The sequence below is a fragment of the Falco rusticolus genome, chromosome 13 (genome assembly GCF_015220075.1).
Source record: "Falco rusticolus isolate bFalRus1 chromosome 13, bFalRus1.pri, whole genome shotgun sequence".
Classification (NCBI taxonomy): Eukaryota; Metazoa; Chordata; class Aves; order Falconiformes; family Falconidae; genus Falco; species Falco rusticolus.
In genome coordinates this window covers 17,379,639-17,435,104 of record NC_051199.1, presented here as the reverse complement: position 1 = coordinate 17,435,104, position 55,466 = coordinate 17,379,639, and the positions used below count along the sequence as shown (strand labels likewise).

At 48.4% G+C, this 55,466-nt stretch overlaps 1 protein-coding gene and 1 long non-coding RNA gene across 2 annotated transcripts; both read right to left on the bottom strand.

Moving 5' to 3' along the window:
• Window positions 1–26,483: 26,483 nt before the first annotated feature.
• LOC119156772 lies at window positions 26,484–34,175 on the bottom strand. Its single transcript, XR_005107283.1, has 2 exons — window positions 34,036–34,175; window positions 26,484–27,987 (listed from the first exon to the last, which is right to left on the bottom strand). It is a non-coding gene; the product is annotated as an uncharacterized LOC119156772 (long non-coding RNA).
• A 4,909-nt stretch (window positions 34,176–39,084) lies between these two features.
• CLDN1 (claudin 1) lies at window positions 39,085–50,828 on the bottom strand. The gene is made up of 4 exons (XM_037406935.1): window positions 50,484–50,828; window positions 42,172–42,336; window positions 41,592–41,676; window positions 39,085–41,100 (listed from the first exon to the last, which is right to left on the bottom strand). The coding sequence occupies exons 1-4, from the start codon at window positions 50,704–50,706 to the stop codon at window positions 40,938–40,940; spliced, it is 636 nt and encodes a 211-aa protein (XP_037262832.1). The 5' UTR covers window positions 50,707–50,828; the 3' UTR covers window positions 39,085–40,937.
• Window positions 50,829–55,466: the final 4,638 nt, after the last annotated feature.

Below are 55,466 nucleotides of genomic sequence, written 5' to 3'. Positions count from 1 at the left end.
GCCAGATGTCCTCATAGTCATGCTGAGTTTTCTCCTCTGCTGCTCTAGTGGCTTTAATCAAATTGCGCCTTGTTTATACTGCTGTGTCCAGGATCAGAAACAGGGCTCAACACCCTCTCTTTGGGCGAGTGATCAGATTATGGAGTCTGGTTTACAGCAGTTTCACATAAGGGAAGGGTTTTTTCCACATAGCTAGAGATTTACTAGAGTTCTTGGTGAGGAGCTTTCCCATCTGGCAAAGATTTCATAACAATCATCCTTGTTGCTTTCTTGCAAATTGGCACAAAATGCTTTAAAGGCTTGGGTGTCCCTCCATCCTTCTGCCCTGCCAGACTGGCATGCTGGGGAGGGTACTCACAACAGGAGAACCAAACACCCTGAAGGGAGATCCCCAGTGGGAGAGGTACGTGCTGTAACCACTTGCCCATGCAATCGTGAGTTCTCAGGTCCAGATAAAGCCTTTCGCAAGGGAAGGGTTATCAGCACTCCTTGGGAACAGAGGCGACATTACAAGAGGGCTACTTCACCTTCTCGAGGGTCACAGAGGTGCCACTGGTAACTGCACAAGTTTAGAGTGGGAGTCAGCTCTGCCCCAAATCACAGAGATAAAGCACCTGGCTCCTTGGGTGCACTTTCTGAAGGATGCTCCTCAGGTGATCTATTTGCAAAAGTGCTGTGTGTAACTCCATATAGTTTCCAAGTCAGCAACATCTCTGTGCATGCAGTGGTAACACTGAGGCCCTGCACAGGAAGGAATGCAAAAAGTACACGAATGACTGGAGAGAGAATGAAGTCAAACAAAACATTTTATTTCAGACTGCTGCATTTTCTGATCCAGATGTTTCTTGCATTAAAAGTCCTTTTTGAACACTGAAGAAAAGGTTCTTAGTTCTGCCACACTGCAGCCTGGTTCCACTACACTTCCTCCAGGGTTTCCTCTGTAGGCACCCACTCACTCTAAGACCAGGTTGCCACCACCCCGGTTTTGTAGTCCTCCTGCCTAGGGTCATGTTTTCTTTGCTCACAAAAGCTTGTGCTCTCCCTCATCTTGATGCTTCATTGCTACGTAACTGCAGCAAAGAACTCAAAAATAGTTGACATACACAAGGCACACAGATCAAGGTTATCTTTCTTCACTGCAGCCACCTGAGCAACCACCCTTATTTTTATACTCCTGCTCACTGCCTAAATGAAAAGGCAGCGACCAGATAGAAAGAAGTTTGCTGGTCCCCTGATTAGGGGTCTTGTTTTTGCAGATCTGACCCGTAACAATCCAGCAATGCAGCTGCTACAGCCAGCAGCACTGTAGGCAAGGTGGGTTTGCTGCCTTAGAGTTGGCAAGGAGCTGGGTTTAGAAGCCTTGCACATATGAAGGCAGGATTTCACCCAGAAGAGCAATTACTAGCTTCGGATGTTACAACTCCGAATCAGGCCCCAAGATGCCTGAGATATCCCTCATGCCTCTAATGAAAGGAATAATTCTAAAAATGTAACAACTCAGCCCGTGTTCAGATGTTGATCCTGGCCCCTGTGCAGTTGTTTTGAAAGACCTTTTCCTACGTAAATAGATTAATCTAAAGCTTTTTTTTTTCCTCTTCTTGAGGAAAACTTTGATATGTGGGTCAAACCACTGATGATTTGGCAACAAGATAAGAGCAAATTTTAGAATGCCTTTCAAAATTGCTTTTCAACATGCACTTTACAAGCAGACCAAAGTTTCAAGCCCTCTCTGTTTCATTTGTAGACTTGCCTTCGTATTTAACTTATGGGCAAACTTCGTAATTCCCAAATCAAACACAGGTGACCTCTTCAGCCATATACCTTAGCGAGAGAAAAAGATCTGAATCAGATGGAAAAGTACAACACACCCTCACTGAACGGCTTTGGTTCTTGCCTCATGTACAAAAATACAAGTTTATTGAATATATCAAAAACATCACTGAAGTACTTCACAATTAAGACTCGAATCCAGACCTGAATTCTGTAGAGTGCCTCCATCTACCCAACACCTTCTTTACTCAGGAAGGTGTGGGAGTGATTGTGAATGTCAGTAGATGTCAGGAAATTAATACCAAATAAATAGATGTGCTGCAATAATAATCATATGCCAGATTTTGGGACTCTCCTTCTAGGAAAAATCCATCATCCGAGTCACATAAAACTAGTCTAGGTTTGGGAGGGTTGAAAGGATGAGTGACCGAGGAGAAATTTTCTCTGTAAATTATTATTTGTGTTATAGCAAGATGTAGCACATTGCAACAGAGCAGGATATGGATGAAGAGAATACACGGTGCATGCTGGGGATGCCACTGCATCCACTCCAAATTGCACCAGTTGTTTCGTTGCTGCTGGCTTACAAATCTGGTCCCTCACTGCTGTTCCACTGTACATTTGAGCCTGTCTTTGATGCATTGCTCTGAATAGGTCACTGATGACTTGAGGTCAGCACAGATGAACAGGAGGCCTTTAATTTTTCTCCCTAAATCTTTTCACTTTTACTTCCTTCTAGCAATATTTCTGTAGGTTCAGGACCCGGGAGCAGCTGACTATCATTTTTCTCCCAAACAGACATCGACCTGTGGTCAAATGCTGTATGTTCTTCTTCCATAAACTACAACCACAAGAACCTGGGATGTTCTCTGTCCTAGCAGGCCTCTATCCTGACATTTCTCCAAAGCATGTCCGTCTCATATTTTGCTGATGACAGCCTATTTTTTTTATTACTTTCCTTTGACATCGGCAGAGACATTACCTCTGCAGACAGGGAAAATGACTGCCAGCAAAGCTTTGCTTACAGTATTGCTCTAAGTGCATAACCCACTTGTGTATCCTTCCTTACATTCACTGTCAAGGTTACCTCATATCGTCCTTTGCAGTATCCACTAAAGTTGCCTTGGCCCAGGCTTGTCCACATCTCTCTTTGCTACGCTCCGTTATCAGTACCAGCCTCAACAGCTCATTCTTTTCTTTGTCCTGGTCTGGCCTGTCTCTCTGCTTTGTTTCATGGGACTTACTGTATCTCTGCCTGTTTTGGACCAGGCTTTGTGCTCCAGAATTTGCCATTGCTTCTCTACAGCAGCACAAACCAACACTAACTCCCCAAAGCTGTCTCTGCAATGATCCCTCCATTGTGACTCTCAAGGCTTTGGACGTTGCTTTAGTTTGCAAGTGCCTGCTGATACACAGAAACCCCCGTGCTGGATCTGTTATAAAAACCTTAATACAAGAGCACAGACAAGAACAGCACAAGGCTTGCTGTTGGCACTCAGCAGAGAAATACAATCATATAAATCACATAAGCAGAAGATCCTTGTGTCTTCCCATGTGTAGGCAACAGTATAACCTTATTAAATTCCAAGTGCCTGTACACTTTGCTTACTTGGAAACTTGGACTCTACTGCCGTTATAAATTAAAACCCAATAAAAATAAAGTTCAAAAAGTACAGAATACACAACCACAGGCACACTGGTGTCTTGGAGGGGTTGGCCACATGCCTGTATCTTTCAGCTTGGATTTAAAATACCTCCATGGCCTATATTATTTAGGATGACAACAATTAATAACACTAAGGTATTATTGCATTGCGCTCTACATAGCACTTTTTCTACACTGGCAGCACAAAAAAGTTTACATATTTAGAGAGAGTTGCAGTTATGAACAGGAAGGTACCTATAAATGACATAAACTGAGAAAATTTAATCATAGACTCATATGACACAGTTCTTTTCAGTGCATAGCCCAGAGTTAATGAGACGTGTGAATGGTTTCATTGTGAAACAGCCTGAACTTTAGCTGTAAGCTGTGGCAGTTTCAGTTTCAGAGGGTGAACAGGGTCCAATTCATGACTGTTGTAATTGGACTGAAATTGGTGACATTGCCAAAATGATGGGTCAAGTGCAGAGCATGTGCATGCATAGTCAGCGTCTGGCTGTAGCTCTAGGAGGTCCCACACGTGGTGAATGGATGGGGGTGGGACGGGCTAGTTGAAGTAGCCTGTTTGAGTAAGGTTTAAAGGACATGAAATTCATCTAGGAGGGGTAGAGCCACGAGTAACACTTCTCTCCAACATGACCTGTGGTGGTATGTGAAAGGAGAAGAAAGACAGGGGATGGCAGAGACATGCCACACAGAGCAAACCTCCTCTTCTGCCCAGAATGAGGTGGTTGTTGGAGATGAGTGTGTGGGAAGGGGTGGCCCAGGCTCCTGTGCAGCTGGTGTGGATGTTTGTGGACTCACCACCCCTCCAGGGAAGAGCTCCCCATGAAAACCATGACCATGAGAACTTCTGGGGTAAACATCTAGTGCATTTGATTCCCAGGTTTCCTTGTGCTGGCAGCACCTGCCTGCAACGGGGCTGTTTGTGCTGAAAATGTGAGAACTGAGCTGCTGGGAGAATCAGTTTGTGAAAGCAACGTGGGCATCAAAGTGGGACAATAGGGAAAACACTCAAGGGCCCCCAAGGGCTGTCTGAAGCAATTTGTATCTTTTAGTGGAAATGTCAAATGAGTCCCCATCAAAATAAATATAACTACTCCCAAATCCAGTGTGGCCATATTTTCCTCTGCATGACCTTGTGCTTATTTTTCCTACACGTTAACTCATAATCTGGGCACCTTGATGCATTTATTATTTTGGTCATTCCCTTTATCAGTTTTTGTCTGGTCTCAAAAGCTCATTCAGAACTTGGAAAATATTTAAAAGTAAGATTATGTCAAAGCCATGAGGCTGCTGAGCCAGCTGAGGCAGATGCTGCATCCCACCCCAAAACGTAACTCACAAACAGCCAGGTTTTATCCACAGACCTTTCTCCCCACATTGCCTAGCAATGAGAGACTGGATCTCCGAAAGTAAATATTTCCTTTCCCTGCAGAGCTCTCCACATGAGCTAGACCCCGACTTATTGTGGGAAGAAAGAAGGAAATGTTGGGCAGGGGTAAGAGGCCCACTAGGAGGGCAACCCAATGGGAGAGAACGAAGACTTGTCACAGGGGGGAAACCAAACGTCCTGCCCATGACATCAGAGGAAGGCAGAGAGCTGCAGGAGAAGCCCAGGAGGCAGAGAAAGCCCACTGAGGAAATGAAAAGCTAATTTGGCAATGGTAGGACACGCACCGTGGAAAGGACCTCCCTGGAAGAGGCACAGCTGAGCGCCAGCAGTGATGGCTGGGAGCTCTGCCTTCCCCCAGAAGGACCACAGCAAACACCAGCAGCTCTCACCACTGGTGGCACGGCAGAGGAGGGAGGCTTTCATGTTGCCAGTCTTTTCCTATTTTAATGTTTATGATTCAGTGAAAAAGTAGGGAGCTGAGAGATTATAAAAGATGTTTAGCTCCCTTCTTTCACAAGTATTGGGTTCCCTGCAGCCTCCCTTTAACAATCCATCTTTCCTGTACATTAATCCAGTTCTGACTAATCTGCCCAAGAGGTGTAAATCAACATCTACAGCCCAATCAGCTGTAACACAAAGGGAACTGAAAGAAATGGTGTGCCGTTAAGCGTAAGTCAGTATAGCTCCCTGATCTCCTTAAAGACCTGCCCTGGTTAAAAGTCAAAAATCTTCATGAGGGTGAGGTGATGCTGGGGCAGCTCACAGACATGCTGTGCATGCAGAGACAGAGGCCCAGAGGTGGTTAAAACCACACTCCAAAGTGCATTTGGCTGAATCATTTTTACTGCAAGGTGCTAGGTTTATATGGCAGTAGTTTTCATCCTAGAGTATCCTAAAATGTTCTGCTAATGCTATACGCATAAAACTCACTTCACTACAGCTGCTAGGCAGACAGGTTGCTGGCGCAGTTCTTCCCACCCAGATGTGGGAAGGGAATGACCTACCCAGGACATCTCAGCAAAATCTTGTTTTAAGGGAAGTTACCCTGGGGAAAAGAAACAGAACTTGAATTCTTAACATTTCATGTAACACGCAGACCTCTGGGCGCTCTGGTCTCTCCTCACAGATGTAATTCTGGAGGTGGAACACCAAAGCCAACTGCGTGGCCCAGAGGCAAACAAGAAGAAACATCAAGACTTCAGATCTGGGCTATGAGCATGCAACAGACCATGCCTGGATTCAGCCAGGGCTGGGTCCATAGCACCTGCTCCCCATTGCTTGGTACCAGCTTGGTAATACACAGCAGCAGGGGTACCTGCTGGCCCCCAACCCATGAGAAACTTCCTAACACTTGATCGGCCCCAACCAACAAGCCCGACCAAAAAGCATCAGGAGACTGAGGGTCTGTGGCCAGCCAAGGCATGCAGGAGGTTGCATCGTCATTTCTCCTCTCACCCCATCCTTTGTACCTTTACCAATACTTGGGGAAAGCTGGATGCTGCACAGATATTACACAGGACCCTTCCTGCTGGAAGAAGGTCTGGAAGGGGTGAATGGAGGAAGGAGACTGGAATAGGTGGCTGTATAACACCATTATTCGCAGAGCTGCTGCAGGCCAGCAGAAAACATTCAATTTGGGAATAATTCTGCCAATTCAAGCAATGACACATTCCCTTACTCGCTTTTCTCTTTCCTTCTTTTCCCCCATGGCTAATTTTTAGGCTTTGTTAAAGCTGGATGAATTCCCCTGCAGCAGCATATTTACTCTGGTTTCACAGTGGTATGAATTACAGAAAAATTGGGTATGGAAGCCATGGGATATGGTGGAGCAGCAGTGTAAAGATATGGAGTGACTCCAGTTTGCTCAAGATCAACACTGAAACCTGTGAGATCAGTATCTGCCTTGAGCTCCCCTGTGCCACCCTTTCCTTTCCTTCTAAGGGATGCCAAGCACCAGGGATGCCAGCTGCATGCCAGCTGACAGTGGCACTGCAGAGGGTGGCTGTAACATCAGCTGGGGAACATATGGCAAGAGCAGCAAATCCAGATGGTGATAATGGAGAGGAGCAAATACCCTGTCTCATTGAAGCATTCCCTGTAATTAGAGAAATTGCAGAAGAGAAACACTGCTAAAGAAGAAGGGAAATTGCCTCTGCATTTCCTGTGCTGTAGTGCTCTGTGAAAGCTGATGTTGCTCTTCCTCCAAGCAGAGCAGGAGAATGCTTCGGAGGGAGCAGATTCCCAATACACCAGGTGCTGTGCACCCAGGCAGGGAAGCAAGCAGCTTGAATTCACTCAAAACAGAAGAACCAGCTCTCCCGACCCTCCTCCCTGGAACCTTGCATGGGGACACCCTTTGCTAGGTCAGGCACCAAAGGCGAGTGCCCCAGCGGAGAGGGTGTCACTGGCACAGGCTGTTCACTACAGCTTCAGCAGTTTCTGCAGGGCCTTTTTTGGCTGAGGATGGGCTGGGGCAGGGGAAGCAGATCTCAGTCTTACTGTAATCACTAAAAATAGGCCCTAGTGTGCATTCGCTCCCTCTCTCCTCGAGTGCATTACCTTTGGGACTTGTCCAAAAAAAAGATTTAGGAAGGTAGCCAAGAGGAGAAGATCTCTGAATACAGTAGTAAGGACTCCATTTTCCTTAATTTTCTAGTTTCTGTAATATAGCTGCTAGTGAAAAATAAGTAAGTCACAGACAGTGCTGCTTTTGTATCTACTCCTTGCATTGAAGATCTCAGCTGTTAGAAATTAGAGTGTGGTTACTTCTTTGACCCCTGTAATTTCTGCAGAGAACAGTGATCTGGTCTCACAAGCATCCCCCTGGCCAAGCCTTCAGGACTAGGAGTGAAATTTGCTCGGTATGCCAGGCCAAGGGTGCTTTTTGAAGTATATGCCCAGAGAAGGAGAGCTAAAAGCCTCAGCAACCTTTTGCTGCGTTAATCCATCATACCCTGACAAGCGGATGGCTCCAACAGGCTAGATCTTTTATGGAAAGAGGAGGGAGATTTCTCATGAGAAGTGTGATTTTAATGGCAAAAGAGATACAGGAAAGCTTTAACCTCTGTGCCCGGACATGTTCCTGTTTAAGAAGATTCTGACCTTATTTGTTAGGAAAGATCGCTGTGAACCTGGTTTTGCAGCTGGCCAGATTGTATGTTTATTTCTCCAAACAGCCTCCGTCGTTATAAGCCAGAAGAGTTGTTGAGCAGCAGCTGCTGAAGAGGCTGAAAGGCACCCTGAAGGTCAGGAGGGTGGGTGGAGATGCAGTCCTGAAAAGCATCTCAGAAGGTCCTTGGCCACAAATGGATACTAATCTGGGGGGTCCCTCACACCAATAGGGCTAGCACTGTTATGAATGACTTCAAGCTTCTGAAACAGCACATGCTTGGAAATGCTGGGGTTTATGGTTTTTGAAAGGGGCTAAATGAACAGCCCTGCAGAGTGTGTTTCCCTCAGCCAGCTGTGCTGGCTCACAGCTGCCCCCAAGGGCAGTGTTGCTATGAATTTCTGCCATGCTTTTTGCCATTCTGTGCTTCAGGACACCAGTTCAGTTGGCATCAGTTGGCAAAGGCAAAATTGAGCCTTATTTGCTGGTGGTGTCCCTGCTGTATTACCAACAGCAACACTTATGGTGCAAATTGCTGCATATAGGCAGCAAACATATAAATCTCAGGCTTCACTATGGCATTTCCCACTGGAACAGCCAGCAGGAACCCTTCTCTGCCAAGAGTAAGTGGGATGTGAGAACAATAGGGAGTTTGTACCCCATTTTGGGCTCAGACCTCTTCTTGCCACTTTAATCAAGACAGAACTTGAAATCTCTTGTCTGTGGCAGTCCCTGAAGGGACAGGGAAGAGCATCCTTATAGCCAAGAGGTCTTTCAGATAGAAAAGCTTTTGAAGCTCAAGACTCAAATTGAGGTAAGACATACGACAACACACTTCTGAGGGAACAGGGCTACTTACCTGTTATTGTCAGCCTCCATGGAAGACGAATGACGTGGGTAAACTCCAAAATCCTACTTTGCCTCTATGGAAGAAACAGGCAAGGCAACAAGAGGCCACTCTGAGGGCTCAGGGATGCTCTCAGCCCTTGGAAAGAGGTGGCAGAAGAGTCGTTCAGAGGGCAGAAGGGCAGCACAGCCTCCAAAACGTTCTGAATGGCAGTGTAGAAAATGCCATCAAATGCCTGAGCCCTGCAGCAGAGGGGATAAAGAGGCAAATCATTACATCAGATGGGGTCCTTCAGCATTTCAAGCTACCAGGCAAAGCTCTAAAAGTGACAGAGCACAAAAAGAAAAGAAATCAGGGACGATGGAGTATATAATCAAACCTATGCCCCTTTGCAAGCCTCCATAAGCAGTCAGTCTGCCATTCTGCAGACAGCAACATACCTTGGGACAAATTACGCTGATACGTTGCAGGATTTTCAAGTGTATCTTGTGCTAATTTTCCAAACTTCTGGGAAAAGGAAAGTGTATGGGGGATTTTGTACCTAGTTAATTTTATAGAGTGCATTGAGTAAGAGCGGATTTATTTTCTGAGCTAGACATCATTTCAAACACTGCTTTGTGTTTCTTCATTGGGGATGCAGGGTACCGTTTTATTACCCTGTGTAAATTGCTTGTTGTTTTATTGAAGCATAAAAACGCTTGGCAAGACTACAGCGTCCCATTATCTTTCAATTGGGTGGGCAATAAGTCCTTAAACAAACACAAAACCTTATTAAACTCTCAAATACCTAGAAATCAAAACAACTTAAGAACAGGGACGTCCAATATGCTGCGGGTAATGAAGAAATGAATGTGCTTTTTAACTACTGAACACAATTAAATCTGGAAAATCACCTTGAAAGCTAAAATAAAAGCAAGTCTGATGTTAGCACTGCCTGCAGTGTTTCCTTGTTTTTCTTTCTGCTTCTGTCTCTGCCTATAAGCAGGCTACATTGCTGCTTGTTAGCGCTGACCAAACGCCAAGGAACCACTTATATTCTGGTTCCAGACAAGTTTGCAGGTATTAATCCAGTAGGGGAGATGGCAAAGGAGAGGCTGGCAGTTTCTTGTGTTTGCTCAGCCCTTGGAGAGGGATGTGCACTGGTGCCGGACTCTGCACTGGGGCTGTTACTGGTGCCTCTGTGCACACATGGGATGGAGACCAAGTCAACAGCTAACCCCCTTCTACAGCATTCGTGCTTCGTGAAAGCTGACCTCATCTCAGACTAACCTCAGCACATTCATCACCAGGAATTTGTGAGTCATCCTTGGGAAGCTTTTCTCTCTCTCTGCACTAACCATCTGAGCAGCACAGCTCATACTGCATTGGCCAGAGCTGGGCTGCCAGGTAGGGCTTTGGGGGATTTTCTCTCACCATTAAAGCAGTTTGCCGATAAGGATCCTGCGTATCAATGACACATGGAGAAGCTGTGCCCACAGCTTTTCCTTCAGCGTCTCTCTCTCTAAAGAGCAGAATCCTGGTAGGGATTCAAAGGTCAGTCCCTAGGCCAGGTGGGATGGCTCACGGACAGCACAGCAACTAGAGACAGAGCCGGAGGAGAGAAGGCAGCAAAGTTCAGCTGCAATGACAGTGCTGAGGGTTGCCATCGATGTCAGGGTCAGCGCCAGCTAGCAGCAAGCCAGGGCATCTCCCCAGGCCTGTGGTCTCACTAAGCCACTGTCAACCCCCCAGCTGCTTGAGAACTGCCACCACCTTTGGCTCCTGTCCTCAGCACGGCACACATCCAGCCAGAGGTTACATGGGAGTGAAGAAGCCTGTTTTGAGCATCACTCCCCAGAAATGAGAAGTCAGACAGATCTATAACAAGCCCACTGCCCCAGCTGAAATGAGAGGCTGCACTGATTTTTCAACCTCGTGATAGCCAGATTGACAGGATCACCAAAGGTCTGTGATCTTCCTCCCTCATAAGTTGTGGCAGGTCTCTACAGGGCATTAACCATGGTTTTGCAGACACTCCATAGGCCCCCTGCCCTAGGAACAGAAGATGTAGCTGGAGACTGAAGGACCTATGTAAAAGCATACTTCAGCTCTGGGACAAACTGATCACCAGATCACCAGCAAGCAGAGAACCCAAGACAAAAATAACGCTGTCCATGTTACAGTGGGGGAAGATATCAAATCACACAGCTCATCAGCTGGTGCTGGATTTTCCCTAATTGATGCTGTATCCGTTACACACAAACTTTGTGCTTCCACAAGGGGAAATGCTGCCTGCTAAAGCAGCCCAAGGGAGATGCTTGGTTTTCCAGTGGGGCTTGAGTTAGCCTGTTTATTTTAAGAGGAAACCCTTCAATATTTGAACCCCTCCCCATGGGCATCTGCAGAGGGCCTGCTCCATCAGATGTCTTCCCCAGATTCAGCATTTAGGAAAAAGGAGGCTAATTCCTGCTCTCAGATGGGAGGATGGTGTGGAAGGAGTTCGGGCAGCTGGAGGAAATGGCAGTAAAGGCCTTAGGAATTCTCATAAATCATCTGTGAGCGTTTGGATGCTTTGGTTTATGCTTATGCCAACATGCTCCCTTTCTGGGCCAAACATCACTGATTTTGTTGGAGTTTCCCCAGTGAGGCTTGGCCAGAAGAAAATGGGACCTTTTTTCTTTAACCGTGTCTCCACTTTTTCATCACAAAACATTACAGCGACTCATTCTTCCCTACGCTGTACTCCCAGCTTTGCGTGCACACAAATATCTCTGTGTTACTAGAGTGAGCCTCTATGCTCAAGAAAGCTTTATTTGAGGTTTGCATGTGTCCAGCCGAAAAGCTGTCAAGGCTGAGTTCCTTCTGCCTTCAACAGAGAGCAGGGTCAATGCAGAAGCGGGCAGGGTTCACCCCAAATACGAGGGAAATCAGCTACCAGTGCCAGCAGGGCTTTGTCTCTCTGCAGTGGTTTGGCCACGGAGATTTCTGCCCTTAGCACAGCAAAACTAGGGACCGAGACATGTCAGTGACATGTAACGACCTGACACTGAGACAATAAATGCATCAGGAACTAAGATGCTGCCTCTCCTTGTCCCAAAGAGGAAGTGCCTGGGCAGGCACCCATGAATAAGACCACCCTCTTCTACCCCCAGGCCTCCAACCATCTTATATTTCTTATATGTGTCTCAGTGATCTTTTTCTTATCCTTTATTCAAACAGCTAGGAGATAAAAGATCAAGGTGTCCCTCACCTAAACATATATTGAGCCAGATTTTATCATGTATCAGTGCTACATATTTATTTCAAAGAGGTTTCTGCTGATTTCCAGCAGTGTCTGTAAGGTCAGTGAAGCACAGAGCTGAGATGGGGTCCCCGGCACAGCCACTTCTCCCTGAAGAGCTGACACTTGGCGAGAGATAACCAGTGCTGCCCAGCACCAAGCATCTCTCAGTGACAAGTGCATGCGAGAAAACGCAGACAGAAATCTTTAGCCCATGTAGTATTTCAGTGACTATCAGGTTAAACATAGTAATCCTGCTACCACAGGACAAGAGCCAGGCAGTTATGTCGCTTTATACCAGCTATGGAGCTGGTCCAAGCGTTAGATGTATAGGTTAATCATGCACCTCATTATGAGACCAGGAAACAACATAACCTATTACACACAGAGGAATTTTTAGAACAGGTATGTGTTAAGGCAACACTCAGGACTTGTCCAGAGAGCCATACAAATGCAGAATAAAAATTAAAAAAAAAAAACAAAAAAACAAAACCACCAAACCCCTCTCTCAGGATCTCACAATATAAGAACAGAGAGCAGCCAGACGCAGAGATAAGGGGAGAAGAACAAAACTTACAATGCCTAAAATATGCCCCTCCTCCCCAGCATTCATCTCATTTACTCACCACATTGATTGCTACCCGTTTCCTCACGTCTGCAGTCTGCTTTCACAGGACGGTCGCTAGCTGGTATTTTCATTGAGAGCAGTTGTGTAGGGACGGGGGTGTTATTTTAATGCACAGACTAGAGATACTGAAAGGTTGAGAGCAAAATCTTTTTAGGAATACTTTTAGGATGAGACCTAACTTACTAGTACAGCCACCAGATGTCAAATCTTAAACTAGGGATTTTCCATGGTAAACAAAGATCTCCCAGACTTTTTAAGGCCAAATAAAGCTGTTGCAATGCAGCTGACTGTACCAGGGGCTGCTGCTCTCTGTGCCATGTCTGCTGTGATTAGGCAGTCTAGCACAAACTGGGAAGAGGATGATCATGGTTACATGGAAAAGTCTGCTACATGCATCTGAGCCAGCAGATGGAGAGCACAGACTCAGGGCCAGGTCTCTGTATGAGCCTCTTGCCTCTCTGGAACCATATTCCCAGGGTTCTGGTAATATTTGAGCAGCACTTTGAAGGCTACAGGTGCTACATATGTGCTAAATGCTGTTTCTAATTGGAAGCCAATAGGTGTGATATTGCCTGCACTTGTGCCAAAAAGCAGAGGGGTTTGCATGACTGCCACACTAACCTGTAAATCAGCACAGGCTCTTCAGGAACTTTATGTGAACGTAATCAAAAGGTGGGTGAAAGGTTTGCAGTCCAGAGTCATGGTTCATGATGAAAAACAAACCAAGGGAAACCTCCTCCTTGCCATCACCCCACCCAGTCCCAAATTATGGAGAAGGCTCCCAGCCTCTGGCTGCCTTTCCTCCCCTCGGTCCCAACCTGGCATCTTGGAGTTGGGGGAGAGAAATGAGCCCCATGGCGATTAGGCATTTTTGACATTCATCTAGTATACCAGAAAGCTGAAGAGATGTCAAGGCTGAGCCTGGCCAGGTTTCTGAAAGAGCCATAGGACCTCAGAGATCCACAGCATTAATACAAGCCCAAGGCAGGTTGAAGAGCCAGGGATACTGAAGGCAAACCACAAATAAATGTCTCTATCACATCATGTAAGGAAGTTCTTTGTTCCTAAATTGGCTAATGAAGATGAAGGATAATTTTTCTCCACCCCACAGTAATCAAAAAGCCTGGGAGTAATTTATTGTGAAACTAAGCTTAATGTTGTGCAAATGTGGCTTCTTTGTGGGAGAGACCTCTCCTCATGAGGAGAGGAGAAACAGAATGGGGACCCCATTTTGCAGACACACACCTAGAGTGGATTTTTAGGGTGAATAGGGTAATGGAAGAATAATGGGGTTTATACATCTCCAGACATGAAAACAAAAATTTTGGGGAGGCATAAGCAAAAATTTCGAGGTTTTTTTTTATTCACTGAATAAATAAAGGAAAACATTAGGAGAATGTGACAGTTACACTGTCAAACAATCTGAAGTTAGGGGTTATCAGAGCTAAGGTTGCTTTAGTTTGCTTCCTGCTATACCCATGAGATGAATGCACTAGAGGAGGCCTCCAGGGTATGTTGTTCATTATTCATGCTCTCTGCCTCATCATCCCTCAGGATTGTGGATTGCTCAGACCAAAGTAGACGTACATGTATGAAATAATTCCGTTTTGTATTCTCCTCATTCTTCAGCATGCAGTTTCAGGTCTTATTCAGTGCAAGCATATACATTCTTTGAGGACACAACTTCACTTTAAGCTTTTCTCTGATTTTTTTGTGCTGTCTAAATGCTGCCATGCTGTTCATTAATTTCTTTGCACAAGAAAACCTTTTAGCTCCATGTTAGCTGCACAAAGTTAATCCACACAAAACGAAGATGAAATATAGCAACAAATTTTGGTGTGCCTTCTGAGACATCAATATGCTGATTTTTCGGAGTATGGCATATTTCTATATCTAGGACACAATTTTTATTAACATCAGCCACATCAGTCAGCATCCACAAGCACCATCACCCTGAACAAATGCTACAAGAATGTTTTCAGACACCTGTAACTTGGCCAATTTGGCAAAAGCAGATGAAAGACAGAGATTCAGTACAGTTTCCCATACAGTATGTGTCTTCATTACCCATAGTCAATGTTGGGTTGGGTGGACCCATCTCACGATCCACTGAGTCACCGGCCTTACTGCTGGAACTGCCCTCAGGCAGCCAGGATGGTTATTATTCCCTGGGCAAGGGGATATGCTGCGTGGCACAAGATTGAAGCCATCAGGCTCGTTTTGCAGAGCCAGCACTTGACTCTTTCCTGATGGCCTTGCACAATGGTTCCCATAGAGGTCCCCAAGGACATCTCAGGACACCATGAGCACAGAGGACCTGAGATAGCCCTTCCCCTTCTCCTTCCCCTTCCCCATCCTGGATGGGATACAAGTAATCTAACAAATGTCCAGGCATCATGGGGTTCACAGCACCACTTTCTAAAAGAAGCCTATTTGATGCATGGTACATTTGGGGATGTGGAAAAATTTATGAAGTGTGCTGTGCTTGACAGCTTTTTCCAGGAGGGCTTTGAGTCGATTTTCTTCCAAGAGTCTGCATCCAGTTATAGTTTGGAATATGTGATCTCATGGTGTTTGTATTTATACCTCTCACAAAACCATTTTTACAGCATCACTATCTATAGGTTACTGTGAGACACCAAGTGAAGTCATTGTGAGGTCACTCCCAGGACACTGCATCCTACATGGAGCGCATCAGTTTGGCTGCAGGATAGCTACAGCTGAAGTTACCTTCTGTAGCTATGAACTGAAGAATTCCAAGCAAGTGATATTAAAGTGATGAAATAACACAATATAAAGGGGAAATATGCTACAAGGAAAACACCCCCCTGGCTGAGATCATTTATAAGGTTTTGATAATGGAAGGGGGATTTTGCATCACCTATTCCCACATTAGGAAAACTTGCAGTTTCTTAGGCAAATAAGCTCAAAGGGCTGTTTTTTCATGACTTCTTTAAAGAGCCTCCACTATCTCATGGATTAACAAAATTTCCATACCAACATGCTTCTGTATCTAGTCCAAGATTCCTAAGCTGTTCTGGGAATATCCCCCCATCACACAGGTGACACCCTTGTTACCTATCAGCGTAACAGGAGGCAGCGAATTGGCCTCATGCCATGCAAGAGGTTTGGCTTTTGCATAGAGTGCTCTTCTTCCCTCTTCTCAACCCATTTTCAGAGGAAAAAAGTAACCTCCTTATTGGAGGAAGGGAAAGCATGGCGTAACAGACCAGAGGAAGAAAAGGGGCCACAAAGGTTGGAATCAGCCTTTGGCTGAGGTAGCAGCCTTCCCTGGGTAGCTGAGGAGGAGACACGGCTTCCACGAGTCCAACAAGTGAGCTGGGGTCATGGAAATATCCATGATGTGGGAAAGCAGCACCCCATGGGCAGTGTTGAACTGCTGGAAATCTGCATCTCAAAGGTCCTCCCAAAATGAGCTCTGCTGCGTACACAGCTGTGTGAGTCTGCAGAGTGGGACTTGGACCTTGTTGTGCCATAGGAGTGGGATAAATACAGGCCTTTTGGGTAGTTTGGCTCATTTGCCAGGTAAGGTCTTTGCTCAGAATGGAAATACCAGCTCGTCTGACCCAGGCTGTATGTTCCCATAACAAACTGGGGTTGAGAAACACCCTGATTTCCAAACCAGTCAGTGCTCTAAGGTGATCTACAGTGCTCTGAATGCCCAGAGCCTTTAAGAACAAAATGTTCCTTTTTTTTCTTTTTCCCGTATTCAAGACACTTTTTTTTTTTTTTGCATGAAAGACATCTATATGATAACACAAGTATTTCCAGAGCTCACCGCTGCCGATTATTTTATCCAGTGGAAAACCTAAGCCGTCCTTTACTCATTAAGACAGTCAAATTCGTTCTGCCAAATAGCTTAGAGGCATTCCAGCACCCAGTGGAAGTGGTGGTAGCTTTTCCACTGACTTCAATGGGCACAAAATAGTTCCAAAGTCTGGAAACCCCAAATTACCTGCATCTGTTCTGCACATTTCTGAAACCTTCTAACAAGACCATCATGTTGCAACAGTGAGTACAGCTATGTGAAACATTAGCGAGATGTGCATCTCTGTGTAAGTCCTGGTCTGCTCCAGCTGGAAAACTGCCATAAATAAATCAGGATTTGGCCTCAAGTGTGCTGAAAACTAAGGCCAGGTTCTTCAGCATGCTGCATGCACAAGGAGCAGCCCTTGGCTTGGGGTGCATAGGAAGATATTATTCAATGTTAAGATTTCTATAGCTGCCTGGGGAGTTTGAATGCTTCCCACCCACCTTGTCCTCAGCCACTTGGCCCCAATGGGTGCAGGGGGCAGAAAGAGGATACAGCACCCTGTAAACTGGAGCAGGAGAGTATAGGAGTGTTATAGAAAGAGTGTAGAAGTATATAGGAAGTATTTGGAGTGTTGCTAGAGGGCATGGAGGGTAGCATGAAATCTGTATTGCAGAAGAAATTTGAGATGCAGTGATTGTGGGGGGCATGGCAGGAGAATGAACCACTGGTGAGAAGTTAGGGTCTCCCTTGTCTTTCTTTTCCCTAGCACCTGCCCCAGCTCCTTGTCTCCCCACCCTGTTGCCCGCCCCCGCAGCTCTTCCTCTGGGGCTGGAGTGCAAAGGAGGATTTCTGAGAACTGATGCCAAAGCAGAGGAGGGACAAGGATGGCCAAGAGGAAGGTGTGAGGGTTGTACTGGGTGCAGGCAAACCCAAGGGGACGCAGAAAACCTTGGGTGTCATAGGCAGGAGATGGCCATGAGGGAGACCTCCCCATTCCTAAGTGTGGGGGTGCTTGCCCAGGCTCCCATCCTGGGAGAATTTAAGGCTTTAAAAAATAAAATCAAAAAATACCAGCCCATGGTTGGAAGTCCCTCCCTTTCCCTTCCCATGCACTTGTCCCACCCAGCACTGCCTCATCCTGCCAGAGTGGTAACAAGTCCAGGGGAAGCACTGGTGCCCCTCACATCCCCCTGCTCTCTGGTATCTCACCCACTCCCACAGAAATGTAGCGGTGCCTCAGCACTGGATTCATCCTCTTGGAGGAATAAATGGACTCCTTGATGCCTGGGAAGTGTCTCCCTGTAATAGGGAAATACAAAAGGGAAAATTAATTTTGTGGAAGGATAAGGATTAAGTTTGCACAATTCCTGTGTAACAGAGCTAGGTGCTGTATAAGGCAAACAAAACCCAAGGAAAAGAGGAGCCGTAGCAGAGGCAAGGCAGAGAGGGGTTGAGCCATCCTCTCTTGATGTCTGAAGTTATAGCTGGCAGCCCCTTGACAGGCCAGTCAGCGTTTTTGGGACAAAGCTGCCTGGCTGTACTAAGGAGGCAGAAAACACACTTTGAGAACAAAGTCAAGCCCTTTACTGACAAGTGTCAGCTCGAGGGATTAGCAGGGTACCCTTCCGACCCACTCACCGGCCTTTCATTCCCTGCAGGACGGGTAAGCAGCCGCCCCTGCACCCAGGCATGGGAGCAAAGGGCAGTGGTAGGAAGGTCGGAACGGGCTGGTTCTTTAGGCGAATTCCTGCCTCCTCCTTCACAAGGTCACTCAGCTGGAGGCTGCGAAACACACGCCGGGGACCCAGCAGAACAAAGACCAGCTGCAAGCGGCACCCCCAGGGTTGGGTTTTTTTTGGGGGGATACGGTGGACTTTTGGGACTCTGAGCTTCTTGTAGCTGAGGGCACAGGGCTCCGCATGGCAGGATTTAGGGCTGAGAGCCCGGTAACTGCTGCTGCCCTCTCTGTGACCCATCCCTGCTGCATCAGCGCTGGAAGGAAGCGGTGCCAAGATCACACCACCATCTACCGGCCTTTCCCGACGGCACAGCCGCCGCAGCAGCTCCGGGTCCCCCCGCAGCCGGGCTCAGCCCCGCTAGCTGCCTCTGCCACGCACCCGCCTGGACCCTCGGCGATGCCAAGCAAGCAAAGCTGCCCCGAGGCTGGTAAGCAGCTCCACAGCCCTGGGGCTTCTCAGAGACCGAGATCCTCTTTCCGCTCTTGGCTTTCCCAGCTGCGTGCAACGGCCGTTTTCCCAACGCACCCATCTGCCTCACTGCCCTTGTCTAGTTTTGAAGCAATCAAGGCACACTCTGCTCCAGACTGTACTGCTTGGATTTACCATGTGTGAAAGTGTAAGTGCATTGATGCTATTCAGGTGCTTCCTGACAGCTCAGTCGGTATGGAGAGCTTGCAAACCTGCAGGTGAAGCCAGGCCAACAGCAGCCCAGCCACGCCAAGAAAGGCACTGGGCTTGGTCCAGGGGTCTGAAATCACCCACGCTGGTGTCTGCATCAGACAAATATGCTGATGAAAGAATCATGCTTGACCGCTAAAAAAAATTGAACAGGACCACAGTGGTTTATTTCACACAGACCGGTAACATCAGCCCTGACAAGGTCATATACACAAAAGGTTTCAAAAACTCTTCTGGGAGTCTTAATGAGAGTAGTCCGCTTTAAGTTCTCAAATGAAATGAATGTTGTTTGCCTGCATGGAAGGCGGTAATATTAACATTGCATTTCAGATAACTACAGCACTTTGCAGAGATTAACTAGTTAATCCCCATAACAGCTCTAAGCAACTTTTGCTGAGACATAATTATCCCCTATTTTATATATCACAGATGGTGGGATTTCTCTAAGCCTGAACTTCAGAGCTGGCAGTTCCCAGACTCTGGGCTGGTGGTTGATCTAACTGTTCTGCTGCCATCTTCTCCTGATGGATGGATGAGCAAAGGCCATGCACACAGGCACAAGAGACAGAGTGCAAAGTGGTCATCTGGCTGATAGGAGGGACCATGCTCACGTTTTCTTAGGTTAATGGGATCAATACACACCCCATAAGCAGCCCAGTCTGAATGCTTTGCTTCAAACAGAACTGGGAGCCCGATGGACTGACCATCTCTGGCTTATTTCATCAGCTTTGTTTTCATGTACCAAGGAAAATTGTTGCATTAAAAGCCTTGTAGGCCAGTGATCCTGTTTATCTTGTAATCTTGTACAACAGCAGCAGCCACCAACCGTGAACTCTTACTTGAGAGTGAGTCAGTCCTGGGCTGAGGAGCCTTTCTTCCTGAGCAGTTCTCCCAGAGTCTGCTCCAGTATCTCCACATTCTCACCTGTGGAGAGTTTGCTGAGCTTTGCCCACAGACATCTCAGAACAGGTGCCTTCCATAAAGCACAGCAAACAGGCCACAAAATGTATATGTAAGCCTCACGCTAGGTTTTGTAGGATTGCTGTTAACAAGCATTGCTGTTATCAATAGTGCAAGACCAGAAGTCATGGCTGCTCCTGGGATATCAGTTTTAGTTGCAGATGAGGGAGTTTAAGATCTTCCCAATCCTCATATTCTCTCCTTGTAGAGCACTAATCTGAATGTCCACCATCTGGGTCAATGCACTAACCCCATAGCTGTGGTTTCAAAGGTGTACAAGAGCCATGACCACAACTGCTGCAGTCACCAAAGGAGCAGTGAGAGCTGCTCTGGTCTGTGGATGATGTGGGCACTCCAGGGGAGAGACTGCCAGCATGCAGAGGGACCAGCCACAGCCCTGCACAAAGCTGGGAGCAGGCTACCACAGTCACCCATGGGTCCTGAGGAGCACTGAGTGAAGAGGGACACTGGGATGACGAAATGTTGTTATAGGCTCTGGCTTAACTGTTTCTGGACTTTGCACTGAGGCCAAATACACCTTTCCGTCTCCTCCAGGGACAGCTGCATGTGTCAGGGGGTGACATGAGCTGAAGGAGAAAGGACACTGCACGCTCAGACCAGCTTTCTAGGACTTGCTACCCATGGCTTTGTCCTCTTGTTCTCCAGAGAAACCCAGCAGCAAGCAGAACTGCTGGAGAGTTTAAAAATGTGGTCAGCAAATGGTTCACATCACACCACGAGCCTGTGTCCTAGCAGAGACACGTGTACCCACGTACCACAGCACACCCTTCCTTTCCTCATAGCTAGACGATGAATTTCTCCTCAGTGTCCTAGTGAAATCCTGTCCTGAGGGAGGATCTGAAGGAGGATAAGAAGGATCTTACAGCCTGATTCAAAGAGTTTGGAGGATGAAGCATGGGAACGCACCGCGTGGTGGGGCAGACAGCGGGACAGCCGGGTGGAGCAGCACCCCGGTGTCGCAACGAAGGGCAGGAACCCGACAGAAAGGGCCAGACAGCAACGGGCTGTGCAAGCCCAGCATGAAATCCACGCTCCGGGGAGCTGGGCTCTGTGCAGGCACAGCCTGGGCTGAGCACCTGCAGATGGAGCTGCGAGAGCGGCTCCGGGAGCAGCAGCAGCGGCTGCAGGCAGCACCCCCTGCCTGCAAAGCCCGGGGCGAGGGGAAGGCAGGCAGCAAGGCAGGGGGGAGGGGAGCACATCGACCCTCAGCTGGTCGGACTTTGGTACGGGAAAATCCAGGCTCACCAGCAGCCGTTGCGTTTGGAGGAATCTGGTGATGCTCTGCGACGAGTTTCCAACTAGAATAAGAAATCCCGGGGCGGGGGCTGTGTGTGTCGGGGGAAGCCCTGCCAACAGCAGAAGTACCCAAATTAACAGCCACTGACCCAAATGTCAGGGCATTTGCTTAGAAAACAGGCTGACATTAGTGTTCTGCGCAGTTTAAGACAGGTAATGGGACTACCACCACATGGAGCTGTAGAGGCAGCCTTCACCTTGCCAGGCTTTTCAATTAGCATAAATATTCAATATTCACTGACCCAGAAAGACTGGCCCTTTCCCCAGAGCCAGTCTACAGAAGATGCTGCTAGACCTTCCTCAGATTTCTGTCTTTTCCTGCAAAAACCGCTTCCCAAAGTGCAGAAATTTTCTCAAGGAAAAAAACCTAAATGCCACCTGTGGCCATGAAACGCTCTGCAAAGTTTTGCAGTTTTCTGGAAAATCGTTGCCATGAGTCCTCCTCCCACACAGCCTCCAGGGGAGCAGTGGCCAGAGCAATTCCCCCCTGCAACCATACCACAGCCCAGGGAGGATGCGGGGTTCCCAGCACATCTCCCCTTCCAGCCCCACATCCTTTCCCAGTGCTGCTCCAGGCACTGTGGGGTGCTCTGGCAGCCCCTGCCAAGCGCTTCCCTGGCGCAGCACAGTTCTCCAGCAGCTTGGCTGGCTGCACTCGCAGCTCCGCTTTGGAAGCGGGAGCACTTGAAGCGGAAACTCATCTCAGAGCAGTCCAGGAGCAGCAGGTTCCTGCATTCTTGGTAAAGGGAAGAAAAAAAAATATTCAGCAAGTGAGCAGACATGGGAAATGTTCGGCTTTAGGTACGTGTGTGTCAGTCAAGGATGGGAGTTAAATCACGGTGCTACAGTCCCTGCAGAACGCTCCACTGGCTTGTAAAACACTTAGACTCTCTAAGACATTGCACCCAGAAAACAGCCCATCCCCATGCACCCCCCCCCGGGTCAGGCATCAGCCCATTTCACCTGAAAAAATGTTTTTCCTGCTGTTGTTTAGTGTGAGAGCGGCCAGGAAGGGTGGTGGTGTACAAAGAGATGGTCAGCTGGTAGGGGCGAAACGCTCAGTGCTACAGTACATAACCACAGCCTAGCTCATTTCTCTGCCAAGCTCCCCGCAGCCCCCTGAGCCTGACTCCTCACCAGCGGCTTCCTGCTCCCTGTGAGATGCGAGCCCTACCCGTGGGTTCATTTCCCAGGCTCAGCTGCTCCCAAATGACCCCACTCCCTGGGAGGGGACTGCAGGGTCCAAGGATCGGGAGGCCAAACAAGGAAAGCCTTTCTTGGCAAGGCAGAAAAAGGACCTGGGAGGAGGCCCCCTCAGCTCAGGTGACCCACCCGACCCCCATTCCAAGCAGCTATAAATCCTCCCGCATCCCCGCACACTCCCCCTCTCGCTGGGCTTGGCTTTGTAAAGCATGTCAGTGCTGGCTGGCATTGGAAGGTAAATACACAGCTGGCTGACTTACTTATCAGAGGATTTTTCTGGCTAGGAACGGAGCTGACTTTAACTAGTGCATAGTAGAGTGGGCAAAAGCTGGCTGGCTTTGCCAGGCAGCCTGCAAGACCAGCTCACCTGGACCCCGTTCCCAGCTTCATCGAGGCTCAGCGTGGTCCCTGCCAGGAGCCCCAGGGGGAGGCGAGCCTGGCACCCCGCAACCCCATCCTGCTGCCATCTCCCCGGACTCACTCAATCCCTGCACGTGCTGAGTTGGCAGCAAGCAGTGCCTATCCACTGGGTGCAGAAGAAGGATGAGGCATGAAGACTGGCTCCTGCATGCCCCATGGATGGGATAGCTGCTCAGCAAATCTTTAGAGAAGTGTTAACTCGATAGAGATTAGCTGAATCTTCATATCTGTCCTCAGAGCCTCTCCTACTTCTGTTCATTTTCCACAGAAAGCTGGGAAATGATCAGACACATTTCCTTTCCTCCAGCCCCATCCCATCACCCCAGCAAGTCTGTTCTTAGAGCTCCCACAATCCAGCATCACCTTCTCACGCTACACCTCAAACAGCCTCTCCTCCCCAGCCAAGACTCTAAGCACTCCCCCTTCTCCAAAATCCCACTTCAGTGAAGCCTGTTCTGCCTCCTCCCTTCCAGGATCACCCCCTCTAGCTCCTCTCCATCCCAAGTCCTTTCCTCTTGCCTTAGTTGTCTCTCCAGACAAGCTTGCCAGGGAGGTATGGGTACCACTCCCTGTACAGGGGAAAGCTCTCTGGCAGGGCTGGTACCTTGGCTCCCTGCCACACAGCATCATGGGTTTGGTTAGCCTGGGGCAGCTGGGAGCCCATGGGTGCCACTACCAGAGGGGCCCAGGCACTCTACCTGCAATTTATCATAGTTCACAGGTGATCAATACCCTGGAAACCTGGGTTTTATATAAGTGATTGCTAATCATCACCACCACTGGGCTTGCCCATAGTAATGGCACATGAATCACAGCTGGTGCAGATTTCAGCTCCTCCTCTGGCAGACAGAAAAACGAAATGCACAGCTGAGATCACGTGGATAAGGGTGACGCAAACTTGTTCCTGCTTCAAGGTGCCAAGGGATCACCCATGTAGGAGGTAGGGTGCTGGTGTAGGGGTGCTGCCCTGTGTTGCACCTTCTGCCCTGTCCCAGCACTCACAGCACAAGCTGCTAGCAAGGAGGCTGCAGTGTCCTGCCCCAGGTCTGGGTTTCAGGGGCCATCAGCAGAGGACACACGTGGCGGTGCAGGGTGTGGGTGACACACAGGGCAGGCAGGGAGTGGTGGCAGTCTGGCAGGGCAGTTTCCAGGCAGAAGGGCTGCAACCTGTGCAGTGCTCAGGCGGAGTGTCAGGCAGGTCAGGTGAATCATGCCTTCCTCCCGGTTTCTCCCCATCGATTATGAAAGGAGCCGAGATGGCTGCAGCAGATAGCAGTGTCACGTCCCCCCTGTGCTGCAGCAGCCACCCACAGGGTGACCCATCACCCTACAGTGACGCACCATAGAGGCCAGGACCACTGAGGATTTGGCGCCCTTGGGATAGAGACCCAAGATCTCCAAGATGTTTTTAAGGGGTTTCTGGCAATTTGGTTAAACAACGTGCGCAGCGCAGTGTAGTTGACAGTGCAAACAGCGCAGGGGACTGCTTCCTCTGGAGCTCCTGCTAAAACTCACTAAACTTCCACCATCACCTTTTATTTTTCCAGCTCAGTCCGTAAGGTTTGACTGCCCATGTCTAGCTATCTCCCACCCAACTTCCTGAGATTCAACAATATTATCCTTGGGAGTGTTAAACTCAAATACATAAGAGAATCACATGTAGTTAACCTAAATAACAAGCTGAGGGCTTCCAAGAGATACTTCCTTACCAGCCCAACCCAGCTACCCAAGACATGTGTGCCTCTGAGTGACCACACCACGTAGCATCAAGATAGTTGCCATCATCCCCAAACCTTTCTATTAAACCATCTTTGGGGGCTGCAATGGTTCATCATAGTCCTGTGTCTCAATTGGATGGAAACAGTCTTAGCTCCTGTACAGGGAATATTGCAGCCAGGGACATCTCCATCATGTCTTTACCCTTGTGCAGTGCCTGCATTTGACATGGAGCAGCCCAGTGCTCAGATACTTTCCCCACCTGATTTCTTTTTCCTTCTTCAAGAGCCATCGGTTTCCACTGGCAGAATATCCCCCTGGTTTTAGGCAATATCTGTGTAAGAATTATTGTGTAGAGAGTGTCAGCTCTCTCATTTGCTCCACACTTCCGTCAAGAATGCCCTTCCTTTTTTCTTTTTTTTCTGGGTTTTTTTTTGTTTGTTTTTTTTTTTTTTTTAAATTTCAGGAATGTTGTAAGTAAATTCACAGCTGAACAACAGTGGGAGTGAAAACCCTCAGAGCTGAGGGCTGCCGACGTTACAGGTACAGTAATTCCAAACTGATCCTCCTTTGTGCTGATAACAGGGCTGGCTATTGTTTTCCTGAAGTCCACATGTCCGAAAACACCGCAGGCGTAGATAATTGCAGTGAGCATGTGCTTTTGAATCTGTTTCTAAAACATGCCTGGGATTTAAGCTTTTTTAAAATCATGACCCTGATTCTGCTTTTTTCAAACTGAAAAGCAAAAATTCCCTTGGCTCGATATGAAGAAGGGTCTAGCTCTTAAATACAACTCACAAAGGGGCAAATGTGCCCCTTTTTTTCTTTCTTGTGATGAAAGAAAGAAGTCTGAAAGCTTTCAGCATTTCCCCAGCTTTTTTTTTTCTTTGATTTTATTTCCTTTTTTAGAAAGTCAGTTCTTACCTGAAGTGACTGCACAATTTTAAACTTTCCCACTTTCGCTATTTTACTCTGATGATGATGCTCATTTAGGTTAAGCTTTATCTTTGGCTATAGTGTAGGGTTTTCTTTTAGCTTTTGGTTGAGCACTTGGCTCAGGACAGCCACCCTTTCATCCTTTCGCGTTGTGCCACTGGGCAGCCGAGACCGCAAACTTCATACAGCTAAAGAAAAAGAAATGAGTGAGGGGTAGCTTCATGAGCTTACAAGGACGTTTACGTAGGCTATTTTTTGGTGAAAAACAAGGTACGTTTTGGCTTCTTTGTTATCTAACAGGGTAGTTGAGGTTTGGGGACCATTAGCTTGGGCTCTGAACCTTCATTTTACTTTTGCTGGATGTGAGCTGTTGCTCTGCAGTCCCTTCATCACCGATACACCAGCAAAGCACATGACACACAATGGAAAACAGGGGAAAAATCCTGACTAAATCTCTCTCCAGTTAAATATTTTTAGGACAGGACACAAGAAAGGAAAAAAAAAAAAAAGCCCTATGTCCCTGTGTCCCTCTTCCCCATCTCCCCTTACACCCAACAAGATTTCAGCCTGGCCAAGATACGATGCGCTCTGAGTTACGTCGTCACGGGGCTGGCTTGGCTGGGACAAATGTGAAGTTGTAAACATGTTGTTACTTGGGGCCTAATTCTCCTTGGTGTAACACGGCTGCACGGCTGATGTTTGTGCCATGGATCCTCGGCTTCTCGTGTCCCAGCTTAGAGGGATTGTAATTACATCTCACCTTACCGATCTTTTTGCCTTGCCTGCCTTGAATTGCTTCCACAGACCTGCTCGACTTGTTTGGCTGCTACTTATTATTCAGCATGAGCCCCCACCCACTGCCCTTTCATGTACATTCATGTTTGTGTCTCAAAGCCACAAAGGGACATTTTTTGACGGGGGAAGGTGATGAGCGTTGGCTGCTGAGGGGACCCCCAGCTCCCTGGGCTGCTGGGGCCAGTCATGGGGCAGGAGTGAGTCCTGTGCTCTGTTCAGCACAGAGAGCAAGGACAAAAGAGTGGCTGGCTTGGTAAGAGTGAGTCACTACGTTTCAAAATATGGAAAATTTAATGAGATGCTTCCTGAAACTTGAGTTTTGTTCCCACAAAGCACAACAGCAAATGCAAACCAGAATAAAGCAAGAAGCTAAGGTGAGAGTGTAGGTACAGACTCCATCAGCGACAGAGCCTGGTCCTTTCCTGCTCTCCCTCCCTTTAACTTCAAACTGAGTATCGCACAAGCAGGCGCTGGCACCATCAATAGGAACAGCCTCTCCAGGTGAAACTTTGCTCTCTGCAATGATGCCAGCTCCTATTTAACGTGGGAAACTTGGCCTCACATCATCCCTTTGAGCAACACGGCTCTCACACTAGCACTGAGAATTTCCTTGCTGAACATGGCTGCTTTTTGACTCTAGGCTTGAGCTTACCTGTTGCAAAAGGACTTTTTACATGTAGAGGAACATGCTAAGGGTTAAGAATTATGCAGGAGATTCCAAACTGCTCTGATTTTGCATGAAGAAGTGGCTGCACAGCTCCAGGAGCAGCAATGAAATGGAGGAGCGTTCTTGCAGCAGGTGTCTTGCTGCCTTAGACTTTGTGTTTTGGTGTTGCCCTTTAGACAATGACCGCAGCCTGAGCAGCAGTTAAGTTTGCACTTAAATCCATAAAGCCTAGAGTGACTCCTTCACTGAGTGTCTGATTCATCTGAGTCTGAAGTCACACCATGATTTAACAGGTGCTCCTCAGTGAAGTCAAATGGGAGAGCTGGGCTGAGTCAGCCACTGAGACTGCTGCTCAACTGGTCTCAGCTGGTGGGAATGGGCCAGACTCCGCAGCCAGTGTTCCTCACTCAAGGGTGTCCAAGTATCCAGCAGGATCCCAAGCTTTCATGAGCTGTGCCAAGGTGCCCCAAGAGCTGAGTACCTGCAAGAGAGCAGCTCAGGCTGGATGCCCTAAAGGAGAACACACAGGCATTTCCCCAGCCTCTGCCCCCGGGCTTGTTCAAAGCCGAGAATGGCCAGCTCGAGCAAAGGCAGCCGTGTGGGTGCTGGTGGTTGGGATGTCCACGTGACAGGTGGAAGATTTAATTCACGTTCCTGCTCTGGTCAGTGTGGAGGCTGCAAACATGCTCCCAAGGGAGTGTCCTAACCTTGGGCTGGCGGCTCCCTGTCCTCCGCTCTGGTCCAGATGTGCCTGGGTAGGAAAACACTCACCGGGAAAGACAAGGCTCCCGTGCTCCCGGTGACTCAGCCACCACTCCAGACATCTAAGTCACCCAGTATTTGTACCCAAAGGCCTGGCTCCAGCAGGTGTAATCCCTCCATTCCCACTCTCCACGTGGTGCTGCTGGGCCAGCATTGTCACAGGAGGAGGCTCCCCAGCTTCTCTCTGGGTGGCTGGGTACAGGCGTACGGGGGCAGCGGGGATCAGTAAGGTTTCATCAGACTTCTGAGACGCTGGCATTGGAGCAAGCCTGAGCATGACTGAGCGAGGCAGTTGGGACAGCAAATTCCAGGGGAGGAGAAACTGCAGCAGAACAAAGGAAGTTTGTCTGAGGACAGAAACACAAAGAAAAGTTCTCCTTGTTGCAGCTCTAAGAAAGAGATTAAACTGTTTCTAAAGTTAGGTGAAGCTCCCTGCCTCCCAGCCATCCCTCATTTGTCACCCAAATTAAGTCGAGTCCTGGGGCAGCACCTATCTTTATTAAACTGAGTTATTTGCATCTGAAAAGAAGTCCTTAAAAAAGAAGGTTCAGGCAGTGCTACTGATCTCGTTCACCTGACCCCCTGTAAGATTACGGTCTGGCTCCGGATTTTATTTATGCTCCTCTAGCATTTGATTCCAGTGGAGTTATACCTACCCTGCCACAGTGCAACTGAGCTGATAATCAGATTTATCGATGCAAAGAATATGCTTCCCTGAGTGGTGCCAGCAAGGAGCTGTGGCAGAGGCAGAGGTGGGAAGCCTTCCTCCACCTGGGCTCCTCTGCCGGTGCTGCCAGCTCAGCTTGGTGCTGTGACCAGGCAGCGTGCCCTGCCTGCTCCCCACCGAAACTGCTTCTGACCCTAACGGAAAAGGGGAGAGTCTTTCTGCGTGACTCACAGCACTGAATATCATGTTGGGAAATGAGCAGTTTAGATCAGTAAATTAGCTTGCTTTCATTTTCAGGAGTGGCTGTTCTGTTGGATGGGGATCAGGGAGGCAAAGGGTGGTTTGTTTATCCGAAAGGAGAAAAGGCTTAGTTGAAGTTTCGGTGGCTGATGGAAGTCCACAGTTGGTAGCCTCAGGGCACTTCCAGATCTGAAAATCTGATGGTATTTTCAAATAACAAGTCTGGAGAGACTGGGATCATTTCTGGATTTGAACTGACCTGAGCACCCAAATGAAGCAGGGACTCACCACTGGTTTTGTCAGAAGGTCACCAACCACATTTAGGACATTTTAGCTCAGAACTCAAGAGCTTTCTATTTGATCAGCTGCAGCGGGGAGTTTCTATCATCAGAATCGAGGGATACCCCTTCCTAATAGGGTCCATAATATAGGATATATACATACCCCTATATATATAGGATCTATATATACCTCTTCCTGCTCTAGTGTAAGGAAAAGTAAATGTGTTACATCATTGATCTGCTGCTTGCTTAATTCAACCTGATTAGAAGCTGGCTGTAACTTGTTACTGTTTACAGAAAGGTAAGCTGTGGACAAGATCTTTGCCAGTTTGAATACAGACCTCAAACAGATGAGAAAAGGGATATAATGACAAAGGTAGCTGTAATAGCAGGATAAAAGGAAAACCTCTTCCCTTCCTTTGCTGTTACAACAAACAAATGGAATGAGCCTTTTTCCCAGTGGGAACCCCATATAAAATAAGTAATATAAAAATAACAGAAACTGCCCCACAAATGGCAGCAGTCCCAAGCTTTCATTACTCTTACAATGCTGCTAGAAGCCGTTTTCAAGCATACGTTGTGATCGTTTCTAACATTCTGGTCTTTGCCCTTGCAAAATTAGTCCAGTGTGTGTTTGTCACCTACACGTGTGTGTTGCCACGTACATGTATGCATACATGACCTACACGTGTGCCCACTTGCACACACACACTTTTACTCCTGCAGGTCCCAGTTAGAACAGATATCCACTTTCCACTCTACTGGGTAATTAAAATTCACCCTGCTGAAGGCTCCCTGTGTTGGGCTGTGCTGTGTTACACTGATACACATGAGCAGCGTTTCCAAAAGACAGAATTATTCTGAGACTCTTAACTGTACCAGCTTAAAATTTGACCGATCATCTGTAACAGAATCTTGCTAACTGGTTTTCACAGATGAGTAAGAACAGATACTGCTGCTTTTTTTAATTGCCATCATCAAGCTTAATTGGATGTTCAAGCTGAATGAGTGTAAATATACAGAGGCGGGTGTGGGAACGTGTCCCAGATTGCACACACCACATTCTTCAGGAAGGAGATATCATCCTAGTAACCATCCCTAGCTACCCCACAGATTTTGGGCTGAATGGAGCCCAAAGCCTCCCTTCCTCACCTGCCCTGGTCAGCCAGAGATAACGTGTGGGAGCTGACCCTGCCACCCACCCCGTTCCTCTGGTCTGTGCACACAGCACCTTCCACAAACAGAATTAAATCCACATGAGAAACATCTACCAGGAAAAAAGAAGTCTCTGACAAGGAGAGATTGCACTGCTGAGGGGCCACTGAGGAGCACGGGGAGGAAGAAAGCTGGTGCTGAGTCACTGGTGTTAGGAGCAAGCCCATGTGCCATGCCCATGGGGGAAGGACACCTTCTCCCATCCAAGGCTGGTCATTATGGCATGTCCAGCAGCAAGGGCACCAGTGGTCCCCACAAATAAGCGTGGCCACCTAGCCTGAGAAAACAACACTGCTACAGACACTGAGCAGAAACACCCTTTCATACGAAACTACCTCAATTGTTCTCAAGAGGAAAAGGCATGACTCTGGGAGAACCTTTCCAGTCTTGATTAGCTGTAGTGTGCATCCTCTTGCAGATGAATTCCAGTAGAAGAAGGAAGAGTTTATTTAGCTTTTATCAGCATATCTTCTGAACTTCTTTCAGTTCTGCAAAAAAGTAAAAACTCAAATGTCCTGAAAGAATCTCCTGTGGAAAGTCATTGTAATCGCTGCTTTTAGCTCTCATTTGTCCAGGAGATGTGAATCAAAATTACCCATGTCACAGGGGAGCCCCAGACAAGCCTTCCTCTAAATCTCTTCGTGAAAGTACTTGCACTGCTTTACTTGCACATCTCCCTTCTGGCAGGAGGGATGCAGAACACATCCTGCACTTCATGTGCCATCTGTAGCTATTCTGTAAGAAATGCTTAACTGACCAACATAGGGATGGGACTGTCATCAGTCCCGGGACCCCCTGTGCTTTGTTTGTCCTATCACTTCCATAGGTATCCCTTCTCTAAAATCAGTAGGAGCCACCAAGTTGTGTACCAAAGGGGAGTCCAGGTGCTGCAATTCTGGGTGCAGGCTCAGGGACACTGAATGCAACACCGCCTGCTTCACTGCAGCTATTACTGCATTTCAGTCATGCATGAACCAGCTGATTAAGGGTATATATTTGGTTCTGTGCCACCCATAATATATTATTTATTTTTTCAAGCTCTGAGCTGTTTGTACGGCACCTGGCACAGCTAAAATGAAGCCACTGCTCGGAAGGTCTGGGGAATGATGGAATGATGTCATTTATATCATACTGAAAGAACTGGGGTTAGCAGTACACCGATGGAAGCCTCTGCCAGTTTGTGTGCACAGTGTATCACTGCCCCTTTCACACGGCATGGATTTCATTATCCAGGTGAATAACAGGAGGAAAGGGAGGGCTAACTTCTGAAAGCCAGGACACAGATAAGCAAGTTTGCCAGTATTAGGAGGTGGTAAGCTGGCTCAGAGCAGGTACTTTACGAATCAGCTTGAATCCCCTCCAAAGTCCTTGTGTTTTTGGGTCCAAGCAGACAAAGAAATGCAACCCTCCAAGTGTTCTTAGTATTGACACACACTGCTGAGCTCAGCTTATGCCAAGATAAAAAGAGGCAGCCTCCACTAGTCCATTATTCAGTGCTAGACAACTTGATTATGATGGAAATAAACTACACTTTTGCAATATTGACATTGCCATCTACAGTAACAAACAAGTTATAAAAGGCTTGCCACATTTTGAACTACTGCTGTGGCTGTAATTAATGTTAACTCAATCTGAAACACCTGATCTGTGTTCTTTGGAAAAAGGTTCATGCAAAGCGTGATGCTCTAAGAGCAGTTTTTATCTGCTCCTAACTCAGGTCATGATGTCGTCACCTTTTAGAGCTGGCCTGAGCCTGGTTCTGGGGAAAAATTGCAAGGAAACTCCTATTGAAGCATAGTCTTGTACTAATAAGAGCTATTCTGAGTCAGGACTAAATCATGCCTTCAGCAGAATTAGGTGTGTGCAAGGGAAGCTTGGTCACTTCCCTTCAGCATAGAACATCAGAGTGAGTCTTACTTACTTTTTTGTTCTAGTTTCTGAGGAATTCTGCAGGAAGCCCCTGAGCTTTGCTGGCCTGCTGTACCCTGGGGCTCACCATTGCCAAAAGCATGGTCCTACCCCACTGCTCCACTCTTCTGCCTGCCTCCGAGCTGAAGGGTCTCAGCCCTGTTCCCTGTGTTCTGCTGGGCTGACCACCCATGTGAGAAACCTGGCAGAGAACTATTTGCTCACCTGTGTGCTCCAGAGATGGCAAAAAGAAGGATGGAAGAGTACACAGGCAGCAAGGGAGACCTCCCCCTTTCCAGGGCAGCTTGAGGACAAAATGGTCCATCTTTATCCTGTGACTGTACCCAGAGCCAAATAACTCCTCACAGCCAGTCAGTCCCAAACCAACAGACACAGAGATCCTCAAGGGTGTAGTAGATTTGTGGAGGAGAAGGAAAGTTAGAACACCAGCATGGATGAGAGGAGACTCAAGTTCAAAGCCTTGTGGATCTGTAGGCACTTCCCCTGATCTCAGGGGTTTAAGGTTCAGGGCTATAGTTTGTCTGCTGCCCATCTGTAAGCAGAGTGAACACCCTATCCTCACCCACCAGGCTGCTCTGAGGATGATGAAGAATTTAGATGTGCAGATGAAGCTGTAAAAAGCCATCTCTTCCCATGAAGATAAATACATGCTCCAGAGTTGGCTTTTCTCTACCTGCAGGGCTGGGTCCTGCAGACTTACTCTGAAACGTGAAGCAGCCAGCCTGGAGCAGTCCCATGAGCTCAAGTGCTGCATAATGTGTAAGCAATTATTGATAACAAATCTACTGGGCAAACAGGGAGGCATGTTTAAGCCACTACCATATTGCATCCCAAAGCAGGACCAGGTCACAGCGCAGTAATTATTTGCTCTCAGTGCAAGTCTGGCTGCCCAGTGTCCCTGCAGGGTGTATCACCCTGGCACCCCAGTCTGTGCCTTGAGATCATTCATGTTATTTCTGCTATTGGTGTTAGCAACAACAATATCCTTACCATTGCTGTCTGGACTCAAAAAGCAGCAGTTAGAGGAAAGCAGTTATAGACAGGAGATGGAGCTTAGTTTTTTGACACTGTCGTCAGTGATTTGGGGCCAGTTCAAAAGCTTTAGGAAAATATTGCTTGATCTAGTGCTGACACTTTGGCTTTTAATTTACCTAGGCAGTAGTTCTTGACAAGGAGCAAATGTTACTGCAGCAGATGCCCAGCTGTCACATCCTGCCTGGCTCTGGAGGGTTCAGGGGGCTGCTCCCATGTCAGGGAAGCCCCGACAGCTCAGCCTCAGCTGAGCTACTGCCCCGTTATTTTTGCAAGAATGGTCCAGCCACAGCCCAGTGTGGTGTTGTTTTTCATGTTCATGGAACATACCACAGCTCCAATGTGAGTGTACACGTTAATATCAACAGAGCCTTTTCCCCAAGCTAAACATATTACGGCATCAGCAAATTACAGGGCACTGTAAATTAGACTCCCTCTTGTGCAGACTCTGCTTGCTGGGCCAAGGCCATATCCCTGAAGGAAGGCAGTGCAGAGGGTTTCGCTGCTCCTCGGTGTTCCCTGCTTGCACAGGGCTGTGTGCTCGGGCATGGGTATGGCTGCATCTCTGCTCATGCTCCCGGAGCATCCATCCCATGCATACTCCCCAGCAGATGCTTTTGTCACGTTAGACTATGCCAGCAACCAGTAAACATCCACAAAAAAGACAACCCACAGGTCTAGGTCAGTGGTAGGGAATTTCTACCCATTAAAAAAACAACAAAGAGACACACATAGGGAGGGACTGGCCTTCATCTTTTTGTCCCCAGTTTCTAAGCACCTGAAGTCAGGAAAGGTTCAAACAGCTCCCCCGAGCACCTGCTTTGAAATCCTGGAGTCAGGTAAACAAGCAGACCTGGCTCGCTAACAGATGTGTTTTGACTGATGTGTTTTTACCAGACCTTTTCCAGAGAACTGCAAAGTGTGGAGAAATGCTATTGCAGATCTGGGAAAAACAGTAATTAAAACGAAACGTTGAGTTCTTTTCACTGGAAAAATAACAAATGCAGCCCACACGTTCCCATCCCCCTTACCGCAGCTGCAGCTTTGCTCGCAGGAGTAACCCGGGGCCACCAGCTCCAGCCCCGGCTGTACGTGGGGCAGAGCTCTGCCAGCTCCAGCACCCAGGCTGTGCCGTGCACACCTCGGTGCAACCACCCTTCCAGCAACTGCATTTAAGAAGAAAGGCCCTAAAAAAGGCAGCAAAAGAGGAGTACATGCAGGTAAATGATTATTTACAGCTGCTGCGTGGGGAGTGTTACACAAGGGGAGGGTGGAGCGCGTTCCACCGCCCTTCCACGGCTTGTGGGCAGAAAAGCCTATCGCTGCCGCGGTGTTTCTACTCCCCCAAGATGGAGTTAATGCTGTTTACCTTGTAATAAGAATGCTATTTCTTGATTTTTTTCCCTTGACTGAGCTTGTTTTTATGGCTCCCCTGCTGCTCCACTGCTGGGGGAGTTGGCTCGGAAGGCAGCCAGGAGCACTGGGCTGGGAGGACCAGCATCCCACCCCTCCCACCTGCTGAACAGAGCCGTGTGGTTCCCAAGTTAAAAAGCAAAGCCCTCGGCTGCAGTGGGAGGTGAATCCACGGCAAGGAAGAACACGCTTGGTACTAGCACTAGGAAGCTCACATAGCTGGGTATTTCCTAGGAGCCTGGGAAGTAGGAAAGCTTGGCACTAGCTAGTCTGTGTTGTTTTTCTCTCTCAGCCTCCTGCAGGATAGCTTCTTTCTCAACCTTATTTTTCTTCTTTTTTTTTTTTCTCTTTTTTTTTTTTCATTAAAAGCCATCTGCAAAGTATAGGGCGTTGGCAAAGGCTGTCTTTGTACTCCTCAGTCGTGGGGATCCTTGCTGGCAATGCAGGTGGAAATCCTTAACTGTGATGAGATGGTGATGTGAAAATGCAGTTCTTACATCAGTCACATCCTTCACCTTCCTGGACAAGAGCCAGTGATGCACCTTTTGCAGGTATGGTATTTGATGTTGCAGTAGGTGAAGTACAAAAATATCATGGTAAGAACGGGAACTTATGCCAGAATGTGCAATGTGCCAGAATGTGCCACCAGCCCATCTAACGCAGCCTCGGCTGTACTGGTCAGGAACAGCCTGGTATGCTCAGATGGACCTGGTGATGCAAGGCATTTGGAAAAGACCATCCTCAAGGAGGAGGGAGGACCTGGGCAACTGCAGAGAAGAAGGGCAGGAGGGGATCAGAGCCCAGTTTCAAAGCAAGGCAAAACCCAAACACACAAAAATACCTTAATATGGTAAACTCAACATCAAATTTCAGGCTTCTGACATGAAAGCTGCTTCTGGGCCTGGATGATGAACCAGCCAGGAGCAGAGGGCAGTTTCAGTGCCTCAAGGCAAACCCATGGATGGGTTGCCCAGTGCTCAGCCCCCAACCCAGGCAGGACCCACTAGCTGGTGGCTGCTTGCAGCCCCTGTGGCAGCAAAGCAGAAGCACCCACAGGTTCCCATGGTGGGGGGCTCCTAGTGTCTGCAGCACATCTCTGTAGGAAATGTAGATCCTAGAAACACCAAGTCCCTGACGCAGTATGCTAGGAATCCAGGCAGGGCTTTTCTGGAAAAGCTGTAGGAGTTGGGATGTTTTCCAATTGAACACGAGGCTCAACAAAGGAGTGTTTTTCCCTTTCTGCACAGTGATGCAGATGCCATAGCATGCAGGACTTCTGCGGGGACTGTAGACAGGGTCAAAAGCATCGTGCTATAGAAAAGCAAGCTCCTTGTTACAGGCTGGACTTCTAGAAGCAGGGAAAAAGCAACCAGGCAAACTGAAGAACCAGTGGGATTGGATGAATGAAGAGCATAATGAAGGGGGAGAATGAGGAAATCCTTGCAATGCTGTTTGTGTTGCAATCAAAGGTCCTGTTTGCAAAGTTCAGATCAGTTGCCCAGTTGGGTGCAAAGCCCCGTCTGAAACACATCGTTGTGGTGCATCTGGCTGCTGGGGTAAACTGCAGCACCTTCTGGAAAATGAGTGCACCTGAGCCAGGTCTGTGACTGGCAGTCCCATTCCTCTGGGACCCCTGCAGAGACATCTAAGCAGAGTAGCTGAGAAGGGGACTTTTTCTTGACTGTAGCGATGGGGCTCACGGAAAGTTTAGAGAGACTTTCTGAGAGGCAAAACCCTCGCAAATGGGGTGTAAGTAGTAAGACTCAAGCAGCTTGAAGGGGAAGGAGGAATGAAAAGCCTCAGGAAGAGCAGACAAAAATGCAGTCACAGGCAGTATAAGCTCCTGCTGGGAATGCAAGTAAAGAGATCCAAGTTCCAAGATGGCAAGGTCTGCAACCCTTCATCTTGTCTCAGGGCAGCTGTTCCCGTGGGCACAGAGGGAGGGAACCCACCGGCAGCTCTCTGCTCTGCATGACACCAGCAGTGTCATGTCTCCTCTGCCCCTCGGTGGGTGCTAAAGTGGTGGGCAAACCACATTGTGGGGGAGGAATCCTGATGGCACTCGTGCACATGGGTGCTACTTACTGGCAGGACTCTGGCCACTTGCAAGGTCTTACACTGCAAGATCTGACTGCAGCCCTGCCACTGTGCAGAGAGCTGACTTGGCGGAATGCCTTTTCGGGGAGACACAGGTGTAAGATCCTGGAAGATGCTGCTGCTGTCGGCATCTTCTAGAAGCCCCTTGTGAAAACACAGAGAGTTTTACATCACTGTTAATTCACTGGCTGCCCCAGTTACTCTGTGTCTCCATGCTCAGGACAAAGGCTCTTTCAGTCTCATCACTCATCTATATTTGTAAATCCACTACATTTGAGCAATTTCAGGAAGGTTGATGGCATTTCTGCAGTTTGCTCTTAAGCAGAAGTGCTGCATTAACTTTGTTCCCTTAGTAATGCTGTTATTTGTGCTTCTGCCTTATATTAAAAAGATTCTGAGCTTGTATGAATATTTCCCAAACATTTCTTATCACCAGCTGTCACCAGTTCTATTGGTTATTTCTGGGATCTCCATTGTCAGAGTTTTCAGTGCTTCGATACAATTCATGTGCCTAGATCAGTACAGAAAACAAAGGCAGATTTATTGTAAGAAGCTCATGTAAATCAGAAGCTGAATCTGATAAAGGCATTAGCATAGATGGTTTCTTAAAATTACTGAGTTGGAGAAGCTAAGAAATCCAACAGGCTGATGCTATTCCAAATCTTGAGCTTTCTTACTATTTTGAAATATCTAAGCAATATGAATAAGCATGTAAGTCCCACTGACAGTGAAGCTCCCCACATAGTATACACAGCTCTGGCACCATGCGAGTAAGTATGGTGTAGAAGAAGACGCCAAGAAGCTGTCAAAGTTCTCATTGTCTGTACAGACAAATGCCATCGTTTCATTGCAAGATGGCTTTAGCAGCAGGAATGTCAGTCACATGCAAGGACTGAAATCCAGTGGGAAACTCTCCCCCAGCTTTCAACCCATGTTACTCCTCTTCTATGCAACCTACGGCAGAGATGGCCAAAGGGCTGTAGAAAACATGACTAAGTAGAATTACATGATTAGGCAAGAAAGGCAGGGGATAAAGATTGAAAAACACCCTCCCAAGCAGGGTCAGGGGCATCTCTTGAGATGTCAGCCCTCCAAGAGATACTGCCCCTTGTCACCACCAGACAGGAATTAGGATCATGAGCCATGAGATTACATTTACCCCCAAACTTCACCCATGGCTTTCCAACCAGCCTGCTAGCAACCCGCAAGCCCAATCCAAATAGAAGTTTGGCTGTGAATTTTGTCAAGTTAAAAGTATAGCAAACAAGCAAGCTACCCTCTGGCTCCTTCCTCTCTGCCAGCCTCACACACAGATCTGTCTCCCGCAACAGCCCAGTTTTGCCAGCAGCCAGGAAGTCCTACTGACCATTTTGTAGGTGGGATTGCTTTCCTCCCTCATTCTGCCCAGGAAACTTCAGAGTGGAACTTGCAAAAGTCCTTGAAGAGGGAGTGAGCACGAAAACATGGGAAAAAATTAATCTCAATGGAAATTCTTGACTAATTGACAGGTTGGAATAAGAATGACCATAGACCCCAAACTATGCCAGGCAACCAGTCTGCTCCAGGCACTGCAAGCTCCCTCAGCCAGCCACATGCCTGGCTGTTTTGCTGTGCCAGCTTTACAAGGCCTAATTAGCTCTATTCCTTTTGTTTGTAATTACAAAAGCAAACAGCCCTTGGAGAGTGAGGGAACAGAGGCTGCAGCTCCTTGACTGAGCTTAAGAAAATGTTTTAAATAAAGTTTGCTTCTCATCACATGTACTTAAAAAAATATGAAAGGGATGAACACAAGAGCCCTGGTGAATGGAAAAAGTTTTTTCAGGGTAGGTAGAAGGGGGAATAGAGCCTTGCTGTCCTGTGGAGGTATCAGAGCAGGTCCGAAGAGATCATCCACAGCTGGAACCATTCTCTACCTGGCCTGACTGGTTATGCTCATTGTCACAGCTGGAAGAAACGCAGTACCCTCCCAAAGGGGCTTTAATATGAGACGAATCCTCTCACAGCCCATCTTTTCATGATCCTGTTAACCCAGAAGTGTGAAGGAATTGCATATTAATAGTTCAAGAAAAGACATAAATCAGCAGGTCTCTTCCTGCTCTGGAGGCAGAGCATCTCATGCAGATAGCCACAGCCTGCACATACCCTACCCCAGAGAAAGCTACAGAGAGCAAAGCGCTGCTGAAACACAGAGCATCTCTCCTGGGAGCACCGTGGCTCCACACCCCATCCCTTCCCCATTCCTCCAGCTCCCACTCCCCTGCAAGGGAGCCATCTGCTTTCCCCCTGCCCCTTCCTGCTCCACCCAGGGCGCAGCCTGCCTCACGGAGGAGCAGACCTTCTGGTTCCTGGGCTGCAATCATAGCAGATTACTGGGTGAGTTTCTGCCAGAGGCCACAACTGCCTGACTCACTGCAGAAGATCTGTCCCCACCTATGTCTGCTGTAGATACACACAGCTAAACAAGCTCCATCCTGGCAGGCAGGCTCCCAACAGCTCAAGCCCCAGTCTTCTCTTCCATACACACTATGCAAGTTCTGCTCAAAACCAAGAAATTAAGTAATAGAGTCAAGTTTTCCTTAAAAAAAAAAAGTCCATTTATTGAAATTGTTTAAACACTTTATACAAGTTCCCAATACAAGCATCTGCTCCCTGGCTCAGGGTTAATGCAAATACAAAAGCACAGACTTCAGCAGCTCTTTAACATGACCTGAGCTGCCACCTCTTAAGACAAGGTCTCCCGAGGCAGCTGCTGTACACAGGCAACAGTTCCCCATGGAGACGTGAAAGCCACATGACCCAGCTCCAAGTACAGGCCAATATCAATTCAAGCCTGAAGCAAATGCTCTGGTTGGTTTCTTTTAGTAACTTTGATTTATGTTGCAGAGTCAGGTCAAACAGAGGTACAATGCTTATACAACCCGCCAACACCATGGCTGTACACAGCTCAGCCACAGAGGCTCTCTCCCTCTCTACAGAAGGAAAGCAAGAAGTCTGATGCCTCTGAGCACATATGTAATTGTAAAGCCTGGTCTGAAGCAAGTAGTTTCCTTCTGTAGAAAGAGCAAGGTTGAGCTTTGGAAAACTGGTACCACCTCCTTTCTAGGAATTACAAGACTTACCTCTGGACAGCCTCAACCAGTGTTAGTCAGACACCAAGTGACTGACTTGGTGTTTCAAAGGCATGAGAACCTTTGATGAGCTGCATTTTTTATTTTTATTTTTTTTAAGATATGACTTAATATGCAAGGATGGCTTTATCTTTAAAATGCTAGTTTCTTCCTCTTTGGTGAGCTTGGATTACAACAAAATGCCATAACCTTTGGGTCAGTTTCCTTGGAATTTGCCTTCATATCATCACTGAAAGTGTTTACAAGAAAAGACAGGATCAAATGGCAGCGTGTGAGGTATCCTTGGGGAAACATCAGGGAGTGGCAGTGCATTCAATTTGGTTCAGCACATTTAGCTGCTTAAGGCAAACTGAAATCAGTAACTAAGCCCAAATGAGAAAGACTCAAGGAAAAAGGAGAATGTTAAAAGGTGGCTTGTAACACACAAGAGGATAAAGCTTCAAGCTCAGTTAGGTACTATGCTGGGAACACAGGGAAACAGTCACTGGCAGCAGCACTCGGTGTCTAAGGAACAGCAGCAACAGCCCTGCCAGAGACACCCAGTGAAAACAGAAGGCAATCATTTTTCTTGAGCTCTTCCCTGGCACCAGGGAAACCTGCAGCTACTTTGGGAGTCCGCTAACTTGTGCGGTCACCACCTTACACATCTGCTGTTGGTCAACAACATGTGCATGGACAGTTAGGGATTTCAATTTAAGTCACAGTAATTTAGTTGTGCCTGACCCTTTGTCATGCCCATCTGCACAGAAAGGAGGGTGCCGAAGATTATGCCAGTAGGACAGTACAAAAGCACTTTAGATCTCTTCAAACATTCCTACATGTAAAGCCTTTTCCTTAAAATTATGTTTCCCCTTAAGCTATTGGTTTCATCACTTTGTATATATGTTCCTTTAATTTCTACACGCACACACCACACTGGGCTCTAACTTACTGGGATATGGGACTGAATTGTTACCATCTATTTTTTAAAAAACTAAAAAAAAAAAAGCACCAACATCCATCTAAAAAACAGTATCATTTTCCCTTTTACTCCCAAATACTAAACTTAACCCAAGCTTGGAGGTTTCATCTTTCCAGTGGCAATACCTACGAACCTAGGCTAGCCTCCCTCCATGGGCTGGGAGAGAAGGGAGAAGTTATGTCCAGTAGCAAAGAGGATTACAAAAATATACACATTTTTGGGAGAAGAGGAAGGCAGAACCTAGAGTCTGAACTCTGCTCAGGACAGTGGCATTGTAGTGTCCTCTCCAAAATGCTCTCACTACCAGTGCTGGTGGCTCCTCTTCTTTGTTTCATTATACATAATCCTTCCCTGTGGAGGGGGCATTTTTTGGGTAGCCTCGGCTGGGTGGATATGAAGTTTCTCTCCGTGGACAGGAGCAGCAGAGGAAGGCCCCCCCCAGCATGGCCAGAGAAGCAGCTGCCCAGCCGATGAAGAGAGCTGATCCAAACTCAAATCTGGGGGAGAAAGAAGGAAGAAAGTGAATATACAAGTAATACCTCTGGATTACCATGTTCGTACAAAGCAGAAAGGAGCTGAAACTGGGATGGAAGTGGCTTCCTGCAAGGCAGCAGTTTGAAGCAGCCCGAGACCCTGCTGCCCCTCAAAGCCCAGAGCTTTTCTCACTGCAATAGTCCAGTCCTTTAGGTCACCCCGCACAGAGGCGGTGGGGCCAGGCTCTGTGCAAACCGGGCCTGAAGCATTTAGTGGGGGGAAATTGCGTAAGTCACATCAGTTAGGTCTCTGGCAGTGATGCTGCCTTAAAAAAAGCCGAGACTTAAGAGCCACACGGATGATGAGATCTGGTCCTAATGCTCTTTCTGCACAGTTTGAAGCCAACGCAGCCAGCTGAGAACTCCTTCCTTTGTTTTGAGCTACTGCTATGCAAAACTAAGCCCTGTGAGCATTTTCATACTATACGATAGTGTTATATCAACTGGGTCAGTACCTGGTGTTGACAGGAGTAAAAGGGTCATAAAAGGCCCGAGCCACTCTGTTGCCGTACCATGATGTGGCCACCAGTGCTGCCAAACCTGTCGATGAAGGGAACACAATGTCATGACTTAAGAAAAAATCAACAAATTTACTGCAAAAAATTACATGAAGCAGAACCAGCATCTGGAATGGTGCTGAGCCACTGCTATTGCTGCCCTGGGAAGCTCTGAGCTGTTACTTAGTGCTGGCCGAGAGAGAAATTAAGAAACCAACAATAAAACCCAAGTACCCACAGTTACATAGCATCAAAAGCCACACTGCTGACAGTCTTTCAGTGAAGCAGGTCAAACTCTGCTCTACTAACACATATGGAAGGCCTGCAGTCCACACAGAAAGTATACTGCTAGTTAGTGCCAAGAGACCCATTTGACACCTCTGGTAGCCAGCAGCTACGTGCTAGAGCCTGCTAGAGAATTCCCAGCCCCAAATGCTCTTGGAGCAATGACAGCAAGCCATCCCCTATCCTTTCACATCCTGTGCAGGATAAATGCCATCTGGGAAATGGCACATTTAACACTAAATATGTTACCAACCTGAAATGATGAAGATCACCCCACCAAAAACAGCCATCCGCATCTTCTTCACCTGGTCATCTTCCATGCATTTCATGCATTTCATGCCAGTCACAGCAACAAATACAGCAACAAGTCCCAGGAGTATTGCAGCCACCATCAAAGCCCGAGTGGCCTGCAGACTGCCTAGAAGATATTAGGATTGGAGTTACCACAAAGAAAACAAGATACAAATAGAAATTCAAATCACTGGGCTCAGTAATCATGTGTCAAAACACTCTGCTCCCTGTTACACAGTATACCGCCAAGCAAGACATTTCTTTTTAGCTTTAAGCTCCCAGAAACTGTCGGGCATCAGGATCAGAGGACTCTCAGCCTCTTCTAAAATGCATGACAAACAAGGGCATGCAGCTTTTTGCAGGAAATGACCTGGGAATTGCCCTCAGACATCTTTTGTTCCTTGATCATTTGAATCCCAATTGGAAGGACCTATCTGTTTATCAAAAGAAGTATTCAGATTTAGGCTCTACCTTGACAAAGCATTCAAGCACATGTTTTAATATGAATAGTGCATACATATGAATAGTCCCACAGCAGACAGCAAGGCCCCTTTATTGCTCAAAGCTTCCAAAACCTGTGTTTTATACAAATACCTCGGTGACAATTTCGGCATTTTTTGTACTAAATCCTCAGAGTCCCAGAGGGTACAAAAACACAGTTGCAACAGAAACAGGATTTTCCCAGCCAAGTGAAAAATGCAGGGGATGATGGGACACAATCCAACCTAAAATATTTAGCTTAGACTCAAAGACATTTAGATGTTTCATTTAAGAAGCCTCTTGCACTTTTCAAGTATTGGAGCATGGGGTGATGCCTCCCATAGGCAAGGGTTGTATTGGCCTGGCTTCTCAGCAGACAGACGCAATGTACTTTTATCCAAGGTTTGGTTTTATATTGACTCAGGTGAAGGCACACACACTTTAACCCTAGGTATGTGAGCCACTGAAATCAGCTATTCTTGACCCCAAAGGAAAACGATATAAATTAAATCACTACTAAAAAACTCAGGTGACAAAACACCTGAATAGCGGTGAAAGAGCCCGAGCGTCACTGCCTAGCACATCAGGTTCGTTTGAACAGCATGGATTTTCACATGCAGTCCTGTTAAGATCTAGGAACAAACAGGGCTGGTTAATCAAAGGAACAAGCTCCCAGGAGCATGTGGTAACCAAGGCAAAAAAGTCCCCTGTCACAGAAGGTTATCTAGCAGCAACACATGTATAGTTCTGCAAAGCATCACCAGAATCTGCTGCCAAGTCTGGAGCTCACTCCTCGGAACACACCCCGACACACTCTGCCAGAGCTTTGCAAAGCACTCCAAGTCTGGGCAACTGCAACTGCCACACCGAAGCCTACAACCAAGAGAGCACCTGCAAACTCTGTCAGCACCCAGCAGCCTGCACTGCAGCAGCAGGTTCTCCGGCTCAGCTCCAAGCCCAGGCAGCAGTCCCAATTCCATACTGGCCAGGAGGGGAGCACAGCCCCACACCTGTCCTCTGCGGCTTCTCTACTACACTTTGCCCCGCAGCACCGCTCGCTCGTGCAGGAACACTCTTGTGACTCACACCAAGAACAGGCTACCAGGCTCTACTTCTGCTTTAAACCAGACCTGGATCTGCCCCTACGCGCACATGGTTCTGTAAATAGATTATGAGAGCAGTTAAACAATACAATAAGAAAGGCAATATGCAGAGCAATAGGAAGTGACACACTTTCATAAGAAGTCTTGGCTTTCTGAGGAAAAATCCCATTATCAGCTTGGCCAAACGTCATCTCACTTCCTCCAAAGGGGAAAGGTGACACACCCCACCGGCGAGGTGTTCATCGAAACCCATCTGCTGCACCCATTGTAGAAACCCATTTCCAAAGCAGTTTATCACTTCAGCACAAATCACAATAGCAGTTTCCAAACATTTTTAATGGATTTATCTCCAGTTGTCAGGTGATGCTCTAAAAATAATTTTAGCTTACAAAAGTTATGCTAATTTTCAGAAAGACTTCAGCTGACAGGTTACCACCCAGGCAAACAACCCAGCTACCATACATTTAAGGCTAAATTGTGCATTACAGCAGCAGCTTTGCAGAGGCAAATGACTGAACACTAGTTCATACTTTGCATGGGAAAGGATGTTTTCTGCAGAGGTACCAAACCTCTTTTGTCAACTCTACAGTAAGTTAGACTTAGTCTTGCTGCAGAAGGCATTACTTTGTAGGAGAGGGTTTTGAAGGTGTTTTTTTTAAATGAAGCTGAAAATAGGATATGTTCTCAACTAGAAAGCTAGTTGTAAGGGTGGGAAGAGACCTCTCACTTTCAAACACAGTACTAAGGGACAAAGCAAGGAAGATGCCTCAAAGTTTCTACGACCTCAGAAGACCTAGCTAGGAAACCTGCTAAAAATCTCAAGATGTACAAATACTAACTGGTGCTTTGCAGAAGCAGCTGTACAAAAAGCAGCACTGTAAGCTTTTACCAGGGCCACCCATTTGCAGTGACAGATATGGAGGGACCTATCTCCTGGTGTCCTCACCCTTCCCTTACACACAGCTCCATGGCGTAAGAGGACAGAAGCACTTAGGAAACTTGTAGTAGGACAGAAAAACGGGTTGGAGCATTGGCAGAACAGACTGTCCCTTTATCCCAAGTTTTACTATGACATGACTGTATTAGCCAACCAACCTCCCCTCCACCCAGCCTGGCTGCCCTGTGCATACAGCATGTGCTGGGAGACAGCGCTTTTGTCTTCCTACTGCTTTTGCAATGTGTGCAGTACTTTGACTGTGGTTAATCATCATACAAGCTATTCGTTATTATGTACACGTTAACAGCCATGTCGTCAATGGAAGCTGCACATCCAGAGGCTGAGAAAGCTAGTTTAATAATAGTTCTGTTGTTCACATGGGCATTTCCAGGTGCTTTAAAAATCCCAAATGATACAAGTATAGTATTGTCTTAACCTGCTTAACAGGACTGGCTACCAACAAGTAGAAGTGCTCCACAGCAATTTAACTTTACAACCTCTACGATGTTAGAGAGAAACAGGATTTCCCCTGCACTCCTTGCTGCTGCAACTGTCTCACCAACAGGAACAGGTAGCACAATGCTTGTAGCCTCCCACACTATACACCACAGCTGTTGGAAAGCCCAAGCAGCCTCAGAAGCCCATGAGGAAAAAAACCAAACCCACCTGGCACCCAGCAACAGCTATCAGATGGCAACAGTATTTTCTCAACATACACCACGCAGAAGCCAAGACTTTTTATTGCTGGTTAGTAATGAGACCTGGCCTGAAAAGTCTACTGCAAGAAACCATAAAGTACTGAAGAACAGAGGCTTAAAACTACTGAGGATGGTTAATAACAAATGTGAATTCTGCAAGGTATAAAATACTGTACAGTCCACAAAAATGACACAGCAGCTCATACTTGTTTCACATAATTAATCCACTTTTTAAAAACTCTAACAAAACAATTCTTGGTGGGTTTGGACACAAACCACACGATGCAGTTTATCTGAAGCCTCCATAAGACTTTTCCCTACCCACAACTATCATTACCTGACACAGAAGTAACTGCTGGCAACTGCTTAGTTATAAAACCAGGACTTCACCAGGGTATGTTTGAGGTTATTTTTCTGTCATCACATTTCCTTATTTATTCTGCTTATGTCATCTACGTTGTAAAAAAGCTGTTGGGAAAGTGCCACAGGATTTTTTGTAATACCTGTTTGTAATGCAAAATTGCTGTAATGGCTCCGTGTTCAGATCATTTTCTGATAGGGATGCTCATTGACTGCCTTGCTTATGTTTAAACTATGGACTTTTCCTTCCCTTCCCATGGGCCTCCATGCAACCAAGTGACAACAGAATACAGGTGAAACAGGTGCTGTGCAGCTCCCTCTGAACTCTGCAAGGGAAGTTTCCCCAGGAGCTATAAGCACCCCTGTAGCATAGGAAGCATGTCACACTGTCTGCCTCCAAGAGAAGTCAGTCAGCAGCCTTCAAAGCCTTCTCACAGGGCTTTCATGAAAGCTGGGTCTCCTGGAAGGAGGGATATGGGATCTGAGATGCTGCTGTTCTGCCCTGCCGGTGCTTGAAAGTTATTTCTGTGCAGCAGGCAAGGGACTGAAGATTGAGCATGCAGTAACAGCTTCAGAGGTCACCAGCAAGCATCTCACACTTTGCAGGCATTCTGGCTCGACCCAAATGCCTGCTAATGGCTTGTAAGCTTTCAGCCTCCTTACCAGCCCCTGAAAAGACCCCACACACCCATCACCATCAGATGTTCCAGTTTGCACTCCTTCAAATTGCCTCCACACAGGTCTAGAAGGCTGTACAGAGGAATTGGGCAGCACACACATCCAGTGCAACAGAGGCAAGTTCAGTAGGTGACAGTGGCCTTGTACTCTTGCCTATACCAAAGCAAATAGTATGCAAATAGTTTTACAAATAGCAAAAAGGTTCCGTGCAGTCACTCAAGCAGCAGAGAAAGCTTGCTGGTAAGACATACTGTACCACCATTTCCAGATTCCTGGTCAGAGGAGACCTGGGCAGCCTGTTTTCCCACAAAGCCTGGAAATTCACTTACCAGGAGATTTAGTAACAGAGTAACACCAACTACTAAAGCTGCTTAGAAGCTGCTTGTAGAGCAATACAGCCAGTGTATTGCAACAGACTCCCCATCCCCTCTTGCAGGCACAGCACGGCACCACACAGGAACAGCCTGGGTGGCATTCCAAGTAACCCTCTACCTTCTCAAAGCGCAGCACAAGTGAGACTTTTATCACTTGATCATGATTTTTCATGAGGAAGGCACAGGGATTGAGAAACACAGGAGTAAATTAACCCTTAACCCACATGAAAGTACAGATACCAGCAGGTTCTACCTGCTTACTCCAGATCTACAGATGGAGAGGTGACAACCTATTTGGACATATTTGTCCCTCGTGCTATAGCTTTGTCGCTCCCTGGGCCACTCTCCCAACTCCCTTACCACCATGACAGAGCAGCAGCAACCTGAACGTGAACCCTTGCTTCCCCTCATCTATATCCTCTTCCCCAGCTCCTGAAACAGGCTCAGCCAGGCTGGTAAAGGTGTAGGAGGGAAGACTTCATATTTCAGTGATGCTGTTTGACCCAGAGGGCATTCAAACCCTTGTTTATTTTCTGGGCTAGGGCACAAAGGCTCATTGTGGATGTACTAGGTCTGGTGATGAAGTGGTAGATGAGTCTCAGCTCGTTTCAAGCACAGAACTTCTCCCAGCAAACCCAAACTGGGCAATGCGTATCTTCAGCTAAAACAGCCTAGACAGGACCCAGAACAATCTCTGCTCTGAACAGGAGAGTATGGTTACGTGGGGCTGAAAGCTTCCAGAGACAGGTACCAGGAGCCCTTCTCCCTCCTGTCTGAGGGTCTCCCCGAGATCCTGGAGGAGCACAAAGCTGAGCTAAGCTCTATGGACGATGCTGGAGGGGTACAAGAACAATGCTGAGGCTGTGCAATAAAGCCTTGTTGCAAGGGTGGCTTTTGTTGCCTCTATGTCTGCGTGTGGCCACGCACTGCTTTTCACGTAAACCAGCAAAACGCAGCCTTTTTATTGCCTGAATAGGAGCACTGACATAAGCCCTCAGCTGAACGCAGCTGCGGGAGAAGTGCCAGCATGGGTGCACTCCAGCAGTGTGGCCACACGGGAAGCTGGAGGCCCCTTAGCTGGCTAACAGCGCTCATCAGCTTGTGCCAACCCCATCTCTGACATGCAGCATCAGCCCAAGCAACCAACCACTAACACATCTAGAGGAATGGCAATAGCTAATACCCAAGAGCTTTCTGGCTAAGCCTTCCAGCATTTCCACAACCTTGAATTACTGCAGGTGTGAGGAGGCACAGTTCTTTCTACAGGGACAAAGTAATTACAGATCTGAGCCTCTCCCATCAGTGCATGAGGCTCTGACATGTGGCTCAGAGCATTCAGGGCACGTTGAAGCTCTGGCAGTGAAGTGTGGCCAGGCAGAAAGTTTCTGGCCCACATAGCTGTACCACCTTCACCATGACATAAATGAATGCAGTAAGGGAGCTCTTACTGCACAGCTGCACCTGTTCCAGGGTGTGGCTGTTGAATTTGGTATAAACAGGGGGGGTTTGTTTTGGTTTTTTGGTTTTTTTTTTTTGCACCTCCACCTGCAACAGCACGGCTGGTCCATGCCTAAGTCTCCGTGGCTGCAAGATCTTGAAGGGAGACCAGACAGGGAAAAGAACAGATACAATCTATGTCCCTAGGTATCATCTGCTTTCAAGTGGGAAAGGCACAACCTAAGCAAGCCGGGGTACCAAAAGAACAAGGAGTCCTTCAGCCAACCCTTACTGACTGTACCAAGGAGGAGAACATCCCCTGTGATTCTTGCATTTCTTGGGCTTCCTGGGAATTTTCAGGCAAGTGTGCCCTGCAGGGCCAGGCGCCCAGTAAGAGCACAAAAAGGCTGCTAATAGCTCAGTCTCGGTCCCTGGCACCTCACACCTCCCTCCCCCGTAGCCCTGGAGGAGAGGGGCCCTCATTGTTTGCAGGACAAAGGTGAGGGGCACAGTGGCTGCCAGCGCTCGGCCGTGAATGGGCCAGGCTTTCGGGAGCGCTGTTAAGCCAGGCTCTGCACCCGATCCTGCGGGCAGGTCTCATTTACAGCACAAGGGGCTGCAGGCCACGCAGCCCCCGAGGCAATTCACCTTTCACAACCCATCCAGAGGGTGGCTGGAGATTCCTCAGCCCCGCTGGCATCTTCGCCCCCCACCCCCAGTGCGAGATAAGAGGCTCGAAGCTGAGCTGACATAATTACTGCTCAAACCGCCCCGCACCGTGTGCTTAGCCCAGCCCCCATTACCCACAGCCCTACACCCCGGTTAGTGCGAAGTGGGCACACCGCGCTCCTGAAGGGAGTAATTTGCACCCCTGCCAGCTGCAGGGCCCACGGGTGCTCGGGGCGAGGGAGTCACCGGTGTGGGCTACCAAGCAAGGTGGGGCCCGGGAGTCCGGCGTGACACAGGCAGGGCTGGTGGCAATCCAGCTCGGGGATACTCCCCGTGGCCCCCGGTTTATGTGAAACTGCCTGCTCACTCCTTTGGGAAAGAGAAGGTGGATAAGGTGGTAATTATTATTTTATTAATTAGGGAGGGAGAGGAATGAAGGTGTTCCAGGACACCGCTGGACTCGGGATAAGAGGAGGAATACTGAGAAAGGCTAGGGTTTCTTTAACCTCTTTTAAAGTTAAAATCTCCAGTGCTCTAGAAGCAGCCCTCGCTGGGGCTCACTGTGACCGCCCCGAGTGGCACCCCAGCAAGCCAGGCTGCAGCTCCTGCATGCATGAGATGGCTTCGCTGTCCCAGGACAAGAGAGGAGACCTAGAGATTACCTGGATGGACCGGTCTGCTTAAGAACTGCAGCCAGCGCTACCTGGGCGAGAGTCCAGCTCACCTGCCAGCCCTTTGCTTAAAAGCCCCACGGGAGTAGCAGCGACTTTCCAAGAGAACAAAAGCCCAGAACAGTCAAATGCATAAAGAAAAGGCTCCGTGCTCGCAAAGAGCACTTCAGCACCGCTGACAAACCGCTCCTTGCACAGAGCCGTGCCCCGCGAAGGCAGCCCCTGCTCAGCTGCCACAGCTAAAAGCTCTCGCTCGCAATCCCGGCGCGTTCCCGAACACACGTGGAAGATCTGCCCCTTCGCTTCCCAGGACGTTTTCTGTGGTGCGGGCAGGGGGCTGCGGGACGGCTTCGGCTCCCTCCCCCGGGCAGTGCCCCGCGCCCCGGGAGGCAGCGCCGCCGCGGGATGCGCTTCAGCAGGCGCCACACAGCCCCGGGTGCCCCGGAGGGCAGTTACCGCGGGAGTCACCTTCAGCCCCGGCTGGGAGAGCCACCGGGGGAACCCCAAGAGCCCCGACAGGACGAGGGGCCACCAAAGAGATGGGTGACCTCGAGCCCTGCACCTTCAACCTGAAGGGACAAACGGCGCAGGTCCGATGGGGCGGACACCTCGAGACTCGAGAGCAATGGCACCCCGGGGGGACAGGCACTGCGGGGTGGGGGTGGGGGAGGAGCGCGACAGGTCTGGCAGTCCCAGTCCTTCAGCCCGAGCCCCAGCATGGGGGTACGAACCCTACGGGACTAGTACCCTCAGCCCCGACCGGAGAGGCTTTAGAGCGGAGGGGACAACCCCGACGGGACGGGCACCGCCAGCCCCAGCTCCGACAGGACGGGCACGCCAGCCCCGCACCCCGCACCCCCGACTTACTCTCCAGCTTGAGCAGCGAGTCGTACACCTTGCACTGGATCTGCCCCGTGCTCTGCATGGCGCACGACATCCACAGCCCCTCGTAGAGCGCCTGGGCCGTGACGATGTTGTCCCCCGCGTAGGATGCCATCTTCCACTGGGGCATGGCGGTGCTGATGATGATGCCGATCCAGCCCAGGAAGGCCAGCACGAAGCCCAGCAGCTGCAGTCCCCCGCTGGCCATGTCTGCGCGGAGCCGGGCCGGGGGGTGCGCGGGGGGGAGGGCTGCTCCGCGCCGGCGGAGGGTCGCTGCGAGGGGAGCGAGAGAGCGCACCCAGCTCCGCGCACCGCACTGCCGCCCGCGCACCGCCCCGCGCAGGTTTTAAAGCCGCGCAAAGTGCGCCCCCTGCCGGCGGCGCCCCCGCCCCGCCCCGCGGGGTTTTCCGCGGCGGGACGCGGCCCCTCGCACCCCCGCGCCTTCCTCCGCGACGGAGCCGGGGGGGCCGCCCTGGCTGCTGCCGCTGCCCCCCTCCCCTCCCCTTCCTCCTTGGGTTGCAGCGTCGGGGGGATCTCGGCACCCCCGGGGTGAGGGGGGCGGCAGCAAAATGCCCGCCCCCCCCAACTCACACACGCTGGGGGTGTGCCCCCCTCCTTCGGGGTAGCGCCCCGACCCACAGCCCCTGCGGTCCGCTCTCCTCCTCCGTGCGGCTGGAGAAACGGCTGGTGGCACTGTCCCTTCTGTCCCCCACGGGCGTGCCACAGGGTTCTTTGGCACCCTTGGAGGTCTTGGCGCCGCCAAAGGGTGCCCTGGCTGTGCTCGTGGGTCCCCCCACTTCTAGAGCTTGGGGGGCCCTGAGAGCGTGAGCGCACCCCCACCTGCCCTGGCTCTTGCTGCCTGTGCCTGTCCTTTCCCAGCCGGAGCTGTAACTCCCCTTTTCAGTGAAGACACCCTCCTGAGCCAGCACATGGGACAGCAAAGGTGGCGATGGGGCCGTGTCAGTCCCACCTGTCCTGCGGGTGCGTGACCCACCTCCCCAGCTCACCCCAGTGCCCCCCACTGCAAGAGCAGGGGGGCACTTCCCACCTGGGGGACTCACTGCCCGTCTGTGGGACATGTGGGAATAAACTTCCGCAGAGGAAGCGATAGAGAAGTCATGGAAATTATCAGCACTATGATTTTAAAGGGCTTTCGAAGAGGCAGCTGAGCAAACATTATCCATGAACGAACGCTGCCAGGACCCTAAATCCAAACTTTTGAATCTACCATTTTAATAAAGACGATGTGCTGTATGTCTTTGCATTACTGGGGCTCTCTTCAAGGAGAAATTTAGATTTTTGAATGCTTCAGTGATTTACTAAGGTTTATTGAACAAGGGGATTACAGACCAGGAAGGAGTGTCCTCTTTCTTGGGCGTGTATTTGTCCAGTTACTATAGTTTCCCTTTCTCCTACGTGAATATTTGAATATTGACAGATCCGGGCTCAGAATAGGCAGAGTGAGGACATACTGTCTCCTTCAGAGGGCCCAGGGAGCACACGGCATGGTCTGGGTGGTGGTGCCTGCCTTCGCCATGGGCTGCGTGGAGGGGACGTTCAGCCTGGACCTGCTGTAATCCCAGGCTCTGAGATAAACAGGTGATAATTAGTGATACAGGTCCTGCTGGAGGTAGGGATGGGGTTGTATTGTTTTGACACTGTGCTTTGCTGCATTCTGATGACTTAGGAGATTTTGCTGGAGCTGCTTCCTGAGATTTGCAAACAGACAAACAAACAGACTCGTGATTACCTGACCGGTCCTGCGCAATGCTGGGGGGGTCAAAGGGGAGGAAAGCAACTGCAATCTCACCGCACCAGGCACAGCCAAAGCAAGGCTGCTTTGCTCTGAAAATACTTGCGGCTGCTGGTCCCCAGTGTCCAAGCAGCAGCCCTGCTGTGACGAAATCCATCCTAGTCACCTGGTAGCAAACTTTTCCAGTCGCATCGTTTTTCACTTTTGAAGGAATTGGGGAACTGTGAATCTGCAGCTGAAGAAATGGTGTTTTCTTGGGTCTCTGTGGACGTGTTTTATAGCTTTGGCAGTGAAGAAGAGGAAAGCAGCAAAGTTTTCTTTGGCAATGCAGAGATAACAAAGTAGATGCATCTCTGCATATTCATCAAGAAATCTGCTACAGGGAGTAGAGAAACCAGCATGGTGCTGGCTGTTGGACTTGGTCCCTGGGAGGAACAATTCCTTGCCTGATGAAGAAGCAGGGCAGAAACCCATGCAGACCTGAAGAGAGCAGGGTTAGGAGTGTCTGGATTTGATCATTGATGTCTGGGGAGTCATATCAATCTGATAATGTCCGTCTGCAAAGGAATGTGTGGTGTTCCCAGGTGCTTCAGAGCGCTGAACTGACTCACCCCTCTCCTGACCCTCCTGACACCCCCCAGACAGATCAGGCAGCTCCTCGCTGACTGACAGTGTGAGGTCAGCTCTGGGCAGGGGTACCAGTTCCAAAGACACTTTTTGCAGGTTTAGATCCTTTGGCTACAAGACTTCCAGCAGCCAGGAGGGGGAACAGAGCTGTTTTGTGTGGGAAGGACTTGGACTTTCTACTGAACCTTCTAGGAAAGTACAGGGAGGAGTCCTGGGTGGAAATGATCTGATTGCACTTGCACTGGGAGAGGCATCAAGAGTGGTCTTGAGGAGATGCTTGCAGCAGGCATGCATGCATGTGCTGTATGATGTAGCACTCTGGCCATGTGCTGGCTCATGGAAGGACTGCAGTCCATGCCCACCCTGTGCTTGGTAAGAGCCGGGTTTAGGGTGTGTCCTGGTGGCACCTTTGGGCCAGTTTGTGCCAAATCTGTCCGTTGTATGAGTCTGACTGCTTGGACATACAGTAGGACACCGTGCAACCTAGTTTCTTCCCCTTCCAGAAGGCCGTGGAGCTTAGGCTGAAGATAGCCTTATTCTGTGTGAGGTGCTGTGGGACTGCAATCTGCAGCTGCCTGGAGATGGGTGCTGTGCTCCTGCGGGGCTGTACAGCCATCCCATTGCTCCTCTGTCCCTGATGGGTGCTGCACTGGGCAGCGTGACCGGCTGAATGCATGATGAGGCAGCCTTGGGTCAAACAAAGCTGATGAAAAGCAATACTGAGATGCACCAAGATGTACTCTTGGGCCTCCCTCAGTCAATGCAGGCTGCAGCACAGGCTCTTCCCTGTGCTGTTCTGCACACTTGCTAGGCACAAGTTCTGTGCCTGCACCTTGCTTTGTGGAAGTGAGAGCCTGAAGACAAGTTACTTGTGTCTCTTTGACTATTGAACGTGCCTGACAACCCATATAAACACCTCTGGGATGAAGTCCCAGCTTCATGAACATCCAATTTATATTTTGCTTTCCAGGGACAATGTGAAGCTGATACTTATTACTCACATTTCATGAAAGATTTCAAAACCCAGCAACTCTTTCTGTGGACATCACAAGGAATTTACGGAGCAAGATAAACATTTAAACTCTGCTTTTCCCCTTCATCACTCATCAGTGTTCTCAGTGCTCTGGAATTTGCAGAGAATTTTACAGCATCCCTAAAAGTATCAAGTCTCCTCTTCTGGACTTCCTTCCTTTCTTTGAGTCATGAAATATCTTATTTCTTTTCTTTAGATTATTTTCTGCGCTGGTTCAATGAGCAAGATAAACCCTCTTTTTACTCAATAATCACTGCGTTTTGTTCTCTGCCTAAGATTCTTTCACTGAAGTCCCAAAGAGTTCTCGCTCTATTTTCACCTGTTTTTTCTACCTGACTTTTGGGGAAATACCATTCTTTCAGATCATTAATCTCAGCTGAAAGACCTGGGTTTATCCAAGATGTTGCAATCTCTTCTGTATTCTCTGGGCTAAAGGTACTCCATACTGACAGTCCTTAGTGACTGGCCTGTTCTTGAGTAAACATGTGAGTTTTCATTTTTTGCCTTTTACAAAAGCAAAATCAAGTGAGAAGAGGCAAGTATATAGACAGTTGCTGAAATCAAACTGGGATGTTTTAGTCTGCAGTTGGAGAGACCCCTCTAACTGTTCATAGAGATTGTCCTCATGTGCAACAGTCCTTGCTGCACCGAGCAAATGCTTAACCCCTTGGTCATACTGCTCCTTTGGGTGTTGTTAGTTACACGAGCAGCCTCACCTCCATGCTCAGCAGAGTTTTGAGCTCTGTGGGTAGTAAACGATACCTGTTTCCTTTTCTGGCAAAAGCAAGCTTTAACACTTGCCAGGACTTGCAGGTGAGCAGCCTGGTTTCCTCTTCTTTCAGATGTTTCTCAGGGAAGGTCTCACTGTGCAATGCCTGTGTTTGGAGAGCAGGGGTCAGTTATGATACTCTGTCCTGGCATCCCCTAAAGCTGGCCCCCAGTCTCTCCTGAATTCATTTGTGAGCTAAAACTGATTTATTAGGGGGAAACATCTCATTCTGGTTATAATGTAAGCATGGGCAGGTGCACAGAACAGGCACAGCTGCATGATCCTGGTGGCGGAGCGAAGACGTCAGCTCCACATCTGGACCAGACAGTGGCAATGGCCAGAGAACATCAACCCAGCCTGCTGTTTCTGGTGGCAGCAAGTTGTAAAGCTGGAGAAGAACACAAGCACATAGTGACACTACCCAAAAAATGTGTTGCAGCCCACTCTGATCCACATCTGAATATATCCTGAGCCAATGCCAGTACTTTTAAGTTTGATTTTGCTCACTCAGTTTTTCCTCCATAAATTCAGCTGTTTTTTGAAACTTCTGGCACCTGCAGCATCCTGCAGCCAGGATTTTTGCAGGTTTACTCTGTGTTTCATGGGAAAGTACAATATCTTGCTGAACCTTAGCTCCAAGCACTCCTCTGCAGGCAGCACCCAGGTGCTTTTGTCCAGGTGTCAGGAGGATATAAAACTGCTGCAGATCTTCCCTGGGATTAGTCAGGATTGTGTTCCAACCCAGTCTGGGGCAGATGTTGTGTTTGACCATGGTAGCAGCTAAAG

What these genes read in the sequence shown, in the direction of transcription:
- CLDN1 (XM_037406935.1), bottom strand. Translation starts at nt 50,706, where the DNA reads ATGGCCAGCGGGGGACTGCAGCTGCTGGGCTTCGTGCTGGCCTTCCTG. An exon ending in CTCGCTGCTCAAGCTGGAGA is followed by an intron (nt 42,337 to 50,483) that starts GTAAGTCGGGGG and finishes AATATCTTCTAG; the next exon opens with GCAGTCTGCAGGCCACTCGG. An exon ending in TTTACTCCTGTCAACACCAG is followed by an intron (nt 41,101 to 41,591) that starts GTACTGACCCAG and finishes TTTCTCCCCCAG; the next exon opens with ATTTGAGTTTGGATCAGCTC.